At 36.9% G+C, this 72,089-nt stretch overlaps 2 non-coding genes across 2 annotated transcripts; one reads left to right on the top strand and one right to left on the bottom strand.

The window, feature by feature from the left end:
• Positions 1-39,895: 39,895 nt before the first annotated feature.
• LOC141616401 (small nucleolar RNA R71) lies at positions 39,896-40,002 on the bottom strand. The gene has a single exon (XR_012530751.1). It is a non-coding gene; the product is annotated as a small nucleolar RNA R71 (small nucleolar RNA).
• Positions 40,003-54,803: 14,801 nt separating this feature from the next.
• Positions 54,804-54,910, top strand: LOC141615977 (small nucleolar RNA R71). The gene has a single exon (XR_012530359.1). It is a non-coding gene; the product is annotated as a small nucleolar RNA R71 (small nucleolar RNA).
• Positions 54,911-72,089: the final 17,179 nt, after the last annotated feature.

Here is a 72,089-nt window from a genome sequence, read left to right as displayed (position 1 = left end):
GAAAATACAAGGTAACAAGACACAAACTTCATTTCATGAAACATTGAAAAATAAAGAGGAGAGATGATAAAACTTCACTTGAACTTAGGTGGGTGCCTCTTGCCCGCTCCACCTAGTGATGAAGTAGTCTTCTAGACATCGGCATCATCTCCCTCTATATCGCTATCCCAAATATCCTTTGAAGCATCACTCAAACTTGGATCCATGAATTCGTCTTCCTCACTCTCAAGCTTCACCGTGTCACCTCCACAAGAATTGCCACTCTCCTCCTCTTGGCGACCGTTCGCCCCTTCATTAGCCTTCTCCGAGTTGGGGAAGAGCAAATCCATTTGAGCCCATGAGGGGAAAGCTCCTTCCTCACTAATCCGTCCTTTTTGAACCATCTCATGGTATTGGGGGTAAAGAGCATAGTAAGTGTCCACGGAGGTCTCATATTGACGGTAGTGTAAATCTTGCAAAATTCCCGTGACAAAGTCGTCACGGGGGAGGATGAAGGGATTTGGATGGTTATATGGTTGGTAGGGAAAGGGGTAGGGAGGCACTTTTATCTTCTCATTTTGGGTTTGTTATTCTTGTTGTTGTGGTGGTGGATTTTGGGGTGGTGGAGCTTGCTTTGTTTGACTTGGGATGAGGTAGGAGGGCATTGGGGACAAGTTTCCTCTTCTTGGGGAGATCCGTGGTAGATCGGTCATTGGGAGATAAATCGGATCGCTTCCTTTTGTCAACCACTTTATCCGCTTATCGACCCCCTCAAGGGTTATCCAATGGTGTTGGACGACAAGGAGATCTTCATTAATTCTCGTGCTCCCCGTAAGTGGAGTGTACTCATTGGTCTCATTGAACCTTGGGTTGAAGTGCTTTGCAAGTCTAGTTATGAGTCCTCCATTCACTATGTGCTTCATTCCATCATCGTCCCCATTTCTAAACTTTGCCCATTTCTCTAGCAAAACTAGAGGTGCATTGAAGTGATACCCATCTCTCCCTTGAATGTTGAGGTATGATTCCATAAACACAAGGTCTAATTGGTTCACGATAGCCGGATCTCGGCGGGCAAAGAGAGTACCCGAAAGAAATCGATATGTAAGCCTCAAGATCGGGTTTTGGATATGAAAAGCAAGACATTCCTTGGTAAGGATGAAATCCCGGCCCGTCATGGCCCTCCACAAAGGTGCAACACTATACTTTTTGGGTTTCGATGTTCGGGTAGGCGAAACATCAAGTCCAAACACATTTGCGAATTCTACAAGAGTCATCATCCTAGAAACATTCTCCAACCTAAACTCTATGCATATCACTTTGTTCAAGGTTGTAATCTTCAAAAAGCTCAAGAATTCAAGCACAAGGGAACGATAGGTTGGTTCATACATGCGAAAAAGGGTTGAAAGACCAAAAACCTCAAAGAGAGCTTCCACTTGGTGAAAAATCCCAAGTTTTCTCAAGGTAGAATGACATAAAAATTTAGTGGGAAGAATATTCTTACTTAGAAGCCGGTGGAAGACTAGTCTCTGCACATCATCGAGGAATTCCACATTTGAGAAATCATCAAGCCTTGTGAGATCTACAATCTCTACATGTTCCCTTCTAATGGTGTTGAGATGGGAGGTAGAAGAACTTCCCATCATCCTTGGTCTTCTTGCACTCCTAAAAGAGGATCTCCTTGGTGCCATTCTTGATTCTTTTGTTGGGTTCTTTTGATTTGTGAAAGGGTAAGGATGTTCCTTGTTGATTGAGTGTTGGAAACCCTAGAAAATTGGGGCTTTTTGATTTTGTGGGTAAAGAGAGTGATTTGGATATGTATGGGAGTCATAAGGAGGTGGGTTTTATAGTGCATTTGGAAGGAGTAGTGATGTGTCACTTATGTTTGGTGGGGTGTATTTTAATTAGGAAAAAGTCGGGTCAAAACACCGTGAGAAGACGAGCGGATTCGAGCTGAAGACGCTCGGATTCGTGCTCCTCGGGATGGGCGGATTCTGGGCAATACGCCCGGATTCTGTCACAGCGAGAAATTCCAAAATTTGACGCTTCAGAGACGGGCGTCCCGAGCATCAGACGCTCGGATTCTTTTATGATGGGACGGGCGTCTTCTTGAGAAGACGGGCGGATTCTGCTACAGATATTTTCTTTGAAAAGCACAGGCAGAAAGACGGGCGTCTTTCTTCAAATCCGGCCGGATTCTATAAGACGGGCGTTTTTCCTCGTTGGACGCTCGGATTCAACCCCAGTCCAAAAAATCTTCAAATTTTCAGCGCAACCGGACGGACGGTTTCTCCTCTAAACGCCCGGATTCCAGCAAGACGGCCGGATTCCAGGGAATCCGCACGGATTCAGGCTGCAAGTTTTGACTTCTTTTCCTCTCTTAGATGCGTCCCCACACTTTGAGAATTCGTTCCTTCCTTCATTCAAAATTCATTAGTAACCCTCCCTTACTTACGCTCATGAAAAGAGTTCACGCTATTTATTAAAACAAATGCAATAAATACAAGTTAGAGGGTTAGTATATTTACAAGTGGTGGTTTAGGGAGGACTCCACCAAACTCTCCCTTAGATGGTCCTTTCAAGGGGGAGGAGGCCCGAGGTAGGTAGCCTCGACCTCTCCAACAAACGCTCCTTCATAGTATGGCTTCAACCTTTGACCATTTACCTTGAACTTGCTTCCATCTTCCGCCTTGAGTTCGAAATCTCCATATTTTCCAACTTCGGTTATCACATAGGGACCCATCCATCTAGAGTTCAACTTTCCCGAAAAGAGTCGGTAGCGGGAATTGAATAGAAGGACTTTGTCTCCCTTGTGGAAGGCCTTTTGTCTAATTCTTTTATCATGAAGCAATTTTGTTCTTTCTTTGTAAATCTTTGCATTCTCATAGGATTGTAGTCGGAATTCCTCCAACTCTTGGATTTGAATCATCCTCCTTTGACCGCTCAATTTGAGATCAAGATTAAGTGCTCGGATTGCCCAATAAGCTTTGTACTCCAATTCGATTGGCAAATGACATGCTTTTCCATAGACAAGCTTGTAGGGGGAGGCTCCTATGGGAGTTTTATAGGCCGTCCTATAAGCCCAAAGAGCATCATCAAGCTTTGTGCTCCAATCTTTCCGAGTCTTGTTCACAACTTTTTCAAGGATTTGCTTGATCTCTCTATTTGAAATTTCCACTTGACCGCTTGTTTGAGGATGATATCCCAAGCCGGTTCGATGTTGAACACCATATTTGGTCAAAAGGGATGCAAGCTTCTTCTCATGGAAATGCGTTCCTCCATCACTAATGATCGCTCTAGGAACTCCAAATCTTTGGAAAATTATCTTCTTGAAAAGCTTGGTGACCGTTTTTGCATCGTCATTTGGGGTGGCAATTGCCTCCACCCACTTTGAGACATAATCTACGGCCACAAGGATATACTTATTCCCATTGGATGTCACAAAGGGTCCTTGGTAGTCGATTCCCCAAACATCGAAGATCTCTACCTCTAGAATGCCCCTTTGTGGCATTTCGTTCCTCCAAGATATATTCCCCGTTCTTTGACAAGCATCGCAATGAGTGATGAATTCTCTTGTATCTTGAAACATTGTAGGCCAATAGAAGCCCGATTGGAGAATTTTTGCAACGGTTCTCCTTGCTCCATGGTGCCCACCGTAGGGGGATGAATGACATCCTTCTAAGATTCCTTGGATTTCCCATTGAGGGATGCATCTCCGGTAGAGCCCATCACTACAGTCCTTGTAGAGGTTCGGATCATCCCAAAAGTACCTCTTCACTTCGAATAGGAAACTCTTCCTTTGGTTGTGGTTCAAATTTGGAGGGAGCACTTTTCCAACAATATAATTGGCTTAATCGGCAAACCATGGAGTGATGTGCCTTTCAAGTTGAGTTTGGATAGCCATCAAAATATCGTCGGGAAATGAGTCATTGATCGGGGTTTCTCCATTTTCATCATGAAACCGGATCCTTGACAAGTGATCCGCCACTACATTATCGCCTCCTTTCTTGTCTCTTATTTCTAAGTCAAATTCTTGAAGAAGCAAAATCCATCTCAACAATCTTGGTTTTGCCTCCTTCTTTATCAAGAGATGTCGGAGAGCACGGTGATCCGAAAATACAATCACCTTGGATCCAAGCAAGTAGGAACGGAATTTATCCAAAGCATAAACAATGGCAAGAAGCTCCTTTTCGGTTGTATCATAATTCACTTGGGAGGGGTCGAGGGTCTTGCTTATGTAATAGATGGCGTGAAGAGCTCTTCCTACCCGTTGGCCAAGAACCGCTCCAACGGCGTAGTTGCTAGCGTCACACATAATCTCGAAAGGTAACTCCCAATTCGGGGGTTGGATGATTGGTGCCGAGATTAATGCTTCTTTGATTCTATTAAAAGCTTCAACACACTCGTCAGTAAATTGGAATTGGGCATCTTTAAGCAAAAGTTGAGTGAGGGGTTTTGCTATTTTCGAAAAATCCTTTATGAAACGACGATAAAAACCCGCGTGACCGAGAAAACTTCTCACCCCTCTAACATTCGCGGGAGGTGGGAGTTTCTCTATCACCTCAAAATTAGCTTTATCGACCTCGATGCCCTTTTCCGAAATCAAATGACCCAAAACAATTCCTTCATTGACCATGAAGTGACACTTTTCCCAATTTAAAACAAGACTAACATCTTCACACTTTTGCAACACAAGAGAAAGATTATGCAAACATGAGTCAAAGTCCTTTCCATAAACACTAAAATCATCCATAAAAACTTCCATTATGGTCTCTAAGTAATCGGAGAAGACACTCATCATGCATCTTTGGAAGGTGGCGGGGGCATTACATAATCCAAAAGGCATCCTCCTATATGCAAAAGTGCCATAAGGGCATGTGAAGGTGGTCTTATGTTGGTCATCCGGGTGTATAGGGATTTGGAAGAATCCCGAATACCCGTCAAGGTAACAAAAGAATTTGTTGGAGGCTAACCTCTCAAGCATTTGGTCAATGAATGGTAAGGGGAAGTGATCTTTTCTTGTTGCGGAGTTTAATTTCCGATAGTCAATGCACATACGCCAACCGGTGATCATTCTTGTGGGTATTAATTCATTCTTTTCATTTGTCACTACCGTGGTACCTCCTTTCTTAGGTACCACTTGGACGGGGCTAACCCACAAAGAATCCGATATGGGATATATGATTCCCTCATCAAGTAATTTCATGACTTCTCCTTTGACAACTTCTTGCATGTGGGGGTTCAATCTTCTTTGGGGTTGAATGGTAGGTCTATGGTCTTCCTCTAGATGACTTCTATGCATGCAAAAGTTGGGACTTATCCCCTTAAGGTCATCTGGACTATAACCTATAGCCTTCTCATGTTGTTTCAACACATCAAGCAACTTTCCTAATTGGTCATCATCAAGTCTATCATTAACAATCACGGGTTTGGTCTTTGATTCATCAAGGTAAGCATATTTCAAATTTGGGGGAAGGGGTTTCAAAGTAGGAGTTTGTACCTTACTTTCTTCCTTTGGAGTTTCATTGAGAATTTGCTCCATCTCCATTAGACATTCCATTCTCATAGCATACTCAACTTCACTTTCATCAACCTCATCATATTCAAATCCCATGATGGGTTCCTCTTGCTCTTGAGTTTGTAAAATATCCTCTAGGATGGATTGCTCATCCTCTATGGGTTGACACGCTTCCACTAGAATATTATGCACCAATTCGGATTGTGCACGAGTTAGTTCCTTGTTAGCTAGAGCGGCCTCAAAGAGATCCACCTCCAACTCCCAATACATGCTCCTAGCCTCACTTGCTTCTAAGGCTTCTAATGCTTGCATGGGATCCTTGAAGTAAGGGATACTCAAGTGGTCCTCTACAAAACAATCTATGAAATCCATCTCGCAAAATATCAAACAACTTGAAAACGATTAGAGCAAACCTTGAGGAGTTTTACTTCCCCAGGGCGAAGAAAGACACAACTAATAACAATAAAAAGAAATCTAAATCAAACAAACACCGTCCCCGGCAACGACGCCATTTTTGATGCGAGTCCGCTTAGTGTTCACAAATTAAGATGTGGTCGTTGGGTCACGGTCGAATCAAAACACAATTTATAACTTCACAAACAACTCTACAATTAGTAAAGAGGCAAGTAAAGGTCGGATCCCAAGGGACGGGTATTGAAATGAGATTTCTATTGCAACTAGTGGTGTCTAAGGGGTGTCACAAATTGGGTTGATGTAGAAGGTCACTAAACTAAAATAGCAATGAAAATAAACAAGCAAGATAAATTAAAGGGGTGTAAACAATTGATTAAAGGCACTAGGGTGTCATGGGATCATAGGGGAATCATGGGATATGATCATACAAACATGTTCTCAAATTATAAGCAAGCAATTATTGTTGTGATGGATTGAGTTGGGTTATATCTTATAATCCTAGGAAAGTTTGGGTCCCGGAGCCGAATCGATTAGATTGTACAACACCTACAAGTCGATTTAATCTCCCCTACTCAACAACATGCATGGTCTAATGAGACTCGAGTTGGGTTATGTCTTACAAGTCTCATTGAAAAGATAGAAGATGATAGTAAATGCAAGGATTCATAGGATTAGCATTTCATCAAATATAACATGTGCATGAGTTGAGATCAAAACAAGCAAGCAAATAAAACATGAAAGCATATTAATTTAAGCATGAATAATTCCCCATGTTGGTTTCCCCTAATCACCCATTAACCCTAGCTAAGAGACTACTCACTCATTATCATGTTGATCATGCTAGCAAGGTTGTCAATCATACCAACAATATGAAACATGATGAATAAATGAAAGTAATTAACAATAATTAAAAAGGGATTAAGAGATTATACCTACTAATGATTCCAATAATAAAGCAAAGATAAAAGAAGTACTTGAATACTTGATTGAGAGGTTGTCAATCTCCCAATAATAACCCAAATAATCTTCAATTACCCAAAATAAAGGATGAACAAAAGAGAGATTAAAGAACTAAAACTTGGATTAAAACTTGATTAATACTTGATTACAATATTAAAGAGAGATTTGATTGATATTAACTACACTAATTATTGATAAGAAGAACATGCTCCTCTAATTAGACTAATGGGGTATTTATAGTGGAAATTAGGGAGGATGCATTAGGGTTAACTAAGGGCTAAACTAGTAATTACACTTTTTAGATTCTGCAAGGGGGACCCGGTATTTTTCGAGAGAAGGGCTTCTTTCTTCGTAGCTTGGAGAAGACAATTCGTGCTGGAGCCGAATCCGGGCGGAATAAGGTCGGGACGGGCGGATTCTGGCGTTGGAATCCGAGCGGATTCAAGGGAATCCGGTCGGATTGTGGAGGTGGAATCCGAGCGGATTCAAACAAAGCCGCACGGATTGTGCAGCTGCGGGACGGACGGATTGGTGAAAATACGCTCGGATTGTCACTCAGCAACATATCTTCTTCTTTTCTTCCCTTTTCTTCATAAATTCCTTGGGGATTTCCTTGGGGACTCAAGGATCCTTTCTCAACATTGCTCTTCTACTATAGTATGTACAAAGGCCTTCTAATCTTGTCTCTCCTTGATGCTTGGTCATTGAATTCGATCAATTTAGTTCTCGTTTTGCCATGGAAATGCAAGATTCTTACTCCTTTCCTACCAAGGGATCAAAATCTCAAAGAATATGCAAAACAAAGAACTAAAGATAAGAAATGACCCAAATATGCACTAAAAAGCATGGGAACAAGGCTAATTCGGGGGTTAAATATGCGCTAATTATGGTCACATCACAATATACGGGTGAATTAATGGTAAGTTGAGCATTCTTATCATGTTGTGATTCTTGTTAATGTGGAAGAGTATTTATATGCATCTTGTGTTCATCTTTATCACTTGTGATTGATGGAGGAGACTTATGGTGGATGTTGGTTGAGATGTGGTTGTTTTTGAGGAGACATAAGGCGGTTGGGAGACCGTTTTACGCTTGGGTCATCTGTTGGTGAAAGGATTCATTAACCCCTTAATTAAACTCATTTTAATTAGATCTAAATTAACCATTGATTTAGTGTTTGTGAATCTAGTGCATGCATAACTTATAACAAGAATGAGGAGAAAACGGTTTTCTTACATTACGGAAATAGGATTAGGGCACAAGCAAGAACACCTTTCTTTACTTGTTCTTGAGCTTAAAGTAAATGGATGATCCCTTTTGTCCCAATAGTATGAGAACCTCCTTTCAATTGCTCCAAGACTATCCCAAAATCCTACTAATATTATTAACTAGATAATATAAGTAGTTTACCTTAAATTTTAATCTAATAAAAATTACTACACACTTAGTAATATGTTTGTGATATTATATCTAAGAACAAAACTTATTACATAAACTAATTTATGTATTTTAGGAGAGAATATGGAAGAATAGAAAAACATCATCTCATTTGCATGAATGAATGAATGAATGAATGTATAAGAGAAACTTGTTCTCTTTTTAGGTGGGGTGGTGCCGGTTGGAGAGTTGAACCAAGGCCAATGTATGGCCTTTGCTTTTAGCTTTTTCTCTTATCTAAAACATAGTCATGCAAGGCTATATTTTAGGGTTATGATGGTGTCTAGTTTATAATTAAAATAAACACCCCACTATCCCAAAAACCCCTTCCATTTTCGGTCCATTTCATAAAATGGAAATCCATTTTATTTTGTCAAATGTCAATTGTCACACACAACATGTCACATGTATCATGTAATCAAGTAATTAATTATATTAATACATATTTAACAATTAAATATCATTATATAAATTAATTAAATTACATATTATAAATTATCTAGTAATTCAAAATAATATGTGTATAAAATGGGTCATGTTTATATAATTCACAACATTTTGTAATTATAATTAACCATTCATTCTTTTCTTAATTGTTTTATAAAATAATCAATTTTAGTAGTATAACATATTAATTACTAAATTGAATCTTATTTAATCAAATTAAAATAAGATATAATTTTCTCTCTTATATATCAATTTGTTCAATTCAAGGATTTAATCAATCTGTATCGTCATACAATCGATTAACTTTATAATTGAGGGAATCGTCCTTTAGGAGTGACCTTAAGGGATCAACGGATCACCACCGTTAAAACGACATTAATGTCAAACTCTAGTCAGCCAATCATTACCGATTAATGTTGACCAGTTGACTTATATAAATGAATCATCCCTTACGTATTCTTTTCATGAGTTTCAATAATGTAATCGCACCATTGTTGAGGACACATACTCCAACAATCTCCCACTTGTCTAAGACAAGTGTGCGTCACCAATTCTCTTGTCCTATTACAATCTCCCACTCAATGCAAGGTGTCTTGCGGGTCATACTTGCATGTGATCATATTAAGAGTGGTTTCCTCGATCTGGAGAGTAACTGTCTGACCGGAATTATCTACCGTAGACACTTTCCGAGTGTGGCCACGCATTTCCAGTTCACTACTCCTCGAGTGGCCTTGAGATTTCAAACAACCCTAACAAGGGGTGGACAATTCCTATCGCACTATTCCCTTCGTATAGCCACAGCTCATCTTAACCCAAAAGATGCCCATTTGACCTCATTTACGAAAGTCGTAGAACATAATTTAAAGTCACTCAGAAACTGTGCCAACTTGGGAGAACAGTCTCTAGTCAAAGAATTGACTCAAAAGAATACTATAGTAGATCTCGCCACGACCAGGCTATATGAAATACCAGAACTCTATAAGCGGTCACTACCCGACAGAGTGTCTCATACAGTCTGCCTATGTAATCGACTAGTCATCTCTTATGACTCTATGGCACTTGAACTTGCCATCAATCGCATCACACTCTAGTAACTTGGAGACGTCACCTCATATAGCAACTAGGGGTCAATACTATGTTAATCCAGTTCACTTTAATAGGGTTCAATATTGTCTCAACAACCTATTTGGATATAACAAAGTAATAAAAGAGTTTGTAATTAAACTCTAACGACGAATGTATTATCACATATGTAAAATTGATACAATATCAATTACTACATAATCTATATTCCATTTTTAATTTTGTATATGGTTGTAAATTTCAACTGAATTGAAATGACATGACTTGTCATGTTGAGCCCTTGAGAAGGCTTTGGTTAGTAAGTCTCAGCAACACTTTGCACTTAACTAACTTTACTATATACCTTTTCCCTTTGTTATGTATAATCTTTATTATGAAACTTCTGAGTACGTGTCTAGATCCTATCTAGACATAACTCTCTTGCTTTAGAATAGCTCCCACTGTCCTCCCAGTGAATGGGATAGGACCTTAGGTTATTGGAATGAACTACCATAGTTCCTCCAATTCACAAAACCGAATCCTAATATCATCCCTTCCTTCTTGCATATCTCATTATTGCAAGTGTACTCAATTTTTGTTGTGTATATCTTATTGTTCAACTGCCTAGGACGATTCTAGCAGGTATCTTCCTTTAAATAATATAGCCAAGATGGTTCTCTAACCATCCTTATGTGTTTAGAATATGGTTTTTGTGTAACTCCTTGCATATAAAACCATCTCATTTCTAAATGCTTAGCTTCATATCATTAGTACTTCCTAAGTACAAACTAATGAACTATGTGGCTATATAGAGACTTTCACATAAATTCGATTTATAACCTTTCGTCATACTCCAAGTATACGAATTTTAAGAATGGCGATACATCTTAGCTTAATGAATTAATCCTGCAGCGGAAGCAAGTGGATTCAATTTCTACATGTTCAATACTTTGAACTTGTCAAGACTCTTATCAATATAAGAATATTCATTTAACGCTAATATCCTCTTAGAACTATCTTTATAGGTATGGATACCTTAGAGATGTATTATTCCTCTCCTAAGTCTTTCATCATTCGCAATGATCAATATGTCGTTTACATATAAGACTATTAACACCACATTACGCCCACTAAACTCCATGTATAAACAGAACTACTCGACAATTCGAGACATGTTTATCACATGATCAAAACATACAATTTAACTTCTTAACTACTACTTAAGATTTCTTCTTAAGTTTGTATCCTACCTTAGGATAGTTGCAATTTACAAAACTCATGCAAGATGATTTTAAAATCCAACTATATCAAATCATATCATAATACAATGAAGCGTTGTCGTTGCGTGCAAAACCTTTGCCACCAACTAACCAAGCTAAATAAACATTTTCACATTTATGCTCGTTTCGGATTTTTGCGGAGTTGAAACTAGATAAAGCATCTTAATATGTTACAGGTTTGTTACTTTTAAAAATAACATGACTCCTGTCCACTTTAGGTTTCGAAGAAATAATTACTGATTTTGACCAAGAAGGAACATCTTCGTACGTCTTATTCTCAGTTTGTGGCTCTTGAACATTTTCTCCCACACTATCTTTAATAAATAATCCTGTTTTCTCAAAAGACAACATCACGAGCCACAAACCTGTTGTTCTCGTGATAGTTGGGTTATAAAGCCACATGCTTTCTTCCGAATCAAGCTACAACTTAGGTACCATGCCTAATCACATCATATATGAATTGTACTTGATTGCTTTAACTATGTTTTGTTTTAGTGGAATAAATAAATATTAGACAAATGGTGATAGAAACTACTTCCAACTTTATAGTAAAGATTCAATCATATCATATAGGATTATTTGTATCCTTATTACACACCTTAGCTTTATAGGGTGTGATTATGAAAGTGATATTGTGATACCATATCACACTCTATTTGGTGTAAATCAAAGTCATTACTTTATTTTTCCAACCTTAACAAAGTACTAATACTTTGATTATATAATCTCTAGGTTTCGATACTACATATAAATAATTCATTGAACTTATTCAAAGAATTTCTCTTTTCATCTCACTAAGTGAATACCAAGTATCTACCTAATTTGTTGGTAAAAGAGATGAAGAAGTAACAACCTTCTCTGATTGAAATTGTATTCAACAATACGCTTCAAAGTGTAAATTAGGTGAATAACTTATTCTATTCGCTATACTTTTCAAAAAAAGTCACGAAACATCTTGTTTTGAATACAAGATTCGCACATTTCATGAGATTCACAATCAAATGGTGTAGAATACTAGTCAAAACTAGTTATAATTCACCTTTCAATCAAGAAATGAGAAATTATTTGGGATCACCAACTCGAGTCTTATATATGACATTTATTTTTAGTTTGAATATAGTTACCTTGATTTGTATGGTCTCTCCATAAACTTAATCGTGGTATGTTAGGGCACAACGCTTGTTTTAATTGTATAATTGAGAAACCCTTTTCTTTTTATACAAAAACTTGAATTATATTCTTATTTAGAGTTGGTTTACATCATAACAATTACTGAGGTACATTTCTAAATACAAAAATAAAATGAGTACGCTACAGCATTCATATATTCATGGATGAAATGGCAACTACCCTAGTTCCATTCATGCAAATTTCTGAACTTATTCTTGCTAGTCGTCATAAGTTTATTCAATGTTAGGATTCTAAGGATTTATAAAACCCTTGGATCGTGTTATGAACAAATCCTCCTCTAAATACCCATTTAGAAAGGTGGTTTTGACATCCTTTTGCCATATTTCATAATCATGAAATGTGAAAATTTCTAACATGATTCACAAATTTGTATTAAATACTCATGATGTGGTAATTAGCAAGAATGCAATGTCAATGTCATAGATATTCAGGAAGGAATATGTTGGAGTCACACGACCAACTTCCTTGATCTTTACTTATTGGGGTTTGTATGTGTTTAACACCTTCTCTTTCGAACCTAGTTCTATCCTTAACGATTAAGATAGGCACTTACTTCTTATTGCTCCCACTAACTTTAAGAATTTCTACTTGATAAAGACTCATCTTCATATAAATTCCTAGTTAATCCTTCACAAGGATGAACTCTATTGTGGTATTTGGTCAATTAAAATTTCTGACAAATCAATTTACCAATTTAACTTTGTCATGTTCTTAACAACTTAAGTGCTTGATGACAAGTGTTTAAGTTGAGCAATAAGACTTTTGAACCATTGATGCATAAAAGAATTATCAAAACATATTTTGACTAATTATTACTTCTATTCGTAATCTTCACGAGAAATCATACATTGGCATGTTAGGAATTTAAGATGCTAATCTTATATAACATAGGACAACTCCTATGGAGTTCTATGGAATAGAACGATTCCTATGAAACTATTCCATGCCCTATCAAAACGGTTCATTGAGGATTTAGAAAGAGATTCTATTTGTCTTTGGTAATAGTGGTTTAACGGAGACTCGTGTTATAATCGAATGATATCGCATATGAGTAAGAGTAATGAAATAGAACAACATAAAACAACGAAACAGTGGGAAAAGAAACATTCATCGTTTACAATTTAAAAACATTTTAGCATGTTTTAGCATTTACATAATAACCTCCACCCAATTATATAAATGATTCCAAGATCCAAATCCATATTAACTCGGGCACGGGAAACCGATACATCCCTCACTAATATAACTCGGTGGGTTAACTCTTTAACCGATTCTACAATTAGAACTCTCGGTCGATGAAATTACGTTAAGTTCATCTCTAGCCCCGGAATATAAGACTAGTCTTCATGTCCCGTTGAGTCCAACCAAATTTCGCGTGTAATAACTTGTTATTACCCCACTTACCCGATGAAAAATGAAAGTACCCCGGGAAACGGAATCTACCCCAAATGTCAAAGGGATTCATGGGTCGTACTATTTGGTAAGGCTAATCTCAATTTTAAATATGTGAGAGGTCTTGTCGATTTATTTACTATCACTTTTATGTGAACTATATTAGTGAACTAACGATAATTATAATCGACATGGTCGAAAAAACGATAAAAAAATGCATGCATTGTTTATGGCGATTGGCAATGCATGCAACATATAAAGAAAAATGCAAAGCAAAAAATAAATTTCCTAGTATGGCCTTTCCTAAAATAGAAAATCTTATATTCTATTACATATTCAGGAACCAACTCCTTTGGTCCCTTGAACTTCAAATGGCACGCTTCCCAAGAACACAGTCTTCGTCGGAACGCCTTTCCGAATGGCACCGTCTTGAAGGAACTTCGGAATTACAAATAATAATAAAATACATAGCTATTCCTATTATACATTTATAATATGAAAAACTAGTAAAAATAAAAGTGATACGAGATCACATAAAATTACAACCGAATCAATATTCCTGTACATTACGGGAAATATTGATTAAAACTAAGGTCATACTAAGATAAAACTACATAATTCAAAATTATATAAATAAAATATGACATTCATCAATAAAAATGCAGCATTATTATATGTGATTAATATGCCAAATTAATGTGCCAAATCGCTTTACTTAAATCTTATATCGTATATAATCCGGTTTTATGGAAACGCGTGATAATAACTTATTAAAATCACAAAATAATACTAAAATAAAATTTTAGTTCAAGTTAATTATCCTAACCTTTTAGGACTCAAAAATTAATCATTACTCAATTTTTGACAATAATTCAACTTGTTTTAACATTTATGCTCATTTTTTATCTTAAAATCATAACCTTTTATGAAATAAATTCAAATTCAATTACAATAATTTCAAAATTTGAATTTTAAATTTTTAAAAATTCTGGAATAATTCAATAACACTCAAAATGTTAAAAATCAAGGTTAAATTTTTTTGAATTTATTTCGAGAAAAATATAGTTGCTATTTATCAGTTTTATCAAATAAAACATCTAAAGCATATGAAAATTAATCTAATTAATGTTCCAACTTTATATCTTATTTTTGGAATAATAATGCAAACTAAAATAATTTTCACATGCCACGTAATTTGTTTTAGCTATTTTTGCTAAAATAGTCACTTTTTATGTCATTTTTACACTAAAAATACATAAATCATGCAAAATGAATCAAGTTCATCTCAAATTTTACACAAAGTGAGTAAAATGTGAATGTGACAACATATAAAAGTTTCGTTGCCTGTTTCGAAGTTTAACTAATTTTAACTATTTTACCTCCATTTATGTCATTTTTATCACATAAAAATTATAAATCATGAAAAATAAATCAAATTTATACGAAATTTTATATACAATAAGTAAAATATGCATGTGAGGTCATATAAAAATTTCAAGGTAAGAAACAAAGTTTAACTATTTTTAGCATTTTAAATACCATTTTATACATTAAAATGTAATAAAATCACTAACAATCATTAAAATGAGCCAAAAATTACCATAAATCATCAAAATGACCTAAATTCATTTTAGGACCAGAATATACAACATGAAAAAAAATTCGTGACAATATAAAATAAATCACAAAAATTCTAGTTTTATATGTTATACATTTAACTCGGAAAAACTATAAATCGATTATGCATGCAACAACTTAAGCGCTCTGATACCACTTGAAAGGATTCAGTAACCCCTTAATTAAACTCATTTTAATTAGATCTAAATTAACCATTGATTTAGTCTTTGTGAATCTAGTGCATGCATAACTTAAAACAAGAATGAGGAGAAAACGGTTTTCTTACATTACGGAAATAGGATTAGGGCACAAGCAAGAACACCTTTCTTTAATTGTTCTTGAGCTTAAAGTAAATGGATGATCCTCTTTGTCCCAATAGTATGAGAACCTCCTTTCAATTGCTCCAAGACTATCCCAAAATCCTATTAATATTATTAACTAGATAATATAAGTAGTTTACCTTAAATTTTAATCTAATAAAAATTACTACACACTTAGTAATATGTTTGTGATATTAGATCTAAGAACAAAACTTATTACATAAACTAATTTATGTATTTTAGGAGAGAATATGGAAGAATAGAAAAACATCATCTCATTTGCATGAATGAATGAATGAATGTATAAGAGAAACTTGTTCTCTTTTTAGGTGGGGTGGTGCCGGTTGGAGAGTTGAACCAAGGCCAATGTATGGCCTTTGTTTTTAGCTTTTTCTCTTATCTAAAACATAGGCATGCATGGCTATGTTTTAGGGTTATGATGGTGTCTAGTTTATAATTAAAATAAACACCCCACTATCCCAAAAACCCCTTCCATTTTCGGTCCATTTCATAAAATGGAAATCCATTTTATTTTGTCAAATGTCAATTGTCACACACAACATGTCACATGTATCATGTAATCAAGTAATTAATTATATTAATGCATATTTAACAATTAAATATCATTATATAAATTAATTAAGTTACATATTATAAATTATCTAGTAATTCATAATAACATGTGTATAAAATGGGTCATGTTAATATAATTCACAACATTTTGTAATTATAATTAACCATTCATTCTTTTCTTTTGTTTTATAAACAATAATCAATTTTAGTAATATAACATATTAATTACTAAATTGAATCTTATTTAATCAAATTACAATAAGATATAATTTTCTCTCTTATATATCAATTTGTTCAATTCAAGGATTTAATCAATCTGTATTGTCATACAATCGATTAACTTTATAATTGAGGGAATCGTCCTTTAGGAGTGACCTTAAGGGATCAACTGATCACCACCGTTAAAACGACAGTAATGTCAAACTCTAGTCAGCCAATCATTACCGATTAATGTTGACCAGTTGACTTATATAAATGAATCATCCCTTACGTATTCTTTTCATGAGTTTCAATAATGTTATCGCACCATTATTGAGGACACATACTCCAACAGTTGGAGCTTCCCACTCCAAGAGTAACGTGCATGTTAATGATTCGAGTATGGAGGGACTCGTATGTGTATGGCACGACGTCTGGCAGGGATCCGGTTATCGCCTGGGACCGGTACCACGGGTGTGTCCTAAGTACCTTGTTACGTCATGTGGTCCGACTGTTGGTGACGGTGTTGTGATGCCATCACCGGGTTCGGATTGGGCGGATATGTGGAGATTGGAGGACATGCATTTCTTGTACATCTTTATTGCGTATCATGTTCATTTAATATTATATATTCATATGACATAGTAGGCATTTGTGTTATTAAAGCTAATCAAAGTGTTTTCAAATATCTGTGGTGAACCATATGATGATTTTCGCTCATATGGGGAGCAGTGGCTTAACAGGTAGCTTGTTCATACTTCGCTCGGAGGCTTGGGAGTGGTTCTCGTATAAGCATGTCGTCGTCTTTTGCTTTTCTTAGTCTTTTGACATTACTTGACTCCACTTATTTCTATTGGGTGGTATAATTTGGGATTGTCTTTCCAAATCTCCAAATATGTAATAACTTAACTTAACTTAACTAAATATTAAACTTATTGTTATAGAATAAGAATTAGAGAAGAAAATGTAGAGAGAAAGCAAGCATAAAGATTGAGAGAGTGAAGAGAGTTATCTATTATTCATTACTGATGGGAGTATATATAGTACATAGGAGAAGGGTGAATCGGAACCCTAATTACATATATAATGGGTATAAGACTATAAGCCCAATGGATATCCACACTAACTAATATTTCATAACGCTCCCCCTTGGATGTACATTACTGAAGAACATGCCTCGTTAAAACCTTACTAGAAAAACTCTGTGGGAAAAACACTAGTAAGGAAAGAGTACAATATTCCTCTAACACGAAAACAAATAAGCTGCCTCGTTAAAAACTTTCTATGGAAAACCCAGTGGGATAAAACCATAGATAAGGAAAAAGAGTACAACGCGTGCACACTCCCCCTGATGGTTGCATCACTTGTAAAACGTTAATGCAACTCATGATGTGACAAAGTTCTCGATCTTGGAAATAGCTGTCATCATACTTGATCAACTTCATAGATGTCTTCAATTTAACAAGCATCACTAATCGCTACAAACTTTATAATATGACGTTAGTCATTCATAACGATTTTATAACTTCACTCCAAATGATCTTGTCACTTTTGTAATTTGAATCACTTGAACTTTTGTTTACAAAACATATTATAACAATGTGCATTCATATGATATGTGACTAATTTCTAAACTATATAACATGAAAGAATGTAATGATGTGATATGAAACTAATTCAAAGATAATATACTTAGTCTCTATATGCACATGATGATGATGACTCGATAATGCAAACTGTACAGTATTGTTTTAAATATCCATGATTTGGTTGGATTTCAGGTTTATGAGCTCGTTAATAACCATAAATATGTCGATGGTTACACGGACTTATAAAGTCCTAGTCCAAATGGCAATTAAATATTGCGCGCAAATGTGTATTCGTTTCATATGGATATAGTTTTATGATCATATTAGAAATGTCAAGAATCTTCATTCTTCATATATTACACTGTAAGTGTAATTTAATATGATAAAGCTTCTTTCGTTTTACCAACTTTTCACTCACTTTCTCCCCCTAAGGTGGTAAAAATTATATTCAAGATAGATTGCAATCATTCACTTGACCACCTTAGAATGCGATTTCTCTTGATAAATGAGATTTCACGAGTGGACATTATTGTAATATTTTATAAGATATCTGGGGAGTAGTGTATAATGCAATTGGTTATCAATTTGCTGAATAAAAATACCCAATAAGAAGATCGACTTGTTTGCATAATAAGAATAAAATTGTGAATTTTAACGGCACAAAGTACTTGTATTTGTGTTATGCGGCTTTTAAGCCACTGAAGACAATATTAATTTGTACAATTGAACTTACAAGGTCTTTTCTAGCTTGAGTACTAGTACTGTTATGCAACTTCAATGTTTAGATGTTCTAAGTATCAATCACACACAATTTTAGTTTAGATACTTGTGAGTAATAAAAAGTATATGTTATACTCGAAAGAGTCTCTGCACATATGTGCAATTTTGCAGTTACATGCCAATTTGTTGGATGCTAAGCTTATGATTAGCTAGTATATGACATGTGCTCATAATAATTACTTTCATCTTGCCGAATATATGAATTGATATAGAACACCTCTAATGTCTCATGTAAATTGACAAGATCAGTCATATAATAATATACCTTTGGGAAATATGACAATATTATTCCTTTACATGTCATCCTAATGTGTTAACAATTACTCTATTACGGAAAAAAAATGCAAGTCTTAAGTAATTGGAGAATTTGATTTTTTCGTTCGGTAATGAAAAATAAATAATATGGGTAAGGTTACTCCATAAATAAACTAGTCTCTCATTCAAATATAGAAGACTAGCTCACATTAAAGTGACAAGCGACCGTCTCACACTAAATTGATAAGAGGCCGTCTCACATTAATTTGATAGGAGACGGAATATATTGATAAGGGACCGTTCTCACATTAAAATGATAGGAGAATAATGTCTCATATTATATTGATAGAAGATCGTCTTAAATTTCAATGACGATCGTGTCTCATGTTAAAATAGACATGAGATCGTTTAAAATTAATAGATATGGTCTCATCTCAATTAAATAGAGATAGATATGAGATCGTCTCAATTGAATAGATATAGGAGACCGACTCAATTAAATAGATCTATATGAAATGGTCTCACATTAAATTAATAGGTAACCTTTTCTCATTTAAAAGATAAAATACCATCTCACATTGACTATTAGAAAGGAGACTATCTCACATTCAAGTGTACTCGTCAATAATAATATACAAACTTATAGTTCACAGATTACACCATCAATATAAGAGAACATACTATCGGGATTAGAAATGAAAACAAGTTTACAATATCAGAGAAAGTAAGACAATCATGAATTGCAATAATAAAAGTAACTAATACCACATGAATTGCAAACATAAACTTATGACAACGACATAGGATTTAGACAAGAAAAATTATTCAAGTAAGACAATCATAAGTGGATTGAAATCAAATGATTCCAACATGCTGGACTAAGCCCATAACTTAATCGGTGATGTAATACAAACTTAGATAAAAAAAATATATCAGCCTCAATGCCGAAATAAGAATTGCACATGGATAGGAGAAATAAGAAGTTAAGAACAGAGCTGCAAATCAGACACAAAAGGAAAAACACAGGTGAAGAGTCTATCACACCCGAAATACTCGAGAGGGGGGGTGAATTGAGTATTTAAAAATTATGCCTACTTTTTATTTTATATCAAGGTAATTTATTACTTAAAGTTTATTGATTAAAATTTAACTAATTAATCAAATGATTATGAACGTAATGAAATGACTGAAATGAAAGATGCAAGGACACACGATATTTGAAGTGGTTCAGCTTCACACGTCGAAGCCTACGTCCACTATTCTCGATTAATAATTTAAGTACCTTACTCCAGATTACAAAATTATCAACCCAACTCGTATAGTTAACTCTAACTATAACTCGATTTGAATATCACTAGATATTCGATTTGACTATCTTAAGTTACTAAGAAAGCACTTGATTGTTCTTCTAAGTGTTCACACAATTGAACGAGTAAGAAACAATATGAAGTACTATTATCTTATGACGTAATCTTAAGAAAGATAAGCAATTTAAAGAGCACGACTTTTCGCAATATTTTCAAAAACAAAACAATAAGACAATTAAGATTTAAACTCAAATATGTTTTGCAAAGATTGTTGTATTTCGAAAAGCTTACTAAAATAAGGAATGATCAATTGTATTTATAATAGAGGAGAGAACTAGGGTTTGCACGAAACCCTAGGATGCCGTGAGATAGGCGGAAAGACTTCAAGAGATAAATCTTGATCTCTTTCCTAATTAAATCCAAGATATCATAGTTTAGGTAAATAAGATAAAAGTAAATCTTATTTGTTATCTAAAACTATATCTTTTAAGATGTTAGGATAAGTAAACAAATCAAATCATATATTATAAAGATGGGAAAATATCTTATATAAATATAAGCTAGATTTGATTAGATAGTTTACTTAACCATAACAACCTCACACGCCCCAACGGTTTGCAGCTCACGGCTGAAACCCTAGGCCCGTGCCCATCTTGGATAAAAAACCTATCTTCATGGATTAGGGTTAGGTTAAATAGACTAGCAAACCCTAGGTAGCATGACGACCCATAAGTCGTTTTACTAACCAATAGAGATATGCAAGTCACCTATAATAATATCCCATAATTCAACTCTACTATATACACAAATGATTTCGAAATACGTTTAAAGAATTTTATCCTCTGAAAAATGATTTTAAAACTATTAAAATCGTGCCATTAAAATGCTACCTAAAGTTATAGTAGAAATAGCTATAACTTTAAGTTTGGTTAGTAAAGTTATAGGTGAAATAGCTATAACTTTACTTTCCCAATACTCTTATCTTAAGATACCGTCATTAGATGAAGATCTATACTAACTAATCTTCCTGGAGATCTTCAGTAAAGGATCTTCTCTTTATCTTGACCAAAAGCTCTTCATCTTGAACTTTGTTAAAGACTTGATCTAGCCTTTTGCTTGAATGATCATCATACTTGAAACTTGTTACAGTTGCTTATGATGCTTTAAGAACCTTTAATGTTATAGCTGAAGCTTCTATAACATTACTCGAATGATGCCTCACAAATCTTCAATGTTATAGCTAAGAATGCTATAACATCACTTGCTAACTTGTAAACCTAAGTTAATCTAACAAAGACTAAATAAACGATTACAGGCAAGAGTTTATATAAAACAAAGCACATACTTGTCATTATCAAAACTCGATCATATATATGGTCCAACAAATTCCCCCTTTTTGATGATGACAAGCCTCTTAAGATTTGTGACTAAGTGTAAGTTCCCCCTCAACATAATACTATAAAAGTCATAGACAGTTGAACGCAAGAACAAGCACTTATATACAAAGGATAGCATCTAAGGACGTTAAGAGATTAAATATTCCGACAAGGAGCAAGCTTAGGCAAATACTTAAGTCACAAGAATTTCTTCCCCCTCTTGACATCATCGAAAAGACGAGAAAAGACATAAAACAACTAGAATGATATGAGTCGAGACACGTATTAAGCATGCAAGGAAATATTAGAAAACGAGAAAATAATCTACATTAACACGCCAAATAGAAAATAAGTGTACTACAAACCAAACTAGTCTAATTGCCAATTGGGCCGAATAGGAACAAATGTTTTAAGCCAAATGGGGCGAATGAAAAGCAAGCCAGCCGAATTAGACAATTATTCAAAATATAAAGTCTAACAAAAGAAAAGGCAAGGAAAAGAGGAGGACGGGTTTAAGGAATGTCACGTTTCACGGCATTGGGGTTGACATAACCGGGACGGGTCCTAAACTCAAGAGAGTCAAGACGATCAAAGCATGAACGGACATGGTTAGCTTGTGCCGTGAGACACCGCTCAAAATTAAGCACCTTCAATGACAAGGCTTGAGTAGCCTCGTACACAACCCGCATATCCTCATGCATAGCCTTCCCTTCCTTCCACAAAGCCCCACCTTGACTAGCTAAGTTAGCCAACGAACTAGAATGACGAACACACTCCTTGGCCGCCCTAGCCGCATCCTTAGCCATAGCATCAACCCGTGCTTCTAGCCCATGCAAATAAGACACGACTTCACCAAGATCCGAACCCTTCGAACCCGAAGCCTCATTCTTGTCTTTTCCCAAACCCGAGACCAACTCCACAACCATCTTATTTTGTGCATCCAATTTCTCACAAATACTTGCCATAAACACTTCCAATTTTTGTTCAACAATCGAGACCACATCCGACGATTTCTCCACCACATTCCCTTTCGCCAAAAACACCAAATCGGGTCCAATAGCACCGACTTTCATCAATTTAAGATGAGTGTCACACATCTCATCTTTCACCTTGACACCATAGCTAGAAATTACAATCACCCCTTTTTGTTCCAAAAGCCGAGAGACCCACATACCATATGGCAAATCCAAAGTTGTATAAAACTTTTCCTCGGTGACACAAACACTTGTTTGAACGATTTTATGAAACACGAGACGAGGAAGACTAACTTTAGATCCTTCAAGCCATTTAGACAACAACACCATCTCATAACTAGACAACTTATCACGACCACCCCTTCTCGGAACAACCGTGTTCCAAATGAAATTAAGAAAGAATTTCAATTTTGGGGTAAATGACCCCGCAAGCATGTTACTTGACCCCGTAGCATCAACATTAAATGACTTCTTAATTGTAAGCTTCTCTTCCTCCGTCACATCTCCCCATTCCGCACTTGGATTTATTTCGATCCCATCATCAGGGACCGAAAACAGAGTACAAAAATCAGTAAGGGAGATTTTGACTTCGGTATCATTCACCACCGCATGCAACACATTATTTTTGACAGAGACGGAAGAATAAAATTGGACTACCTCAATAGGATAAACCGGACCAACAAAGGAACAAACTTTCTTCCATTCTTGAAAATTCAAGAAGTCCTTAAAGAATTGTAAGGCTTCGATTTTTCCATACCACTTTTCGGAATAAATACGACCACCATGAATACCGTACCTCATAACATAGTTGACACGGGTTCTTTCATCCGCGGTGAGTCGAAGCTTATCAAGCCCCATTGATGTTGCATTCGGCATGTATTCTCGAAACATCGTCCTTTGATGACCTTCTTGAGTAGCTACAACCTCAGTCTCTTCCACCGAATCTTCAAACCCCACGGCCTTCTTTTTCCCTTTATTTAACTTCCGTCTTTTCCCTTCTAAGTTAGGATCAACCCGGTTATGATCGGGGTTAGTTGGTTTTTGGTTTGATGAAGGTGAGGGAGTTTTGATAGGGACATAGGTTTTGGTGCATGAAGGTTTGGAGAACCCGGTCCGAGTTGTGGACCGAGTTGATGGCGAGTGAAAACGGGTTGAGGGAGGAGTCATGATGATGAAAGGATTTAGGAGGTTGAGTGTGTAGAAAAGTCTAAAGGAAAGGTCTTTGGGTGTTGTGTTTGTGATGGTGACGGTAGGAGGAAGTATTTATGGGAGCATGGAATCAATTATGGTAATAGTGGTTTAAGGGAAATAGGATAGTGGAGGTGGCGTGTGGAGAGGAGGTTAGGTAAGTTTTGTTTTTTTTTTTTTTATAAAAAGATATTTACCATAATATGAACAAGTGGTTAGGGTAAATTGTCTAAAAGATATGACAAGATATATTGAGATATGGTAAGATATGGTAAGAGATAAATTTGTGGGAATTTCGGTTTTGGCAAGAAATTGAAACAATTGGTTACGACTTTTGACTCATAATAAAACTTAAAAAATATATGACTAGAAAATGGAATATTCTCATAATATAATATAAAATTGACATAAATAAACGTGCAACGAAAAATACGGACACAGTCATACAATCTCGTCAAATCTAGTCAGTCATATAGAGAATAAAATATTTGTGACAAGTTTAGTTGCCACCAATTAAACCAATTTCCAACCGTAAAATCTCAAAACGTTCTCTAGCCAATGCTTTGGTAAAAATGTCAGCCCATTGTTTTTCTGTACTACAAAATTCCAGTCTTATGTTGCCCTTATCTACATGATCCCGTAGAAAATGGTGTCTAATGTCTATATGCTTAGTTCGTGAGTGCTGTGCAGGATTTTTAGATATAATAATAGCACTTGTGTTGTCACATAAAATAGGTATACACCCTACATTAACACCGTAATCACATAGTTATTGCTTAAGGCATAAAAGTTGAGAACATACCAGCCCAGCGGCAATGTATTCGGCTTCAGCAGTAGATAATGCAACGGAATTTTGCTTCTTTGACCCCCACGTGATAATACACGGTCCAACAAATGTAGCTATGCCGGAAGTACTTTTTTTGTCAAGTGAACAGCCTGCATAATCTGCATCTGAATACCCTATGAGATCGAAACTACACTCAAGAGGATACCACAGATATAATTTAGATGTACCAATTAAATACTTCAAGATTCTCTTAACTGCAATCATATGCGATTCTTTAGGGCACGATTGAAATCGAGCACATACGCATACACTAAACATAATATCTGGACGACTTGCAGTTAAATAAAGAAGTGAGCCAATCATACCTCGATAGCTCATCTCATCGACAGACTTACCGTTTTCATCCAAAGTCAACTTCTTCTCAGTACCCATAGGAGTTGGCTTAGAATTAGAATTTTTCATACCAAATTTCTTGATTAGCTCCTTGATGTATTTTTGTTGGTGTATCATAATCCCTTCAGAAGTTTGTTGGATTTGGAGTCCAAGGAAGAACTTGAGTTCTCCCATCATGCTCATCTCGAATTCTGAGGTCATTAAATCTGAAAAATACTTGCATAACCGATTATTAGTTGAACCAAAAATAATATCGTCAACGTATATTTGTACAACTAATAAATCAGAAACCTCAGTTTTCAGGAATAGGGTTTTATCGACAGATCCTCTTTTAAAACCACTTTCTAGAAGATATTTTGACAATCTGTCGTACCACGATCTCGGAGCTTGTTTCAAACCATAAAGAGCTTTATCTAATTTGAAAACATGGTTTTGAAACTTGCTATCGAGAAATCCTGGGGGTTGTTCAACAAAAACCTCCTCATTCAAATAACCGTTAAGAAAAGCTGTTTTAACGTCCATTTGAAAAAGTTTAATTCCTTTATGAGCAGAAAATGCTATTAATAATCTGATAGCTTCAAGTCTGGCTACAGGTGTGAAGGTCTCATCGTAATCAATTCCTTCTTGTTGATTATATCCTTGTACAACCAATCTAGCTTTGTTTCGTACAATAACTCATGTATCGTCCAGCTTGTTCCTGAAAACCCATCTTGTACCGATAACCGTTCGGTCTTTAGGTCTTGGAACCAAATGTCATACTTTGTTTCGTTCGAACTGTTGAAGCTCTTCTTGCATAGCAATGATCCAATCTGGTTCGGCAAGTGCTTCTTTGATATTTGTTGGCTCAATAGTTGAAAGAAAGGAGTAAAATGAGCAAAAGTTGTTAAGTCTTCTCCGAGTTCGAACGCCTTCATTCAGACTTCCTAGGATGGTTTCCATTGGGTGAGAATCCTTATATTTCCATTTCTTAGAGACAGGAGGCACATCTTCATCTGAACTCGTCTCACCTTCTTCGAATGATTGGGGTTCAAGCCTTGTTCCCCCTGAATCCAAGTCTGGGGTTATAACAGAATCAGTTATAACTTTAGACTTAGTTCGTTGATTAGAGGTTAAAGTTATAGCTTCATCAGTTATAATTTTGTCCTCCAATTGCTTAGATTGAGAAGAGGTTTTAGTATCATCAACTAAACTCTCGGTACTCTTTCCTTTATCATTCGAAGGGCTTCCTTGTTCATCATTTGTGCCCACAATTTCTTTATCTTCATCATCCAATTCTGGAAGTTCATCTCTGGATAGTCGGAAATCAGGTTCGTTCAAATCTTCTTCCTCATCCTGTTCAGCTTTGTCAAACATATTATTCTCATCAAAAACAACATGAACACTTTCTTCGATGCATAAGGTTCTTTTATTAAAAACCTTATATGCTTTACTATGATTAGAATAACCGACAAACACCTCTTCGTCACTTCTGGGATCGAATTTGCTTAATCTATTTTTGCCATTATTATGGACAAAACATTTACTCCCGAAGCAACGTAGATGTGATATGTTAGGTTTACGTCCCCTAAGAAGCTCGTAAGGAGTCTTCTTGAGAATAGGTCTGATCAAAGCTCGATTGTGAACATAACATGCAGTACTAATAGCTTCAGCCCAGAAATTTCGAGGTAGACCACTACACAATAACATCGTGCGTGCCATATCCTCCAATGTTCTATTCATACGTTCCACAACACCGTTTTGCTGTGGGGTTCGTGGTGCCGAGAAGTTATGCCCAACACCATTCTCCCTACAATATTGTATGAAAGCATGGTTATCAAATTCGGTGCCGTGATCCGTACGAATGGAGACTAACTTTGATTTATATTTATTTTGGGCACGCTTCATTAGAACTGCAAATTCTTCGAAAGTTTCATCTTTTGAAAAGAGAAATATAGGCCAAACATATCTAGAGAAATCATCAACTAAAACGAAGACATACCTGGATCCACCTCTACTTCTTACCTTCATTGGACCACAAAGATCCATATGCACGAGTTCTAGTGGTTCCTTGGTACTTACTATTCTCTTGGGTTTGAACGATGATCTAACGTGTTTGCAACGAGCACAAGAATCACATAGGGTTTCTTGATCAAATTTGATTGATGGAAGTCCTTTAACCAAATTCCATTTCTTTAACTTATTCAACGTTGTTGAATTTATGTGAGCAAATCTTTTGTGCCAAAGGCACGGATCATCTGTCGTTACTTTCATGCACGTGAACGTGTTAGTAGGAATATTATTTAAATCAATCATATAGACATTCCTTCTACGGTGTCCTTCAAGCACAACACTACTCGTTCCTTCAATTATTATTCGACAGGAATCTGAATGAAAGACAACTTTATTTCCTTTGTCGCATAATTGAGAGATACTCAGTAAATTGTGCTTGAGACCACTAACAAAATAAACATCACTAATTGCATGAGAAGAGGATATTCCAACTTTACCAACACCGATGATCTTGCCCTTCTTGTTATCACCAAATGTGACCTTACCTCCATCGAAGGGTTCAAGTGAAAGAAACAAATTTACATCTCCAGTCATGTGCCTTGAACATCCACTATCAAGATACCATAGGTTATTTTCTTTCACCACAACCTGCAAAATGATTAGATATAGTTTTTAGGTACCCAAGCTAAGTTGGGTCCTTTGACGTTAGTCACTCTAAAAACTAGATCTTTTCTAACCCAGACCTTCCTTATAACTTTTCGTTTAGCAGCCGAATGGGTTTGTTTAGGAACCGTCTTAGGTTTAGTTGTGGGTTCCTTATGTCTTGGTCTTTCAGGTTGTTTTGGGGGAGCTTTGGTTTTGACGGGCTCTTTAGGTTTTCGTGTTTGATTAACTTTTTTAGTCTTATTGAAATCAAAGCTCATGTCATAGAACCAACGATGATCGTTGTTGCGTTCTTCACTTGTACTTGGTTCTAATGGGGTACAGTCATTATCCTCGAAAATCGTGTCGGATGCTTTGACAAAGTTGATTCCTTTTCTTAAATCTTGAGCATATTTGACACAATTTTCTTGGATATGTCCAGTATGACCACAGTAATTGCAAATCAAATATTCTGGTAAATTTGTATATTTTCTCCTTCTGAAGTCTCGTTCGGAAGGGTTTGATTTGCCTTTAGAGTGATCTCTACGACCATAGCACTCGTGCCCTAATCCCATTTTCATGTTATTATCTGATTTCTCAGTTAGGAAATTTAGAACACGTGTGCTACCTTCCCATTTCTCATGAACCTTTCTAGCATGCAAAAGTAATTCTTTTAAGGACTCTATTTCTTTGTTGCATTTAGAATGGTCTGACTCTATGATTTTGGGAGGATGAGTCTCTTCATAATTGTTACGAAAGTTTTGGAATCTATCATTAAGAACTCGAACCGTCTCGGTATGCGTTCTTTTAGTATTTGAAAGAACGGTTTTAGATTCCTTTAACTGGCCGAGTTAAGGATTCGATCTCCTTCTTTTGATCGAGAGATTACGGCCTCTCTAGCCGTAGCCTTGGACTCAAGACGCTCTTTGACTTTCCTCAATTCCAATGTTATAGCTTCACTAGCTATAACTTTGGCTTGAAGATGCTTAATGTTGAGTTTTAGGTCTGAGGTTATAGCTTCATTAGCTATAACTTTAGACTCAAGAGCCTTCTTCTCGGATTTGTCGTATCTGAAGTTGTAGCCATATTGGTCAGAACTTTAGATTTGAGCTTTTTGGCCTTTTCTTTAAGGAGTTGATTCTCTTCAGCAATATCGAGAATTTGTTCTTTCAAGTCTTTCAATTCCATTTCTTGTTCGTGACACTTATCAAGAGATTGCTCAAAATATTATATTAAAGCCTTCTTAGATAATTTCTTAACATTCTTCTTGAGTTCAAGATAACTTACCTCTTCTTCTTCTTCTCCTAATCGGAATCTCCTAGGAAGCAAAGCGGCGAGGAGTCCACACTATCTTTATCATCGTCTGAGAAGAGGTCAAGACCGACGTTGCTTAAGCATAGGTTAGCAACTTCTTCTTCTTCTTCTGATGCTTCGTCGTCCTCAGGGTCGAGATCTCCCCAGCAAGATGCTATCATAACTTGCTTGAATTCCTTCTTGGTCTTCTCCCGTTTTGCTTTGTCTTTGATTCTCTCCCATGTGGGACAGTCCTTAATCATATGACCGGATTCTCCACACTTGAAGCATCCTCTATTAGCAAACGTATTCTTTGACTCTGAAATTTTCTTATTAGAGAACTTATTATTATTATTATTGAACGATTTTGCTTGCTTATTTCTGAACATGCGTTTGTTGAAACGTTTAGCAAACAAGACCGTTTCGTCCTCTATTTCTACATCTTCTTCTTCCTTAGCAGAAGCTTGTAGAGCCATGCTCTTTTTATTACTGGACTCGGCCTCATCGTCATCCAGGACGAGTTCATGGGCCATGAGAGCACCAATAAGTTCTGCATAGGGAAGGGAAGTGAGATCTCTAACTTCTTCTATAAGCGTGACCTTGGGACGCCATTTCCTGGTTAAACTCCTAAGTACTTTTCTAGCAATATCCTCGGAGTTAAAAGTTTTACCAAGATTTTTGAGCTCATTGACTATAGTAGAAAATCGTGCTGACATGCTATCTAGTGATTCATTATTTTCCATTCTAAAAAGTTCATGTTTTTGAATCGGCAAAAATCAATGCGATATTTCCTTACAAAATAGATGTTCCCTCATAAGCCAACTCAAGACCATCCCATATTTCCTTGGTCGAAGTGCAAGAAGAAAAACGATCGAATTCGATCGATGTCATGCCGTTTTGTAACAGGCTTATCGCTTTCGAGTTTTTCTCACCTTCTTGTAATCACCTCAACATAGTCTTCTTCTTTTTCTCATAGATAGTGCCTTCCGAAGATGCGACCAAAATTTTATGTGGTCCGTTCTTTATAATCGTTCAAAGACTCCCAATCATGTCCTTTTATGTAGTGTGTCATCATGTTTTTCCAAAGTCCATAATTCTTCCCATCAAAGACGGGACACTTAAGATACTTGGAATCCATTTCACACGTGTAAGGCAGCGGAAAAAGATAAAATAAAAAGATAAAAAGATAGACGGATCTAGCCTCTTTGCGGTTAGGCAATCAAGAGCACGAGGCTCTGATACCAATTGAAAAGTCTATCACACCCGAAATACTCGAGGGGGGGGGGGGGTGAATTGAGTATTTAAAAATTATGCCTACTTTTTATTTTATATCAAGGTAATTAATTACTTAAAGTTTATTGATTAAACTTTAACTAATTAATCAAATGATTATGAACGTAATGAAATGACTGAAATGAAAGATGCAAGGACACACGATATTTGAAGTGGTTCAGCTTCACACATCGAAGCCTACGTCCACTATTCTCGATTAATAATTTTAGTACCTTACTCCGGATTACAAAATTATCAACCCAACTCGTATAGTTAACTCTAACTATAACTCGATTTGAATATCACTAGATATTCGATTTGACTATCTTAAGTTACTAAGAAATCACTTGATTGTTCTTCTAAGTGTTCACACAATTGAACGAGTAAGAAACAATATGAAGTACTATTATCTTATGCCGTAATCTTAAGAAAGATAAGCAATTTGAAGAGCACGACTTTTCGCAATATTTTCAAAAACAAAACAATAAGACAATTAAGATTTAAACTCAAATATGTTTTGCAAAGATTGTTGTATTTCGAAAAGCTTACTAAAATAAGGAATGATCAATTGTATTTATAATAGAGGAGAGAACTAGGGTTTGCACGAAACCCTAGGATGCCGTGAGATAGGCGGCAAAGACTTCAAGAGATAAATCTTGATCTCTTTCCTAATTAAATCCAAGATATCATAGTTTAGGTAAATAAGATAAAAGTAAATCTTATTTGTTATCTAAAACTATATCTTTTAAGATGTTAGGATAAGTAAACAAATCAAATCATATATTATAAAGATAGGAAAATATCTTATATAAATATAAGCTAGATTTGATTAGATAGTTTACTTAACCATAACAACCTCACACGCCCCAACGGTTTGCGCTCACTAACAAACCCTAGGCCCGTGCCCATCTTGGATAAAAAACCTATCTTCATGGATTAGGGTTAGGTTAAATAGACTAGCAAACCCTAGGTAGCATGACGACCCATAAATCGTTTTACTAACCAATAGAGATATGCAAGTCACCTATAATAATATCCCATAATTCAACTCTACTATATACACAAATGATTTCGAAATACGTTTAAAGAATTTTATCCTCTGAAAAATGATTTTAAAACTATTAAAATCGTGCCATTAAAATGCTACCTAAAGTTATAGTAGAAACAGCTATAACTTTAATTTTGGTTAGTAAAGTTATAGGTGAAATAGCTATAACTTTACTTTCCCAATACTCTTATCTTAAGATACCGTCATTAGATGAAGATCTATACTAACTAATCTTCCTGGAGATCTTCAGTAAAGGATCTTCTCTTTATCTTGACCAAAAGCTCTTCATCTTGAACTTTGTTAAAGACTTGATCTAGCCTTTTGCTTGAATGATCATCATACTTGAAACTTGTTACAGTTGCTTATGATGCTTTAAGAACCTTTAATGTTATAGCTCAAGCTGCTATAACATTACTCGAATGATGCCTCACAAATATTCAATGTTATAGCTAAGAATGCTATAACATCACTTGCTAACTTGTAAACCTAAGTTAATCTAACAAAGACTAAACAAACGATTACAGGCAAGAGTTTATATAAAACAAAGCACATGCTTGTCATTATCAAAACTCGATCATATATATGGTCCAACAACAGGCGTTGATGCCGAAAATTAATTAGGAAATAATTTCAGTCAACAAACTATGATGATTGAAATTCAATATTTTCAAATTCCAAGGATATAGACAAAGAAACGAGTAATAAGACTGCTTTCGTAACTCAATTTCTATGTATTAATATCTCGCTAAATCCTATAACTAAAGAATTAGCGTATATTATTTCTTCATTATGAAAATACAAGGATTATACTCTTTGATTATGAAGATACAAGGATTATAGACTCCTTGATTATAAAGATACAAGGATTCTAAATTCCTTATTATAAAGATAAAGAAATTATAAACTCCTTGTTTATAAAGATACAAGGATTATATGAAGAATGAAAACTAAAACCACAAGGAAGTATAGTAATATCCTTATGTGTATTAGTTGAAATAAAATAACATAATTATAATCATTATGTCACGAATCGTGACTTAGCAATGCACAAATAAAATCGGGTTTGGCGAGAACTACAATGTTACATACCGCACTGAGGAATGTTTAATCCATAGAATATGTGCTTATGTAATATTGAAACTGCTACAATACAACGTGGCCATTCATACGATTAGACAAAAGAGGAAGAAATTATTGAAACATAAACGTTCCTATATGAGTTGTGTAAGGTAGGAATCATCCAGTTGATGAATTAGTCCTTGAAATTTGACGGATTGTTTCTTTATTTAATTCAGTTGGTAGAATCTCGTGCTGATAACGTGTTATAGAATAAGAATTAGAGAAGAAAATGTAGAGAGAAAACAAGCATAAAGATTGAGAGAGTGAAGAGAGTTATCTATTATTCATTACTGATGGGAGTATATATAGTACATAGGAGAAGGGTGAATCGGAACCCTAATTACATATATAATGGGTATAAGACTATAAGCCCAATGGACATCCACACTAACTAATATTTCATAACACTTATCTATTTAAACTGCTTCTATTCGTTTGTTTACACTACAAGCTTGGAAAACCAAGTGATGTGACACTATCACTAGCTAGGATGGCCTTGAGGAAGGCCTCACGACTAATGGGGGTCTTACAAATTGGTATCAGAGCGACGATTTTGAAGCCTAAACTAATGAATGAATGAACTTAGGTGTGTCAATTAAAATAAACCCAATTTGAGTTGTAGAGAACTCATGGAAAGCTTGGGAGACGTTCCAAGGTTGTACTCTTATCCCCTTAACTCGAGTCGGTCACAATGCATGGGGTGATGGGGCGTTCATTGGTGTGCATATAACTGTTGCACCTTGATGCTTTTAAGATAGGTTCATGTGGTAGTACATGGTGTGATTATATGAGTAATGGTACCTAAGTCAATGTGAAGCATGTTAGATGTTTATATGTGAGCATGTTGTTGTTTTCAGATGAGTTGTTCAGGAAAAAAAAGCCTTATTCACATGCTAGTTATCGTTATGTGTGTATCTTATGTCATATCTATGGTATCTACTTTACCGTGCTTGCGTTTAGAAACATACGGAATAAGATTGCGTGTGGAACTATGCGAGTCGGAATATGCGTGAGACCCTTAAGGGGTGTACTTGGTCAAGTAGAGGAAGGGAACTGCAGATACCAAGTGATGTGACCTATATTTGAGCACATTTAGTCCCCGAATTAACCTTGCTCCCATGCTTTCTAGCATCTATTAGGATTGACATCCTTGCATTTATGGAGCAAAATAGAGCTAAATGGATCGCATCTAATGACCAAGCACCGAAGAGGAGACCAACACTGGAGGCCTAAGCAAATAAATCAAGTGAAATAGGCAATGATGAAAGATCCATGCGTCCCTAAGACAGTCCCCACGGATTTTTAGGTAGCCAAGAATAAGAGAAGAAACCCTGTCCCAGGATCCGGGCGTCCCAAGCTGAGGACGAGCATCCCAGACCTATGATCCGAGCGTCCCGAGACCCAGCCCGAGCGGATCCTCTTACAGACCTGAGCATATTCAAAGCCAGGACGTGCGTTGATACCCGTCGTTGTGAGTACCAAAAATAATATTTATAATTTCCAACTACAACTATAGATAGCGGTAGCAGGGTCGAATCACAGAGAGGCAGATGTAATTATTAGTTGTCTGAATTTAGTCCTAAGGTAACAGTGTGTGGGGGTTTGCTTTGATTTGGTCTATAGCTAAGGCAATAAAAGTAAAATTAAACTAAAGAAATGTATTAAATCAAATATAAAGAAGGGTACTAGGATGGTCGGTTCACTATAATTTCGGCGGTAGCATACTAAGTAGGTCTAAATCAAACACATGAGGCGGGAAAACAAGAGGTCCTCTCGGTCCACTCTTAACAAGTAGCATCTTTCGATCTCTCTACGCGTCCCTAATATCACTAATACTGACTCTCGTCCTGAAAAGTGACTAAAAATCTAAACGATACCTATCTTTCGATCTCAGCATAGTTTAGTCATTTTAATTGGTACTCTAATAACCTTCCCTATCTTTCGATCTAATGGGTCAGTCAATTACTAAGCATTCAACTAGTCGCATGCATTCGATTTGTCGAACTTAGCAGTAAAAACAATTAAAACGAAACAAGACCTCACGAGGCCAGTCGATCGACCAGGTTGGACGGTCGATCGACCACGGCGCGATTCAGGGTTCCCTAATTCTAATGCCGCCTACACTATAGTTGTAACACCCCCATACTCCAAGTGCCTTACCAGGACCACTCAGGTATAAGGATGCCACCATCTCGGTTACCCGAGGCATGATATTCATAAGACAATAACGAAACAACTTTAAAAGTAAATAAAGTTTAAAGTGATTACATAGCAATACCAAACTGATAAAAAGAAATAAAAGATCCTCAGACGGTCTACTGCTAAAACTATCAAAGCTATAAAACATCGTCTGACACAGCGGAAGACTTCCAACTGCCACGTGATGACTCATCCCAGCTATCCCATACGCGTCATATCATACCTGCTCAAATAATGCTCACCACCCCGAATGGATCACCACATTTTAAAACATTTAAACGGGTCGATACTAATCACACAACTCAATATATATCAACAATAAGATAAACAGACAGTTTAACCGTCACACACACAACCACACCAATTCCAACAATCTCAATCACCGATCGTCCACTTTGGACCACCCCGCCATGGGGGACCGCAGCCGCACCCACCAAATCCCCGCTCCTCATAATGAGCGATAACCCTGTCCATTAATGTGCACATCCCTTCTGTGGCGGGTTCCACAGAAGGCGAAACTAGGGCGTGAAGCCACTCCCGCAAGTGACCCCACTCAGCCGAGGACACGCCTCGAGAACCATAGACAACGATCACAATCACAATCACAATACAATTACTATATCAAACAATCAATCTCAACACATCAACAATCATCCCATTATGGGACTAATACTGAGTAGGAAATCCTACCTGGAACAGCAACACAATCAGACGGTCTCAACAGCTGTATCACAAATCCTTTTCTACGAATCCTCCTCCTAACATATAATCCAATAATTACTAACAATCACAAAACTAACACAAAACCACCATTCCTAAAATTAGGGTTTAACGAAACTTGACGAAATACTATAAAATTGGTATGTAGATCTTACCCTCGACGCAAGGATCACAAAGGTATAAAGAACGATGGAATCCGACCTCTCAAGCTCCGGGATTTGTCAACAACACGAATGAATACGAAGAACGTAACTTGAATCTCCCTTTTAATGTTATTAGGTTTGTAAAAGTGTATTGAGAAAGTGACGGAAAGATTTATATATTAATCCGTGTTATTAACAAAACCCGTCGAATTATCACCCGCTAACCGAGCTACTCGATCGAGTAGCTAAGGTACTCGATCGAGTGCCCCCTTACTCGATCGAGTATCCTAGTTACTCGATCGAGTACCCAACAGTCGAAACTATTTTAAAACGCAACTCACCCTTACTCGACAGAGTAAGGCCTACTCGATAGAGTACCCAAAGACTCATAAATACGGAGTATTACAGTCTTCCCTCCTTAAAAAGAACTTCGTCCCCAAAGTTCAACCCATACATAAAAACAAACATACTAACTCGGTCAAGACGCAACAAAGCTACTAAGAACTCAAAACAAAACCCCAACTTACAGAACATGAAACCATGAACTCTTAACACCAACTCTACCAACTATTCCTACCTCCACACCTCGCTCACGATGTCGTATCAACTACATCATAAACTCTCCCGACACTAACTCCATACATAACCAACTACATAAACATCAAACGGAATGTTACATTCTACCACCCTTAAAAGGAACTTCGTCCTCGAAGTTTACTCACACTCATAACCTCATCATCCAACTGTCAACACTATCGAAGTATTCTCGCATTCCTAACATTGAACTACTACAAGCACGTCCATGACCTTTTAACACTATCAACCACAACAAATACAAATCCATACCTTATGCTACACCAACACTCTACTTCCAAATATACTACCATATGTACAACCATCAAAATCTATTTTATCGCATCCTACTCCTCTTAAGATAAATGTTACTTCCTCGTAACTCACTAATACTAAATCCTAGATATATCTTTTCATTATCCTCATCACCACCGCATGTCAAAGATAACCACCTAGAACCTAAACACTCGCCATGCACATATCCAAGGCTCTCTTACTTAAACAACTCTCATACTTCACTTCACTCGTCACACCACCTAACCTATACCACAAAATCCTTAACTTAATCCAAAACTTCACTTGTTCCCTATTACCGCAACATGACACACCTCTCTATATAAACTACATAAAACTCTTATCGTCAAAAGCATAACTCACGATCCACACTTGTTACGTACACTCACACTAGATCCTCAAGTTCCTTTCTTTCATTACCGCAAGACTCATACATAACTTAACACAACACTAATTACTCAACACCCTACACTCACTTTGTCTCAACAAAGGATTATGAACCACCCGCATATATCGATCATGACTATGACTACGATGCCTCAACTTAAAACAATATCAAAATTATCAGAACAACTTCTCACAACCGTGTCCCATCAATGAATGTCACTATACCATGACAATAACGAAAACATGTACAACTCTCTTTCATATCATACTCTACCCTCATTCCAAAATTTAACGGGTAAGAAACATCGATAACAAAACAACTGTCTATCTGTACAAACTGAAACTCACACGAAGCAACATCAAACAAAACAACAATCTATGTGTATGATGATCGGTATGAACTTTCGAAACTCGAATCATAATCATCCCGCCTACTCAACCACAACCGGTGACGGCATCACAACACCGCCACCATCAGCCACACCGCAGTGCGAAAATACCCGCATTACAACACTAAATATCGTGCCCGGATCACCACCCGAGGCACCACAACCACATCGATATTCATCACAACTACATACAACTCCCATAAATACTGACTCAGAATAACTTCTCAGACAAGAAGAACTTACTCAAATCCACTTTACTAAATCATAACACAACATATTTTATGAATTAAACAGATAATAACCTCGTGAATATCATCCCCTTTGATGTGACCATAATTGGCGCATATTTAGCCCCCGAATTACCATTGTTTCCATGCTTTTAGTGCCTATTTGGGTCATTTCTTATCTTTAGTTCTTTGTTTTGCATATTCTTTGAGATTTTGATCCCTTGGTAGGAAAGGAGTAAGAATCTTGCATTTTCATGGCAAAACGAGGCTAAATTGATTGTATTCAATGACCAAGCATCAAGGAGAGACAAGACTAGAAGGCCTTTGTACATATCATAGTAGAAGAGCAATGTTGAGAAAAGGATCCTTGAGTCCCCGAGGAAATCCCCAAGGAATTTATGAAGAAAAGGGAAGAAAAGAAGAAGAATTGACGCTGAACTACAATCCGAACGGATTGTACCAAATCCGCCCGTCCGTCCAGCCCAATCCGAGCGTCCCACATTGGAATCCGCTCGGATTTCCCCTCACAAATCCGAGCGTCTTGCCCAAGGATCCGCTCGGATTCCTCAGCCCAGATCCGGCCGTCCCGACTCTAATCCGCACGGATTTCAGTACAGCACGATTTTCATTCTTCAAGCTACGAAAAGAGAAGCCCTTCTCTTAGAAAATACCGGATTCTCCTTGCTCAACTTAAAAAGTGTAATTACTAGTTTAGCCCTTAGTTAACCCTAACGCATCCTCCCTAATTTTCAATATAAATACCCCATTAGTCTATTTAGAGGAGCATGTTCTTCTTATCAATAATTAGTGTAGTTAATATCAATCAAATCTCTCTTCAATATTGTAATCAAGTATTAATCAAGTTTTAATCCAAGTTTTACTTCTTTAATCTCTCTCTTGTTCTTCCTTTATTTTGGGTAATTGAAGATTATTTGGGTTATTATTGGGAGATTGACAACCTCTAAATCTAGGATTCAAGTACTTCTATTATTCTTGCTTTATTATTGGAATCATTAGTAGGTATAATCTCTTAATCCCTTTTTAATTATTGTTAATTACTTTCATTTATTCATCATGTTTCATTATGTTAGTATGATTGACAACCTTTCTAGCATGATCAATATGATAATGAGTGAGTAGTCTCTTAGCTAGGGTTTAATGGGTGATTAGGGGAAACCAACATGGGGAATGATTCATGCTTAAATCAATATGCTTTCATATCTTATTTGCTTGCTTGTTTTGATCTTAATACATGCACATGTTATATTTGATGAAATGCTAAGCCTATGAATCCTTGCATTTACTATCATCTTCTATCCTTTCAACTTGACTTGTAAGACATAACCCAACTCGAGTCTTGTTAGACCATGCATGTGTTGAGTAGGAAAGATTAAGTCGACTTGTAGGTGTTGTACAATCTAATCGATTCGGCTCCGGGACCCAAACTTTTCTAGGATTGTAAGATATAACCCAACTCAATCCATCACAACAATAATTGCTTGCTTATAATTTGAGAACATGTTTGTATGATCATATCCCATGAATCCCCTATGAACCCATAACACCCTAGTGCTTTTAATCAATTGTTTGCACCCCTTTTTTTTATTCATCTTGCTAGTTTATTTTCATTGCTATTTTAGTTTAGTAACCTTCTACATCAACCCAATTTGTGACACCCCCTAGACACTACTAGTTACAATAGAATTCTCATTTCAATACCCGTCCCTTGGGATCCGACCTTTACTTGCCTCTTTACTAATTGTAGAGTTTTTTGTGAAGTATAAATTGTGTTTTGTATCGACCATTGACCAACGACCACATATGCTTAATTGTGAACACGAAATGGCCTCGATCAAAAAATGGGCGCCGTTCTTGGGACGGTGTTTAATTGATTTAAGATTTCTTTTATTGTTATTAGTTGTGTCTTTTTCACCTTGGGGAAGTAAAAACTCCTCAAGGTTTGTTCTAATTGTTTTCGAGTTGTTTGATATTTTGCATGTCTAGAAGGTTACAAAGAGATTTGTTACCTTTTGACCGTGAAATCGAAAGAACCTTGACGAATAATAGGAGACTTGTTAGGAGGAATTTGGGAGGTGTTGGTGAAGTTGTTCAACCCACTAGTGAGTTTGTCAATCCTTTCGCAATAGAAGGAGAAGAGAACCCATTACACAATATCCCACAAAATCCACCTACAATGCCTAAATTCTCGTCACACTCTATACCCACCGAGGAGAATCTACCAAATGGTACTCCTACCCCGCAACATCTCACCGGTAATTTTATTGCCAAGTCCGCCTTCATCCAACTAGTTGAGAGGAGCCAATTCGGGGGAATGCCTAGTGAGGACCCTCATTCTCATATGGAAACCTTTTGCGATTATTGTGATGCTATCTCTCAAACGGGCGTGACTCAAGACCAAATAAGATGGGTCTTATTTCCTTTTTCGTTAATCGGCACCGCAAAGCAATGGTTAAAGGGCCTTGATAAGGCCACCCTTGGAATAGATTCTTAGAAGAAGTTAGCTCTAGCTTTCTACAAAAAATTCTACCCACCGGAAAAGACTAACATGCTAAGAGCTCAAATTACGGGTTTTAAGCAAAGGGATGAAGAATCTTTGTATGAAGCTTGGGAGCGGTTCAAAGGTATTTGTCGCTCATGTCCTCACCATGGACTTAGCGAATGGGTTTTAGTGCAACAATTTTGGAATGGTTTATATGAAGATTCAAGGAACATTCTCAATATGGGATCAAATGGAATGTTCACCGAAGTTGATGACAATCAAACATGGAACAAGATTGAGGAAATGGCGGTCCATAATTCACAATATAGTAGGCCTCGCAAGGCTACTAGAGGAGGAAAGCATGAAGTGGACTCCGTTACTCAATTGGGTGCTCAACTTAGTGCTCACATTGACACAATCAACTTGAAGTTTGAACAAGCTATGGCTAGACTTGAGGAAAACTCAAAATCATCAAAGCATCATGTCAATGCCATGACGGCATCCTCATCAATCCCAAGTGGGATATGTGAGAATTGTGGAACTTTGGGTCATGACCCAAGTGAATGTAGGGGAACAAATGAACAAGTTAATGCTTTCCAAGCTTACAAAAGTGGTACCCCTTATTCAAATTTTTACAATGAAAACACCAAGTTCCATCCAAATCTCTCATACAAAAGCCAAAATGTTCAAAACCCTCAAACAACATACACTCCACCACCCATGAGAAATCAAAATCAAAGACCCTTTTACAATCAAAACCAAGGTTACCAAAATCAAAATCCATACAATCACCGAAATGACCAAGGTTTTGATGTCCAAAAAGCGGTCCTCCAAATGCAAAAGAATCAACAAGAATTTTTCACTCAAATGCAAAAAGATAGCCAAGCAAAGGATACCACCATCAACAACATTCTAGCTCACACCAAGATGTTGGAAACACAATTGACTCAACTAGCATCTTCAAGCTCACAAAGACAAAAGGGGCAATTACCACCTCAAAGTAATCCCCCTAGACATGAAACGGTTAGTGCCATTCACTTGAGAAGTGGAACAAGATATGAGGCACCGAAGGAGCAAGTTGAGGATGAAGTTGTGAAAGCTAGTGAGAATGAAGTTGTTGTGCAAGGTCCCAAAGAAGGGGAATCATCAAAAGAAGAAAGTTCAAAGAAAAATTAAGACAAGGCCAAAGAAAAGGAGCCCATTGTGATTAGACTTCCTTTTCCAAGTCGTCAAGCCAAGCCCAAATTTGATGATCAACTTGGAAAGTTCATGGAGATTGTGAAGAACTTAGAAGTCTCAATTCCTTTCACGGAATTAATCAATCACGTACCGGCCTATGCAAAGTACATGAAAGATATCCTCACAAAGAAGAAGTCGATCCGGAAACTTGAGACTATCGCCTTCACTAAGGTGAGTAGTGCAATACTTCAAGGGAGTTCACCTCCAAAGTTAAAGGATCCGGGAAGCTTCTCAATACCGTGTACCATTGGCGACACAACGATCAACAAAGCCTTATGTGATCTAGGGGCTAGTGTGAGTGTCATGCCATACTCGGTAAGTAAAAGGTTGGGAATGGGAGAGCTTAAATGCACCAATATCACTCTTCAAATGGCCGATAGATCGACGAAGACACCATTAGGGATATGGGAAGATGTCCCCGTGCGAATTGGGAAGTTTTTCATCCCGGTGGACTTTGTCATTGTTGATATGGAGGAAGATTCCAACATTCCAATCATCTTAGGAAGACCTTTCCTACACACCGCGGGTGCGGTGATTGATGTGAAACATGGAGAGCTCACTCTAGAAGTGGGAGATGAAAGCATAACTTTTAATCTTGACAAGACCATGATAGCTCCTCGTTTACATGAGCCATGTTTCATGATTGATCATTATAGCCGGAAAGATGAAAGGAAGAAACCGGAACTCCAATGGAGGAAGAAAATTGAAGATGCTCCATTCAAAGAGCAAGTGAATTGTGACAAGGAGAGCTTGCAAAGCTCATCAAAATCAACCAAGGAAGAAGAAGATGGCCTCATTGGCCAAGAGAAGAAATTGGGAGAGTTGTCTCCATCTAAGCAAGAGATTTTCAATGATCAACTCAATGAAGTTTGTGGTCTTTGGGACGACGAATTTGAAGGGATCTTTAATCCCTACATTGGGCATGCCATCGATCATGATCAACAACAAGGGGCACGGTCTATTGAGGACCTCTACCATAACAATGAACAAGCTTTTGACTACTTCTTCAAGGTGTTGAGCAACATCAACAACACCTTGAACATGCCCCCTTGACATCTCATCAAGAATGAGAGTTTGGTGGAGTCCTCCCTAAACCACCACTTGTAAATATTTCTAACTCCCTAACTTACTTTTCAATTTTTGTATTGCATTTTTTTCATTTTTGGATTTTATTTACTTTGATCAAAATAATTGTCATGAAAAGAGAGAAGTGAGGGAGGGACTAACAATTTTAATTGATGTGTAGTGCTTTACCTTAGTGTGGGGATGGGAATTGCCTAGGCTATTCATGCCTTAGTAGTGCCCCCACAATGAAGAACACAAGATTTGAAAGAAAGAAAGAAAGAATGATAAGGGATTGCGTTTGTGCACGGGTGGAGCTGAACACGTGTACAACGAGAAAGAATCCGAGCGGATTCTGATAATCCGCCCGTCTGCGCAAAAACGAGCGTCCTGCGAGAAGACGCCCGTCCTGGGCTGAGCTGAAATTGCAAATTTCTTGACTGTTAAAGAATCCGAGCGGATTTCTGGAAAGACGCCCGTCTCACAGAATCCGTCCGTCTTTTATACAAGACGCCCGTCTTGAAGCTGAAGAAAACAAAGAAATTTCTCTGGACTGAAATCCGTCCGTCCTGCACAAAATCCGCCCGTCCCTCAAAAAGAATCCGAGCGGATTCCCCAGAATCCGCCCGTCTCTAGGCGGGATTTTGAAAATTTTGAAGCTGCAGAATCCGCACGGATTGCGCCCAATCCGCACGGATTGTCCCTGCGTTTTGAAATTGTCGACTTCTTTATAACCCACCCCACCTTCATTCATTCATTCATTCATTCACAAACACTACCCACAACATCAAAACCCTCATCCTCTCCATCACAAAAACAAAAACCCTCAACAAAATCCACCAAAATCAAATCAAACCATCCTTCAAACAACAAATCAATCACTCCATCTTCAATAACAATCAAAACCAAGAACAAATTCTTCAACCTTTGAGTCGATTTTTGATTTCATAAAGGCAAAGCCTTTCACCTTCAAATCGATTTGGGCATTCTACAAATTGAAGATTTTTGATTCTTTTCTTGGTTAGTTCATCAAATGGCAAGGACAAAGGGTGCAACAAAGGCAACAAAGGCACCAAAAGCAAAGGCTCTCTCTCAAAGGCAAAAAGCTCTCCAAACAAAGAAAGCTTTGGCAATGGTGGTATCAACACCAAATTTGGAAGTGCAACAACAACAACAACAAACTTCTATGGGAGCATCACCTTCTACTCCGGTAATCGATCAAGTCTTGCATTATCCGGAGGTAACTTTTATTTCCGATACCCATAGAAAGACATTTGCCAAGTTTGCTATGAAATCAATTCAATCCACCAAATTCATATGTAAAGATGCTTTGGAGAAATTGGGTGTTCTTGAACAAACAAAAGCCTTTTTCAATGCCATGGGTTTGAAGAAATTGTTTGAAACAAAGGAAGTAACATACCCCTCCCTTGTCTTGGAATTCTTAAGTTTTTTAAAAGTGACAAAAGTTGAAAATAGGGAAAATCTTGAGTTTCGTCTAGCTAACACTAGTAGACGCATTACCTTTTCGGAATTGGGTGAAATTTTGGGTCTTAGCGATGAAAAGAAATATCATAAGCAATATGGGAAGTATGACCCCGAGCCTCTTTGGGAGGCAATCTCCGGGAAGAAATTTGATGATTTTCATGCTTGTCGTGCTCTTTTGGTCCATCATCCGGGCATAAGAGTATGGCACAAAGTTGTGGGAAATACCATAATTGCTAGGAAAGACACCGATCATTTCACAAGACTTGATTTTATTCTCCTTGAATCGGCTTTGAATATTGGAAGAATTCATACCAAGCCTTACAATTCTTTGAGGCTATTGGTTGATAGATGGCTCCATGTAGATAGTGGGAAGAAGGGTACAACCGTTATTGTTAATGGCGGCCTAGTCACGGTCCTCGCCAAGCACTTTGATCCTAATTTCAATAAGGATAGCAAGTACAAGGCTAAGGAAGGTGGCCATCTTATTGATATGTCTATCATGATTAACAAGTTCAAGTGGGTTGCTCACAATCCCCTTGACACCAAGTATGGGTGGCTTACTAGTGAGGCTCGATCATTCACTTTACCCGCGAAGATTTGTCGTCTAAGTGTCCACCGGACCAACTATCTACTTCCCCTATCCGAAGAGGCCGAGTACATCATTCAACAACAAAAGGGTGATCATGAAACCCCCTCCTCTTCCATTGTTATACCGCCTTAACCCTTTGTGTATGAAGAGTTCAAACCGCAAGGAGTTGAAATTGGGAAAGACTATGTCACTCTTCTCATGCAAGCAATGCACAAGCAAGCTTATGAAGATCGGAAGAATGCATATTTGGCTCAATATCCTCCCCTCCTACATCTAGCTAGGCAAGGACTCCTTGATCCATCTTGTCCTTTGCCTAGTTGGGCGGATAAAGAAGCCTTGTTTCCGGGTGCATCTAGGGACGTGGTGGAAGACAATGAGGTTGTTGGAAATGATGAGGAGATTGATGATAATATTGAGGAAGAAGCAAGTGGAGATGGAGAAAGAGATGGTGAAGATGATGATGAGCAAGATAATGAAGAAAGTGATAAAGAAAGTGCCAAGGAAAGTGGCAATGTGACCACTTCTCATGAGGGAAGTGATGATGATAATAGCATGATGGAAGACTAGCCTTGGAGACTCCTACACTCCCATGGTTTGTCTATATGTCTTTGTATTTTATTTCATTTTGATCATTGTTGGTTTAGTCCTAGCAACATCAAAGGACTCACACCTCGGTTCCATTGAGGTGTTCTTACTTTTTGTTCCCATTTTTGTAAAATCCAAAATGACAATCTAGTTTCATGCATAGCATAGTGTGTGCATGAACTACCCCAATGCTTTGACATTAGCAATAGTGTCTTATTTGGTTTGGGGAAGTTGATGCATACACAACGGGAGGTAATCTAAATTATCCTCTCCGTCATAACAAAAACCATGCATCATGTAGTATAGCTTAGTGTAGAATTGCATTTAGTATAGAAATCATGCATCATTTTTGCATAATTTCCATCATTTTGGCCATTGAGGACAATGCCCATATTAGTGTGGGGATGGGAATTCTAACACTTAACTTTTATTCAAAAACCATAAAAATTGAAAAATTTCAAAAAACAAAAAAATTGAAAAACCAAAAACAAGTTCATTTCCTTTGTATATATTGTCTTGTATATATTGTGTTTGTTTTATCCTTGTTCACTTTGATTGACTACGCCACATCCGAGACATGAGGATATTGAAAACCGCATGGTATGATCTTTCCAATCTCCTTTTTCCTCTTTATGTTAATGACTATGTGGCTTTATTTTGATTGATGCGGTAAAACAATGTGAACTTAGGACTTACATTTAGATTATATGTCATATTAGTTGGTAGAATCATTTGCATTAGGATGTGTATATGCTAGTTGCATCATGGCATGTAGTTTGCATGTTAGAAAAATTTTGCGAAACCGTCTACTTTGGAAGCTTGACAAGTGTATATAGGCCCTAGTAGATGCTTTTTATTCTTAAGACTTTGCTTGTTAGAATACTTGTAAAACACCCTAGGATGTGTCATGCTAGTATCCTTTGACCCATGGTTTAAGGTCTAGTCAAGAGTACCTTGTGGTGTGATAACTCCTTGGCTACCGTTTATTCCAAGGTGACCCTTGAAACCATGCATACTTCCATCATTCATCCATGTTCTACCACATTTTTGTCATCAAAGGGAATGGGCACAAAAAGAAATCAATTTGAGTTCAAAGAAATGAAAAGTGAAAGAAAGTTTGCAAAAATGCATCAAATGAAAAGAGGAGCAAAAATAGACTCCTAAAGCTTCAAATACAAGGCACCCTCGTTACTAATTGGGGTGACTTTGAAAATGTTCAAAAAGAAATGCAAAAAGTTGTCAAGTGTTGAAATGCCAAAAATCAAAAAGAAATGGCAAGAAAGTGTTCCCAAATGTCAAATGCCACAAGAAATTGGGGGGAAAAACAAAAAAACAAAAGCAAACTCCCAAAGTGAAACTCAAAAATCTATCGATCCCTTTATCCATCGTATCCATTTTTGTGCATGGTAGAGAGGGGACGACCCTTCTTCTTGTCTAGGCAAGAGGGGGAATTCCGCGATCCTCCAGTGTTTCTAACACCATAGGGAGTCTACTCTTGACAAAAGCATTTAACGATTGAGGACAAAGGTACCCTAGCTTGACACCTTTTGGAGGTGATTTATTGGTATCCTTCTAGGCCTAGTAGTTTGAACAAATTGCATCTATGAAGGATTGTGTACCCTTGAATTGCTTCCCTTGTAGATAATTTCCGCCACTTAGATGGGGAAAGTGGCTATTCTTTTTGTAGATGCATCCATTATGTGATTTTTTGTGCTTTAATGTTTGGATGTGTCGCCATTTTGGCAAGACCCACCTTGCCTTGCAAGAAGGCATCCTACCTCATGGTTGTCTTGTTGTGAGTTGAAGGGGCGGAGTGAGACCCGCTAATTGTCTCATATCGGCTATTATTATTAGGTTAGGTTAGTATTGGTCCTAGTCTTTGTCACCTCTTTACTCGGGACGAGCAAAGGTTCGGTTTGGGGATATTTGATGTGACCATAATTGGCGCATATTTAGCCCCCGAATTACCATTGTTTCCATGCTTTTAGTGCCTATTTGGGTCATTTCTTATCTTTAGTTCTTTGTTTTGCATATTCTTTGAGATTTTGATCCCTTGGTAGGAAAGGAGTAAGAATCTTGCATTTTCATGGCAAAACGAGGCTAAATTGATTGTATTCAATGACCAAGCATCAAGGAGAGACAAGACTAGAAGGCCTTTGCACATATCATAGTAGAAGAGCAATGTTGAGAAAAGGATCCTTGAGTCCCCGAGGAAATCCCCAAGGAATTTATGAAGAAAAGGGAAGAAAAGAAGAAGAATTGACGCTGAACTACAATCCGAACGGATTGTACCAAATCCGCCCGTCCGTCCAGCCCAATCCGAGCGTCCCACCTTGGAATCCGCTCGGATTCCCCCTCACAAATCCGAGCGTCTTGCCCAAGGATCCGCTCGGATTCCTCAGCCCAGATCCGGCCGTCCCGACTCTAATCCGCACGGATTTCAGTACAGCACGATTTTCATTCTTCAAGCTACGAAAAGAGAAGCCCTTCTCTCAGAAAATACCGGATTCTCCTTGCTCAACTTAAAAAGTGTAATTACTAGTTTAGCCCTTAGTTAACCCTAACGCATCCTCCCTAATTTTCAATATAAATACCCCATTAGTCTAATTAGAGGAGCATGTTCTTCTTATCAATAATTAGTGTAGTTAATATCAATCAAATCTCTCTTCAATATTGTAATCAAGTATTAATCAAGTTTTAATCCAAGTTTTAGTTCTTTAATCTCTCTCTTGTTCTTCCTTTATTTTGGGTAATTGAAGATTATTTGGGTTATTATTGGGAGATTGACAACCTCTCAATCTAGGATTCAAGTACTTCTATTATTCTTGCTTTATTATTGGAATCATTAGTAGGTATAATCTCTTAATCCCTTTTTAATTATTGTTAATTACTTTCATTTATTCATCATGTTTCATTATGTTAGTATGATTGACAACCTTTCTAGCATGATCAATATGATAATGAGTGAGTAGTCTCTTAGCTAGGGTTTAATGGGTGATTAGGGAAACCAACATGGGGAATGATTCATGCTTAAATCAATATGCTTTCATATCTTATTTGCTTGCTTGTTTTGATCTTAATACATGCACATGTTATATTTGATGAAATGCTAAGCCTATGAATCCTTGCATTTACTATCATCTTCTATCCTTTCAACTTGACTTGTAAGACATAACCCAACTCGAGTCTTGTTAGACCATGCATGTGTTGAGTAGGAAAGATTAAGTCGACTTGTAGGTGTTGTACAATCTAATCGATTCGGCTCCGGGACCCAAACTTTCCTAGGATTGTAAGATATAACCCAACTCCATCCATCACAACAATAATTGCTTGCTTATAATTTGAGAACATGTTTGTATGATCATATCCCATGAATCCCCTATGAACCCATAACACCCTAGTGCTTTTAATCAATTGTTTGCACCCCTTTTTTTTATTCATCTTGCTAGTTTATTTTCATTGCTATTTTAGTTTAGTAACCTTCTACATCAACCCAATTTGTGACACCCCCTAGACACTACTAGTTACAATAGAATTCTCATTTCAATACCCGTCCCTTGAGATCCGACCTTTACTTGCCTCTTTACTAATTGTAGAGTTGTTTGTGAAGTATAAATTGTGTTTTGTATCGACCATTGACCAACGACCACATATGCTTAATTGTGAACACGAAATGGCCTCGATCACCCTTACCATATCACAGATTGACATGTATCATGAATACATACAAGTATAGCCAGTCATGCCAGATCACTCAAATTATTACCTTTTTGAATATCATTCAATTAGATTAGCGTACTCAACATGCATTACAGAACATTCAAATAACAACTTTATGATAATCACACCATACCACGTCTTGTGAGGTCAAAACCTCACACAAACATTTATATATCACAGACCCGTAATCACATCCAACCAAATAATCCCGATCACGTAAGTTACCAGCTGATAAAAGTTACCTCTCACCCGATCTTAACTCGTATACACCTCATAACATATTCTCCCATTCGCATATCCATCGCCCTCTGCCAAATGTAGCCACTCCATTAATGCTCAACTATTAACAACCGCCTCATATAACCATATCTTATACTCTTTCATAACCATACTTATCAATCTGGTCCCTACAAAATCAACCTCTTTAGATTTGCTGCTTTTCTAATATACCGTCACCCTTAACCACTAGTCACAAACCATAACACTACCATTGTCCGGACATCAAACCTCTTACACTCATCTCTAAACATCACGATATCTTTCCTATCTTTGGTTAACATCCCAAATAACGAACATCGAATCCATCAACAAAATTACCTCAACATTCTTCCCAATACTATTCTTAATTATGTCATCATCTAACTCTCCACCAAAATCTCATATCATGCAGATATTCTACCAACTTCTTACTCCCTTAATTCCTCGAAACTCATGATTAATCATGTTGTCCTGAAACTTCTGTATAACCATTAACTTACTTACTCCTGATAGTATCATACGTCTCGACGATTCCTTACTTTTATGTTACATAACTCCGGTGAACATTTTTCTCAGCTTACTTTTATCCTTCTTTTCTCTTTATACTCAACAATACCATTTAATAGCTCAACTTCTTATTACTTCTATCTAACCCTTTAGTGCACCAATTACCTTCTCATCGCTCCAAAACTCAAATCCCATTATTTTATATCGATATCATCTCACTCTTTCTTACCATGGATCTTCTCTTATTATGCTATCACTCACATTTGCCACTAATCTATCCATAAAATTAATGTTCACTGTTTAAACAATTGTATCTCTTTTGTACCTCTTTAGAAATCAGAATTCATTTCATACCGTTAAATGCCCAAGGAAATCCCACAGTAGTTTTATCTCTTAATAAACCAAATCTCCCAAACTCACTCACTGTGTGCAAATCTACCTCGCGACATGTCTCCATAAAGTTCATTGTTTACCACTCTTCTCAACCCCCTTTAAAAAGAACTTTCACTACATATATCCATAACCTACACGACTCCTAACCATCTCCCTCCATAATTCTTTACACATCTCAAGCTGCCATCATTTGCGTCCCTCATTTCAATCTTTTCATTCTCACGTTCCATAAACTCACATCATCCCTTGCCCACATTCATTTACTTTTACATTACTCAACATACAAACATATCGCTCATCTCAACTCACAAAACATGCTCTATGTCTCAATTAAGCCATAACGATCTTTCTTTTCTTTTTCCACTATCTATCACAACCATATATAGCTCATCTCCTCCTACCAAACTCATGCTCACCAAAAGGTGCCACTCACCACCCCATAGGATGGGGTAACTTACGTATCAAGACCAACATACATGTAAAACAATGCATAAAGAAGCAAAATAACCACTTTGAATTAAACATAATATGCAACGAAGTCAAAAGATAAGCATATGACCCAAAACAGGGGTCACTAGATCGAGTACAGGCCACTCGATCGAGTAAGGGACTTACTCGATCGAGTAGGTCAAGATCAGAAGCACGTAAAACAAATCACCAGGGCTACTCGATCGAGTAACTAACGTACTCGATCGAGTGCCCACTTACTCGATCGAGTACCAAGGATACTCGATCGAGTACCCCAATTCTCAAGACTGTCCAGTTTTTAGTAAAACAGTCATAACTCACTCATTTCTTGGTCGTTTTGGGCGTGTGACCTATCGTTAGAATCGTAAAAGAACAATCTATCACCTCCAATTGGAATCACATCAAAATCATTTATGCAGCTCAAGTTATAACAGTTTAAAGACAACCTCTTTATAATCGAAAAACACAACTACTTGATTTTACTTCCAAACAACTTAAACAACAACCAAGCAAACAAAACCAGTCCAAAACTCATAAAACCAGTATTCATAATCATATGTTACTATTTTCAAAAGCCAAGAAACAACATTCATCATGCACATAGGTTATTTAACTTGTCAATCACGATTTACCCACATGCTTTTATTTTATAACTTTACGTACACAATAATATAATATACGATATAAAATCCCCTATTCACATGTTACTAACATCGCAATATTATACAATCCATTACCCACATAAACATGCTCCACACATGAATTTCATATTCTTATGCAATTACTTACTTAATCTCTTCCAACTAATTCATCCATTACAGCTACACACTTCTTACAACATATACCCATGAACAATCGTGGACAAGTACATAAACTTATCATACAACTCTATGCAAACAAAATATACGTATACAACACAACATTTCTATTCACATGTTATTATTATGTCACATTATGAATCATCCATCATGTTTCTCATTCCAACCACAGTTCTATATATCTCATCAATCTTTCTTTCACATTCTCAACTTTCTACTCCAAACATCCAACAATTACACATACTTTATCACATCCACACACAAGCTATCAAACAACGCATACGACCTTGACACACACCCCCCATGTGACCGGTTCAAAATTGTAGGGCAGGTTCGCGACTTTAGGACGTCTCCCAAGCCTTTGCATTAGCTCCTACAACCTTTACCTCGGGTTCATTTTAATTGACTCCCTAGATTCATAGGATTCATTGGTTACAGGTTTCGGGATCGTCGCTCTGATACCATTTGTAACACCCCCATACTCCAAGTGCCTTACCAGGACCACTCAGGTATAAGGATGCCACCATCTCGGTTACCCGAGGCATGATATTCATAAGACAATAACGAAACAACTTTAAAAGTAAATAAAGTTTAAAGTGATTACATAGCAATACCAAACTGATAAAAAGAAATAAAAGATCCTCGACGGTCTCATCGCTAAAACTATCAAAGCTATAAAACATCGTCGATACAAAATGAAGACTTCTAACCGCCACGTGATGACTCATCCCAGCTATCCCATACGCGTCATATCATACCTGCTCAAATATCGCTCACCACCCCCGAATGGATCACCACAGTTTTAAAACATTTAAACGGGTCGATTAATCACACAACTCAATATATATCAACAATAAGATAAATGATTTTAACCGTCACACACACAACCACACCAATTCCAACAATCTCAATCACCGATCGTCCACCGGACCCACCCTCGCCATGGGGGACCGCAGCCGTACCCACCAAATCCCCGCTCCTCATAATGAGCGATAACCCCGTCCATTAATGTGCACATCCCTTCGTGGCGGGTTACACGGATATGAAACTAGGGCGTGAAGCCACTCCCGCAAGTGACCCCACTCAGCCGAGGACACGCCTCGAGAACCATAGACAACGATCACAATCACAATCACAATACAATTACTATATCAAACAATCAATCTCAACACATCAACAATCATCCCATTATGGGACTAATACCGAGTAGAAATCCTACCCGAACAAAGAACACAATCGACGGTCTCAACAAATTTGTATCACAAATCCTTTTCTACGAATCCTCCTCCTAACATATAATCCAATAATTACTAACAATCACAAAACTAACACAAAACCCCCATTCCTAAAATTAGGGTTTAACGAAACTTGACGAAATACTATAAAATTGGTATGTAGATCTTACCCTCGACGCAAGGATCACAAAGGTATAAAGAACGATGGAATCCGACCTCTCAAGCTCCGGGATTTGTCAACAACACGAATGAATGCGAAGAACGTAACTTGAATCGCCCTTTTAATGTTATTAGGTTTGTAAAAGTGTATTAAGAAAGTGACGGAAAGATTTATATATTAATCCGTGTTATTAACAAAACCCGTCGAATTATCACCCGCTAACCGAGCTACTCGATCGAGTAGCTAAGGTACTCGATCGAGTGCCCCCTTACTCGATCGAGTATCCTAGTTACTCGATCGAGTACCCAACAGGTCATAAACTATTTTAAAACGCAACTCACCCTTACTCGACAGACTAAGGCCTACTCGATAGAGTGCCCAAAGACTCATAAATACGGAGTATTACAATAGTTCCCCTACATCCTAGCACGATGAAATTAGCTACTCATACTAGGAATGATAACAACAATAAAATTGACTAATAAATCTACTGAATTCATGCTCGAAACGATTAAACAAATAAATAACATGAAACGATATTATTGGCTTTGGAAACTAACTAACAATTTCTATACTACAGATGATAATAAGGCAATGAAACTGAATAAGAGCAGAGAGAATACCGAAATTGCAGAGAAAGAATCAAGAACCGAATGAAGGTAAATTGTATAGAATACAGAACAAACTTAAAACCCTAATTATTTCCCTAAGTTTTTTTGATAAAAGACTTGATAAAAAAACTTCATGAATATTCTGTAAACCTAGCTTACGTTATATAGAATACAACGTAGTTCTTATTCCAAAACCTAATGTACTATGGGCTTCCTTTATCTCGATTTTTTAATTCTCGTCAGAATAGCGGTGTGGTCGATCGACTAGGATAGGCAGTCGATCGACCAACCTATGTTGAACAGTAGCTTCTGATCTACGTGCCTTGGTCGATCGACTAAGGGCAGCGGTCGATCGACCGATGTAGCTGACAGTCCGCTTTTAACTTCTCGTGGATTTGTCTTTCGGGCCTCGAAATGCGCACCAAACTCGTTCCTTGAGCAAATACTTCACGTCAAATGCGATGCAAGATACTCGGGGGCGGATTTGGCCTGATATCTACTCATTTCCGCATAAATCTGCAATATTACATAAAAATACGAAAGTAACTTAGCCCTCTCCTCTAAATCTCTCTGGATAAGGGGCTGTAAGCAGTAACTTAGCCCTCTCCTCTAAATCTCGCATGCCGGCATCGGTGGACTAAGGCTGAAAGTCCACAACCTTTTCCTTGTTGTAGCTTGATCCCTCTTCAGACCGTCTCAAATGTGAACCATTAATTGACATAGGGTCGTACTTCGGAACCGGAATTGACCCATCAGCATTCGGGTCTTGCCTCAATGTTTTCGGGGCAGTAGTACCTCCAAACAAGTGGTCCCTCAAGTTGTCAGGCATTGGAGGACGAAATTGTGCATTATCAGTAGCGGCCTCAGTCGATCGACAATGTTGCTCAGTCGATCGACTGAGTTCTACATTTCCAGGAGCTACTGTTTGTCGCACTTCAGTCGATCGACTGGGTATGTCAGTCGATCGACTGACATACTTGCTGATCGTCTTTTTCTTGTTATTATTCGTCACTGCCTTTTTCTTGCTCGATTCCGCTTCACCTTTTTCAGGGACATCCTCAACCATAGCAGGCCCCTCCAGGGTGGACCCACTCCTCAAAGTAATGGCATTAAGGGTTTCTTTTTGGTCCGTCTGCGTTGGTAAATGTCCCGGAGCTCGAGTTGTATTCTTGCTAGCCAATTGAGCAATTTGGCTCTCTAACATCTTCATCCCGGCCTCTCTAGCTTGGGATTCTTTCAGCAACAAGTTTTTCAATTCAGTGAAATCGGAACCTTGGGATTGTTGCTGCTGCTTAGGAACATATGGAGGCTTTTGGTACTGCTGCTGCTTATGAGGGGGCACATAATTCTGCTGCTGCTGCTGCTGTGGAGGTTGAGTCGGATTCAAGACATTTTGGCTACTCCACCTCAGATTCGGATGGACATTCGGCTCAAAGTAAGTTTTTGTCTGCCTATAATGTGGAAAGGCAGCACAAGACTCAAAGGGACTAGGACAATTGTCTGAAACATGCCCCTCAGCTCCACATCTCTTATAGACGAAAGGACCGTCTGAAACAGCATTTACATGGTAAATCCCTCCTGTTGAAGCTCCTCCCAACTCGTACTTATCAAATCTCGCCGTGAGAGCTTCTAATGCAGCCACAGAAGGAGATTCAGCACTTCTCCTTTGATTTCCTCTGGAATTCCCATACTTAGCTTTGTGGGTGGCCAAATCATCAATAATTTTCCACCCCTTAGTCTCTCCCATATTCTCCTGGAATCTGCCACTAGCTGCAGCATCCAAGATAGCCCTCTGATCGTCATAGAGCCCATTGTAAAACTGATTACATAGACTCCATTTTTCGAACCCATGGTGCGGAATGGTGCGCACCAGCTTCTTGAAACGGACCCATGCTTCATGAAAGTTCTCATCAGGCCCCTGTTTAAAGCTCGTGATCTGAGCTCTAATGGCATTGGTCTTCGAGGCAGAAAAATACTTCTTGTAAAACGCCAAGGCCAACGAATTCCAGTCCGTTATCTCATTAGCAGCTCGATCCAGGTCTCTATACCACTCCCTTGCAGCATCACGAAGAGACAATATAAACATGGTCTCCTTCACCTGGTCTTGGGTCACACCGGTTGGTGGGGGTATGGAACAGCAATAATCAATAAATGTCTCCATGTTCTTAGCTGCATCTTCATTTGCAGCTCCCCCAAACTGGTTTCTCTCAACCAAGTTGATATAAGACGGCTTCGGCTCGAATTTTCTGTCCGTCCCTGGTAATGCAAATCCCTTGTAGAGATTTACAGCTGTCGGCTCAGAGTGACTGGCAATAGTTGCTTCTTCAGCCATTTCTAGAAAGTCTGGAGAAGTGACTGTCTCAGCTGATGAAGTAGAAACTGGGGACGAAGGTGGATCCTCCTCAAATAGAGCGTTCTCGTAGTAACTAGACAGAGTACTCAGCTCTTCCTCTGTCGGCAATATCCTAGATGATCTTCTCAACTCACGCAAAGTCTTCTCAATCTAAGGATTGATCGGTAGTAGTTCACCACCCTGTGACCTGCGCATAAGAAGAAACTACAAAGAGAATATGAGAATAGTTAAAGGAACAAATGTCCCTTAAACTAAGAAACAGACTAAAATAAAACAACTAAAAATTAGAACAATTGCCTCCTCGGCAACGGCGCCAAAATTTGATACCCGTCGTTGTGAGTACCAAAAATAATATTTATAATTTCCAACTACAACTATAGATAGCGGTAGCAGGGTCGAACCACAGAGAGGCAGATGTAATTATTAGTTGTCTGAATTTAGTCCTAAGGTAACAGTGTGTGGGGGTTTGCTTTGATTTGGTCTATAGCTAAGGCAATAAAAGTAAAATTAAACTAAAGAAATGTATTAAATCAAATATAAAGAAGGGTACTAGGATGGTCGGTTCACTATAATTTCGGCGGCAGCATACTAAGTAGGTCTAAATCAAACACATGAGGCGGGAAAACAAGAGGTCCTCTCGGTCCACTCTTAACAAGTAGCATCTTTCGATCTCGCTACGGGTCCCTAATATCACTAATACTGACTCTCGTCCTGAAAAGTGACTAAAAATCTAAACGACACCTATCTTTCGATCTCGGCATAGTTTAGTCATTTTAATTGGTACTCTAATAACCTTCCCTATCTTTCGATCTAATGGGTCAGTCAATTACTAAGCATTCAACTAGTCGCATGCATTCGATTTGTCGAACTTAGCAGTAAAAACAATTAAAACGAAACAAGACCTCACGAGGCCAGTCGATCGACCAGGTTGGACGGTCGATCGACCACGGCGCGATTCAGGGTTCCCTAATTCTAATGCCGCCTACACTATAGTTCCCCTACATCCTAGCACGATGAAATTAGCTACTCATACTAGGAATGATAACAACAATAAAATTGACTAATAAATCTACTGAATTCATGCTCGAAACGATTAAACAAATAAATAACATAAAACGATATTATTGGCTTTGGAAACTAACTAACAATTTCTATACTACAGATGATAATAAGGCAATGAAATTGAATAAGAGCAAAGAGAATACCGAAATTGCAGAGAAAGAATCAAGAACCGAATGAAGGTAAATTGTATAGAATACCGAACAAACTTAAAACCTTAATTATTTCCCTAAGTTTTTTTGATAAAAGACTTGATAAAAAAACTTCATGAATATTCTATAAACCTAGCTTACGTTATATAGAATACAACGTAGTTCTTATTCCAAAACCTAATGTACTATGGGCTTCCTTTATCTCGATCTTTTAATTCTCGTCAGAATAGCGGTGTGGTCGATCGACTAGGATAGGCAGTCGATCGACCAACCTATGTTGAACAGTAGCTTCTGATCTACGTGCGTTGGTCGATCGACTAAGGGCAGCGGTCGATCGACCGATGTAGCTGACAGTCCACTTTTAACTTCTCGTGGATTTGTCTTTCGGGCCTCGAAATGCGCACCAAACTCGTTCCTTGAGCAAATACTTCACGTCAAATGCGATGCAAGATACTCGGGGGCGGATTTGGCTCAATATCTTCTCATTTCCGCATAAATCTGCAATATTACATAAAAATACGGAAGTAGACGAAATGGGGCAAATAGTAGCATAGAACTACACAATTGAGCTCTGAAATGCGTGTAAAATAGGGTGTAAAACATCATATAAATGACACGCATCATGCGTGTCCCTGGGGATTTGCTACTCAAGCCGCGCATATCCCTCGGGAGTTGCAAATTATCAAGCTTCTCTTAGGGTCTTAATCATCAATTAAGCCCTTAGTAACCCTAATCCTTGTACTTAATTATAATATAAATACCCTATTGTACTACCTAGATTAGCATCAAGCTTAGAACCAAGTACTAATCTCCTTCTAAATCTCTTAATTTAGTCTTAGTCAAGTTGTAATACACTTTTCAATATTAATCACATCTTAATCTTTCCTTAATTTTTCAATTATTCTTAGTTTTAATTGGGTAATTAGAAGATTATTTGGGGTTTATTGGAGGATTGACAACTCTCCATCAATCATCAAGTTTCCTTCTATTATTCTTTACTTTATTATTTGGATCATCTCAAGTTGGTATAATCCTATTTACCTTTGCTTAATTATTGTTGTTTCCATTACTTATTCATCATGTTTTGCTTTTTTAATATGATTGACATCCTTATTAGCAGGTTAAACTTGATCATAAGTGAGTAGTTTCTTAAGCTAGGGTTAATGGGGAATTAGGGGAATCAATCATGGGATTAGATCTATACTTAATTTAATATGCTTTCATAATTGAATGCTTGCTTGTTGTGATTTCAACCTATGCACATGTTATGTTTGATGAAATGCTAGACTGTGAAACCTTGCATTTTTTACCAATCTCTCATGTTTTCAATGAGGCTTGTAAGATATAAGCCAACTCGAGCCTTGTTAGACCATGCATAGAGTTGAATAGGAAGAGACTAAGTCGACTTGTAGGTGTTGTAAAGTCTTGCTCGACTCGGCTCCGGGACCTAAATTTTCATCTCATTTCGTACCAACCGAGGAGAACTTACTAAACGGTACTCCTACACCACCACATTTAACCGGTAATTTCATTGCCAAATCCGCATTCATACAATTAGTTGAGAGAAATCAATTTGGAGGGATGCCTAGTGAAGATCCTCATTTACCTATGGAGACTTTTGCGACTATTGTGATGCAATTTCTCAAACCGGAGTTACTCAAGACCAAATCCGATGGGTATTATTTCCTTTTTCTTTAATCGGTATTGATTCATGGAAGAAGTTAGCACTTGCCTTGGTATTGATTCATGGAAGAAGTTAGCACTTGCCTTCTACAAGAAACTCTATCCACCGGAGAAGACTAACATGTTGAGAGCCCAAATCACCGGGTTCAAGCAAAGGGATGAGGAATCATTATATGAAGCATGGGAGAGATTTAAGGACACTTGTGAAAGGATTCATTAACCCTCAAAATTAAACTCTTTAATTTTATATCTAATTACTCATTAATTAAATATGATGATCTTATGCATGCATAACAAAATAATAAACAAAGATAAGAAGAAAGCTTCTTACAATATGAAAATCGGATTTTAAGGGCACAAGTAAGAACTCCTTTCCTACTTGTTCTTGAGCTTAAAATATATGGATGATCCTCCTAGTCTCAATATTGTGAGATCCTCCTTTCCATTGCACCAAGACAAACCCTTAATACTAATTTATATATTAACTAGATAAATAAATTAGTGACCTTAAAAATAATCTTATTATTATTTCTATTACTACTTTTAGTAACTAAAATATAAGATTTATGAACAACTTAATTTTCTTTTCTAAAACTTAATTTTAGAGAGAAAAGGAGAGAAGAGTAAGAAGTATTGTGTAAGAATGAATGGTGGAATAAGAACAATTCTTATTCATTTGTGGGGGTGGAAAACCGGTGGGATGGGTGGCCAAAGGAGCCACTGCATGCCCATGCTCTTTTAGAATTGTTCTTCTCTAAATATATTAGGGTGTAGGCTAGCTTACAAGGGTAATCACTGTGTTCACCACAATATAAAAATAATTAAACAATTCACCCTTATATCCTCTAAAAAACCGGTTATTAATAATATTAATGCATATTTAACAATTAAATACCATTACATATATTAATTTAATTATATACAATAATTGACTAGTAATTCCTAATTACATGTAAATAAAATGGTCCATGTTAATATAATCTACAACATATTGCAATTATAATTAACTGTTCATTCTTAATTTAATTGTTTCATAAACAAAATTTTTGTAATATAAGATCTTAATTACTAAAACGAATCTCATTTAATCGAATTACAATAAGATTCATATTCTTCCTCACATTCGTGAATTATTCTATTTTAAGGAATTAATTAATCTGTATCATTATACAATTAATTAATTTTATCTATTAAGGGAATTGTCCTTTAGGTGTGACCTTAAGGGATCAACTGATCACCCCCGTCAAACGACAATAATGTCAAACTCTAGTCAGCCAATCATTACTGATTAATGTTGATCAGCTGATGTATAAAATGAATCATCCCTTGTATTCTTATTATGAGTTTTATTAATGTGATCGCACTATTGTCGAGGACACATACTCCAAAAATCTCCCACTTGTCCGAGACAAGTGTGCGTCACCAATTCTCTTGTCCTATTACAATCCCCACTCAATGCAAGGTGTCTTGTAAGTCGTTCTTGCAAGTGATCATATCAAGAGTAGTTTCCTTGATCTGGAGAGTAACTGTCTGACCGGAATTATCTACCGTAGATACCTTCCGAGCGTGGCCACGCATTTTCAGTTCACTACTCCTCGAGTGGCCCTGAGATTTTTAAATAACCCTAACAAGGGGATGGACAATTCCTATTACACTATTCCCTTTGTACAGCCACAGCTCATCATAACCCAAAAGATGCCCATTACACCTCATTTACGAAAGTCGTAGAGCATAATTTAAAGTTACTCAGAAACTGTGCCAACTGGGACGAATAGTCTCTAGTCAAAGAATTGACTCAAAAGAATACTATAGTAGCTCTTGCCACGACCAGGCTGTATGAATTACCAGAACTCTATAAGCGGTCACTGCCCGACAGAGTGTCCCTTATAGTCTGCCTATGTGATCGACTAGTCATCGCTTATGACCCTATGGCATTTGAACTTGCCATGAATCGACTCACATTCTAGTTACTTAGAGACGTCACCTCATGTAAGTAACCAGGGGCAATTACTATGTTAATCCAGATCACTTTAATAGGGTTCAATGTTGTCTCAACAACCTATTCAGATATAACAAACTAATAAATGAGTTTAAGAAACTCAACTGATAAATGCAATTATCACATATGAATAGTCAATACCATATTACTACTTCATATCTTACAATCTAAAGTGTATATATATATATATATATATATATATATATATATAAACTTATCAAGGTGCAATAAAAGCTTGGCTTGTGGATATACTATGTATCCATTTGGTCCAACTTTATAAATTGCATTTTCCTTCTATTCAATGTCATTTCTAATGTCATGAGTTTCTCTGAGTACATGTCTAGATTTCTTCATAGACTTGGGCTTTTTAACTTGTAAAAGGCTCCTACTGTTATCATATAACTTGTGATAAAATACTTGGCGAAAGGATCTACCCATAGTTCTTTTATAAATCACCATATCACAACGTACTCAGACTCCATTTGTAGAACTTGCAATGATTGATACTAGACATTTTTCTAGTCACTTACTCCCGAGTCAATAATATTATCCTAGGGTTTCGTTAAATCCTTATAGGTTTGAAAACTAAAGTTTATGTAACCCTTCAACACACAACTTATTATGTTATCCAAACACAAGAACGGATCCTCAGTTCTTCCCAAGAATTATAATGGATGTTCTTGAAGGCTTTCAAATGAATTTTATACAAAATAACTTGTCATTTACTCATTATGCTCCAAGCATATGCTTCATCATGACATGTGCATACATTGGCATACATGATCGTTCTAATGGCGGAAACATTAGCAATCGATTTCATGTAGTGAATGACTATGACTCTATCATAGTAATTTCACTTTCATCTAATTGAATAACCTCCTCAACCTATGTCGATTTTAAACCGATATTGAATCTTATCATATAAGATAATTATTTACGTGCCAACTTAAAATTTCCTATATAATAATAGATTTTAAAATTTCCTATATAATAAGATAACATGTCTTCTTTCATCGAGAATTGAAAACAAGAACACTCCTTCATCAACGGTAGTGTTAGCATGTCATTCTCAATGATATTAATATGAAAGACAATTTCTCCCACTCTTCTCCATGTCTAAACATGACAATATTAACTCCCACTTAAATCCATGTATACTTATGGCTTCTCGACAACTCGAGTAAAACCATTTTCTTATCACATAACTTGAGATGATCATTGCAATTTCTAAGTGTTGATTAAAACCTTGTGTTAATGTCACACACTCACACCCTTTCTAAATACCTATTTAGAAATTAGTTTTAACATCTAACTTGATCATTTACATAATGAGGTGTAGCAATGATGATATGGATCTTAGCATAGTTACTCTTTAACTTAGCTTTGTGGACAATTTAATGTCTATCCATGCAACGCTTATGCATAGACTTCACATTGGTTCGTTAGGCTCTTATGTAAATTGACTTGAAATTACTCGATATAACCACTTCATGATCTTTACTTCAAGATCACTTTCTATTGGTCTCTTTACTAGTCTCGATTTTGACCTAACAAGCTTTCTTTTGGTCTCTTCACTAGTCTTGAGTTTGACCCAACAAGCTTTCTTTTGGTCTCCTCACTAGTCTTGAGTTTGATGCTAATTTTCTCCCACTCTATCTTTTGAAAAATATGCCTATTTTATCGAAAGATACCTATGCAAGCAACAAACTATTCTCAAGAGTAAATGTCGCACATTATGACCTTAACAAATGACCCTTTTGTATTGATTTTGTAATCTAGTAGTAAGATAGACAAACCTCTATAAGATAAAGGATTGGACTCATATCCATGTCTTATACAATTTTAGGGTCTTAAGACCTCGCATAACTTGTATGAAGTTTTATAAGTGGTTACATGTTTTAGTTATAAGCGGTGTTCACAATTGGTTTATTAAATTCTCTACCTTGAGTACAAATGACTCTATTTGACTTTTCAATCGTTCTATCTTATCTCAAATAAGATGTGATATTCGGTCATAAAAGTATAAGAGGGAATCAAATTCATGGCTTATGTATTTATTACAATGATCCAATCGTTGTAATTCTTTTATGATCAATTTAAGTCAAATCAATTTATGTTTTTGATGTAACAAGTGTATAATGTTAAGTTTTTAGAACAAAGAAAAATTCCATAACCGAATGACTTGGGTTGAAAACCAAGGCATTAAAATTCATACAACCATTGTTTGCAAAATGGAATAAAACAAATTTCCATGCCGAACACGGAAATTAGAAAAAGTTCTAAAAGAACAAGTTAAAATACAACAATACTAAGAAGACAATACAAAATAAAAGGCCAAGCTTCCATAGGTCTTCTACTATGGGCGGCTACTCTAGCATCCCTTGTTGAAGATTATCCTCAAGCTTGCTTGTCCTTGCCTTTGTCTTTGCTCACATGCCCTATATCACGTTGAAAGGGGGTGAGAATCACAACTTGTATCTAAATACCAAAGTTGAGATTTATATCAATAACACAATAAATTAGAGAACTTATTACCTCATGGGGTCACACGTCCAGCTTTAACATCTCCAAGATACTTTTGGCAATTTCGCTTCCAATGGCCTGTACCACAACAATAGTGGCACTTATCTTCGGAAGATGCACCCTTTCTCAGCTTGGAAGGGCTATACCCAATAGCTTAACCTTTGCCATTGTTGGGAGTGGGTTTCTTACCCTTTCTAGCTCTTTTCTTGAATTTCCCTTTGCTCTTTTCATTAATATTGAGCACATCCTTAGTTGCACTCACATTGAGACCCATGTCTCTCTCGGCTTGCACAAGCAAGTTGTGCAATTCATGGAGAGAGTTTTTCATGTTTTACATATTATAGTTTACCCTAAACTGTACAAATGCTTTGATGTGATTCGAGGAATGGAGAACTCGATCAATAACGAGTTGTTCGGGAATTTCAACCTTTTGCAATTTGAGCGTTTCAACATGCTCAATCAATTTGAGTACATGAGGGCTCACGTTTTGACCCTCTTTGATGTTGAGCTCAAAGAATGCGAGGCCGCCTCATATTGGATGATCCTAGGAGCTTGTGAAAACATGGTCACAAGCTTGGTGTAGATCTCATAGGCGGTGCCTATCTTAATAGCACTCCTTTGGAGATCGGCATCCATAGAGAAGATCAAGACATTCTTGATCACGGCCGATTCCTTTAGTTAAGCCTCATAGGCCTCCCTAACCGCGGCGGTGGACCTAGTAGTAGGTATAACGGGAGCGGCTTTGGTAAGGTAACGAAGCTTGTCGTCACCTTCCGCGGCCAAGCGGAGTTGCGCATCCCAATCGGCAAAGTTAGTGCCATTATTTTCAAGTTTACATCGATCCATAAAGGATCGAAGCCAAGAAGCATTGGTGAGAGGTGGAGCGGTTCCACTAGTAGAAGCGGATGAAATCGGAGTTGTCATTGCAAATTAATTGAAATTGACTACAAAAAGGAAATGAAGGAAACAATTAACATTTATCATTTTTACTAGTAAACATTTTAACAAGGTTTTAAAGAAAATATGCATTTATACAATGACCTCGCACCTAAATTATATAAATGATTCCGAGATCCATTATTATACAAACATGGGCACGGGAAACCGATAGAACCCATACTTGCATAACTTTGGTGAATTAACTCTTTAATTGATTCTACTATAGAATTCTCGGTCGATGTATTTCTTAAAATCCATCTCTAGCCCCGGAACATAAGACTAGTCTGTATATCCCGTTGAGTCCAACCAAATTTCGCGTGTAATAACGTTTTATTACCCCACTTACCCAATGAAAAATGAAAGTACCCCGGGGGACCGAATCTACCCCAAATGTCAAAGGGATTCATGAGTCATACTATTTGGTAAGGCTAATCTCAATTTTTAAATATGTGTGAGGTCTTGTCAATTTATTATCTATTATCTTAAGTGAACTAAGTCGATGAATATTTGATAATTATAATTGACAATAGTCGATAAGACGATTTAATATGCATGTGTAGTTATGGCGATTGGGCAATCCATGCAAACATATAAAGCAAGCAAATAAAGGAATCAAAATTCCTAGTATGGCCTTTCCTAAAATAGAAAATCTTATATTCTATTACATATTCGGAAACCAACTCCTTTGGTCCCTTGAATCTTCATGTGACACGCCTCCCAAGGACAAACACCGTCTTGAACGGAACTCCTTTCCGAATGGCACCGTCTTTAGGAAACTTCGGGATTAAAAATAATTAAATAATAAAATGTACATAGTACTTCCTATTATAAATTTGTAAAATGAAATCTAAATGAAATAAAATAAAAGTGATATGAGATCACATTAAATTACAACCGAATCAATATTCCCTTACATTACGGGTAATATCGATTAAATTAAGGCCACACTAAGATAAAATTACATAATTCAAAATTATATAAAAGAAATATGACATTCATTAATGAAAAATGCAGCAATATAATATGTGTCTAACATGCCAATTATGTGCCAAATCGCCCTATTTAAACTTATATCGTAAATATAAACCGGTTTTATGGATATTCGCAATTTTAGCTTATTAAAATTACACAAAATATTACTAAAATCTAATTTTAGTCCAAGTTAATTATCCTAGCCTTTTAGGACTCAAAAATTAGTCATCACTCAATTTTTGACAATAATTCAACTTGATAGCTCATTTTTGACATTAATATCATAACATTTTATGAAATAAATCCAAATTTAATTACAATAATTTCAAAATTTGAATTTTAAAATTTTGAATATTCTGGAAATAATTCCATGACACTCATAATGTCAAAAATCTAGGTTAAAATTTTTGAATTTATTTCGAGAAAAATATAGTTGCAATTTATCGGTTTTATCTAATAAAACATCTAAAGCATATGAAGATTAATCTAATCAATGTTCCAACTTTAGATCTGATATATGGGATAATAATGCAACCTAAAATAATTTTCTCATGCCATGTAATTTATTTTAGCTATTTATGCTAAAATAGTCACCATTTATGTCATTTTTACACCTAAAAATTTCATAAATCATGCAAAATGAATCAAGTTCATCTAAACTTTTACACACAGTGAGTAAAATGTGCATGTGACAACATATTAAAATTTCATGGCCTATTTCGAAGTTTAAATAATTTTAACCATTTTACCTCCATTTATATCATTTTTATCTCATAAAAATAATAAATCATGAAAAATAAATCAAATTTATACGAAATTTTACATACAATAGGTAAAATATGCATGTGAGGTCATATAAAAAATTCAAGATCAGATACAAAGTTTAACTATTTTTAGCATTTTAATCACCATTTTATACATTAAAATGTAATAAATTTACTAAAAATCATTAAAATAAGCTAAAAAATAACATAAATCATCAAAATGACCTAAATTCATTTTTAAGACCAGAATATATGATATACAAAATAATATTGTGGCTTATTCATATAAATCACAAATTTCAAGTTTTAATTTAGTCGGAAAAACTAAGCCGATTATGCATGCAACAACCAAAGCTCTTGATACCACTTGAAAGGATTCATTAACCCTCAAAATTAAACTCTTTAATTTTATATCTAATTACTCATTAATTAAATATGACGATCTTATGCATGCATAACAAAATAATAAACAAAGATAAGAAGAAAGCTTCTTACAATATGAAAATCGTATTTTAAGGGCACAAGTAAGAACTTCTTTCCTACTTGTTCTTGAGCTTAAAATATATGGATGATCCTCCTAATCTCAATATTGTGAGATCCTCCTTTCAATTGCACCAAGACAAACCCTTAATACTAATTTATATATTAACTAGATAAATAAATTAGTGACCTTAAAAATAATCTTATTATTATTTCTATTACTACTTTTAGTAACTAAAAGATAAGATAGAAGTGGCTATGCAATCAACAACCTAAGGTAGATTGGTGTTCCGTGGTATGGAACAACTGGAACATACCCAAACATTCAATCATCACTTGGCTTATTATGCAGGAAGGGTTAAATCTTAAAACCGGACTACATCGCTTTGGTTTTCGTGAGGACAATTTGTGCTTATTCTGTGGGGAGCTACCCAAACGATGGACCATCTCTTCTATGAGTGCACCTACAAATTTGCAGAATCGAGGGCATTGTGGGCTACCTGGTGGGGAGATCTTTTCCTAGTCTAAATGAGCTCCAGAATGGGAGGGAAACGAGTATACAGTGGAAAGCAATGACTATGGTCTTCAATGTTTACCTCTATACTATGTGGTACCAGAGAAATACTACAAGGCTTCAGTATTCAGTTCAGAGACCTGAGTATGTAGCAAAGCAGATTGAGGATGTAGCAGGGAAAAGAGGACGCAGCAAAGCAGGTCCTGGTTTGTGGCACAGTACCAATGATTGGATTAGTTTGCCTTGATTAGCATTGAGATTGTGTTCTAAATTTTGGTTGTTGTTTGGTTATGTTTTGAGCTCTACGGGGTTCGAACCCATAATCTTGTATATGGACGGTTGTTTCTTTTTTATATAAATATATACTCACATTTCAGCGAAAAAAAAAACTAAAAGATAAGATTTATGAACAACTTAATTTTCTTTTCTAAAACTTAATTTTAGAGAGAAAAGGAGAGAAGAGTCAGAAGTATTGTGTAAGAATGAATGATGGAATAAGAACAATTCTTATTCATTTGTGGGGGTGAAAAACCGGTGGGGATGGGTGGCCAAGGGAGCCAATTCATGCCCATCCTCTTTTAGAATTGTTCTTCTCTAAATATATTAGGGTGTCGGCTAGCTTACAATGGTAATCATTGTGTTCACCACAATATAAAAATAATTAAACAATTCACCTTTATATCCTCTAAAAAACCAGTCCACTTAGATAAAATGGAATCCATTTTATTTTTGTCAATTGTCAATTTGTCATATAATTTGTGACATATGACTCAAAACATGTTATTAATAATATTAATGCATATTAAATAATTAAATATCATTACATATATTAATTTAATTATATACAATATTTGACTAGTAATTCGCAACTACATGTAAATAAAATGGTCCATGTTAATATAATCTACAACATATTGCAATTATAATTAACTGTTCATTCTTAATTTAATTGTTTCATAAACAAAATTTAGTAATATAACATCTTAATTACTAAAACGAATCTCATTTAATCGAATTACAATAAGATTCATATTCTTACTCACATTCGTGAATTGTTCTATTTTAAGGATTTAATTAATCTGTATCATTATACAATTAATTAATTTTATCTATTAAGGGAATTGTCCTTTAGGTGTGATCTTAAGAGATCAACTGATCACCACCGTCAAACGACAGTAATGTCAAACTCTAGTCAGCCAATCATTACTGATTAATGTTGATCAGTTGATGTATAAAATGAATCATCCCTTTATGTATTCTTATTATGAGTTTTAATAATGTGATCGCACTATCGTCGAGGACACATACTCCAACAACTTGTCGTTTTTGTCCACACCACGGACTTAGTGAGTGGTTCCTTGTTCAACAATTTTGGAACGGCTTATATGAAGACTCACGCAATGTTCTTAACATGGGATCTAATGGGAGGTTTACGGAAGTTGACGACAATCAAACATGGCCCAAAATCGAAGAGATGAGATCTAATAGTAGGCCTCGAAAGGCTACTAGAGGAGGAAACCATGAGGTAGATTCCATCACACAGTTGGGTGCTCAACTAAGTGCTCATATCGACACCATCAATTTAAAGTTTGAGAAGGCCATGGCTAAGCTTGATGAAGCTTACAAATCACCCAAACAACATGTCAATGCTATGGTGGCATCATCCTCAATCCCAAATGGCGTATGTGAAAGTTGTGGAACCTTGGGACATGATCAAAACGAATGTAGGGGAAAAAATGAACAAGTGAATGCTTTCCAAGCATACAAGAATGGCACCCCTTATTCCAACTACTATAATGAGAACACCAAATTCCATCCAAATCTTTCATACAAGAGCCAAAATGTCCAAAATCCTCAACCAACATACACCCCACCTCCAATGAGAAATCCAAACCAAAGACCCTTTTTCAACCAAAGCCAAGGATATCAAAATCAACCTTCCTACAACCAATCCAATGACCAAAGCTTTGTTGTTCAAAAAGCGGTCCTCTAAATGCAAAAGAACCAACAAGAATTCTTCACCCAAATGCAAAAAAATAGTCAAGCTAAAGAAATCACCATCAACAACATACTTGCCCACACCAAAATGTTAGAAACTCAAATGACTCAATTAGCATCTTCTAGCTCCCAAAGACAAAAGGGGCAACTACCGCCTCAAGGTAATCCCCCCCCCCCCCCCACAACCCAAGACATGAAACGGATAGTGCCATCAATTTGAGGAGTGGTACAAGATATGAGGGGCCAAAGAGGCGGATTGATGAAGATATTGTGGATAATAGTGACAAGCAAAGAGTTGTGGAGAACTCTAAGGAGGTAGAGCCTACTACCAATGAACTTTCAAAGAAGAACAATGAAGAGAAGGCTAAGGAAAAAGAGCCTATTATGATTAGACTTCCCTTCCCAAGTCACTAAGCTAAGCCTAAGCTTGATGAGCAACTTGGAAAGTTCATGGAAATTGTGAAGAACTTAGAAGTCTCAATCCCATTCACGGAATTGATCAATCATGTTCCGGCATATGCAAAGTACATGAAGTATATTCTTACCAAGAAATCCATTCGAAAGTTGGAGACTATCGCCTTTACCATAGTGATTAGTGCTATCCTTCAAGGAAATTCCCCTCCAAAGCTCAAAGATTCGGGGAGTTTTTCTATTCCATGTACCATTGGCGACACTATAATCAACAAGGCATTGTGTGATCTTGGAGCAAGTGTAAGTGTCATGCCATACTCGGTATGTAAGAGACTAGGAATGGGAGAGCTCAAATGCACCAACATTACTTTTCAAATGGCGGATCGATCAACAAAGATACCTCTAGGGGTATGGGAGGATGTGCCCGTGAGAATTGGCAAATTCTTCATCCCGGTAGACTTTGTCATTGTAGACATGGAGGAGGATTCCAATATTCCTATCATCTTAGGAAGACCTTTCTCGCATACCGCGGGAGCGGTAATCGATGTGAAACATGGAGAGCTCATACTTGAAGTAGGGGATGAGACAATTACTTTCAATCTTGACAAAACCTTGAGAGCTCCCCGATTACATGAGCCATGCTTCATGGTCGATCACTATAGCCGAGAAAGTGATAGGAAGAAGTTAGAATCTCTATGCAAAGATAAAGCCAAGGGTAACGAAACATCACCCACATGGAAGAAGAAAGTCGATGACATTCAATTAGCTATATTCGGAGAGCATGAAATTTTCAACAACAACAACAACAATGAGAGCTTGAATAGCTCACCCATCATAACAAGTAATGAAGGAGACCTCATTGGCCATGATAACAAGGAAGGAGAGTTGCTCTTGTCAACTCATGACATCATTGGGGAACAAGCAAGCGAAGTTTGTGGTCTATGGGACGATGAATTTGAAGGATTGGTCAATCCTTATGTCGGAAATGCTATGACCTTAGACCAAGGCTTTGTGGATCCTTGTCATCACTTTGACTCGGACTATAACAATGAAGAAAATGATGCACAAAGATCTATGCAAGATCTTTATCATGAAAATGAGCAAGCCTTCGACTACTTCTACAAGGTGTTGAGCAACATCAACAACACTTTGGCTTTGCCCCCTTGAAATCTCATCAAAGAAAGGAGAGTTTGGTGGAGTCCTCCCTAAACCACATTTGTAAATATTCTAACCAACTAATCGAAAGCATGATCATATACGATAGATTAGATTGCATCACTTATTATATATGTCATATAGTTTGCATACTAGTTTAGAAATCATGCATTTCCATATAGATTGCATTGCATAATTTCCTATCGTATTGGCCATTAAGGACAATGCCCATAATAGTGTGGGGATGGGAAATTTTAACCTTTCAAATTTCGAAAAACTCAAAAATATGTTCTTTTATTTCATAAAAACAAAAATGATAAAAATTTGAAAAATTCTAAAAAAATCCAAAAACATGTTCATTCCTTTATAGTATAGAATTGTACATATTGTGTATACTTGTGTTTGTTTGTCACTCTTATCACATTGGATCACTACGCCACATTCGAGGTATGAAGGAAATAGAAGACCGCATGGCATGATCTTTTCAAATCTCCTTCCTTCTTTTATATGTTAATGACAATATGGCTTTATTTTGGTTGATGCGATACAAACCAATGCGTTGTTAAGAGCTTGCATTTAGTTTACATGGCATACTAGTTGATAGAATCATTTGCATTAGGTTGTATATATGCTAGTTGAATCATGGCATGTAGTTACATTCTAGAAATATTTTGTGAAAACATCTACTTGGGAAGCTTGATAAGTGTATATAAGGCCCTTGTAAATACTTTTTCTTCTTAAGACTTTCCTCATTAGAATATCTCCAAAACACCCTAGGATGTGTCATGCTAGTATCTTTTGACCCATGGACTAAGGCCTAGTCAAGAGTACCTTGTGGTGTGATAACTCCTAGGCTACCGTTTATTCCAAGGTGACACTAAAACCATGCAACCATCTTCCACTTCTATCATATTTTGTCAACAAAAAGGGAATGGGCACAAAAAAATTCTCAATTTGAGTTCAAGCATCAAAATGAAAAACAAGAAGTTTGCAAAATTGCATCAAAGAAAAGAGGAGTACAAAAATAAGAACTCCTATGCTTCAATAGAAGCACCCTTGTTACAAATTAAGATGACTTTGAAAATGTTTAAAAATGCAAAAATTGAAAATTTGTCAAGTATCAAAATGCAAACATCAAAGAAATGGCAAGAAATTGTTCTCAAAATGTCAAAATTCCACAATGATTTGGGGGGAATATCAAAATCAAAAGCAAACTCCCATTATCCATTTATTCCACTTTTGTGCATAGCGGAGAGGGGACGACCCTTCTTGTCTAAGCAAGAAGGGGATTTCCGCGATCCTACAGTGTTTCTAACACCACAAGGAGTCTACTCTTGACGAAAGCATTTAGCGATTGTGGATAAAAGTACCCTAGCTTGACACAACTTGGAGGTGATTTGTTGGTATCCTCCTAGACTTAGTAACTTGAAGAAACCATATCTATAATGGAGTGTGTACCCTTAGATTGCTTCCCCTATTAGATAATTTCTGCCCCTTAGATGAGGAAAGTGGCTATTCCTTTTTGTAGATGCATCCATTACTTTTTTTGTGTGCTTAATGTTTGGATGTATCGCCATTTTGGCAAGCCCCACCTTGCCTTGCAAGAAGGTATCTTACCTCATGGATGTCTTGTTGTGAGTTAAAGGGGCGGAGTGAGACCCGCTAATTGTCTCATATCGGCTATGTTAGTAGGCTAGTTTAAATAAAGGTCATAGTCTTAGTCACCTCTTTACTTGGGACGAGCAAAGGTTTGGTTTGGGGATGTTTGATGTGAACCATATTTGAGCACATTTAGTCCCCGAATTAACCTCGTTCCCATGCTTTTTAGCATTTATTAGGGTCATTTCTTATCTTTAGGTTCCCATTTTGCATATTCTTTGAGGTTTTGTGTCCTTGGTATGAGAGGATTGCTAGCCTTGCATTTATGGAGCAAAATGGAGCTAAATGGATCGCATCTAATGACCAAGCATCGAAGAGGAGACCAACACTAGAGGCCTAAGCAAATAAATCAAGTGAAATGGGCAATGATGAAAGATCCGTGCGTTCCTAAGACAGTCCCCACGGATTGTTAGGTAGCCAAGAAAAAGAGAAGAAACCCTGTCCCAGGATCCGGTCGTCCCGAGCTCAG

The sequence above is a fragment of the Silene latifolia genome, chromosome 11 (genome assembly GCF_048544455.1).
Source record: "Silene latifolia isolate original U9 population chromosome 11, ASM4854445v1, whole genome shotgun sequence".
Taxonomy (NCBI): domain Eukaryota; kingdom Viridiplantae; phylum Streptophyta; class Magnoliopsida; order Caryophyllales; family Caryophyllaceae; genus Silene; species Silene latifolia.
This window is presented reverse-complemented; position numbering and strand designations above follow the sequence as displayed.